At 36.9% G+C, this 72089-nt stretch overlaps 1 protein-coding gene across 2 annotated transcripts; it reads right to left on the minus strand.

Moving 5' to 3' along the window:
- Window positions 1-7708: 7708 nt before the first annotated feature.
- Window positions 7709-57031, minus strand: PELI1 (pellino E3 ubiquitin protein ligase 1). 2 transcript variants are annotated; one of them, XM_024133537.2, is made up of 7 exons: window positions 56897-57031; window positions 19906-20045; window positions 17018-17147; window positions 13598-13699; window positions 10959-11156; window positions 10680-10868; window positions 7709-10120 (listed from the first exon to the last, which is right to left on the minus strand). In XM_024133537.2, exons 2-7 carry the CDS (start codon window positions 19974-19976, stop codon window positions 9554-9556), a joined length of 1257 nt encoding a protein of 418 aa, XP_023989305.1. In that variant the 5' UTR covers window positions 19977-20045; window positions 56897-57031; the 3' UTR covers window positions 7709-9553. The 2 variants fall into 2 exon arrangements, with proteins under 2 accessions (XP_023989305.1, XP_054945181.1); XM_055089206.1 differs by lacking the exon at window positions 56897-57031 and adding an exon at window positions 50822-50854.
- Between the last annotated feature and the right edge of the window lie 15058 nt (window positions 57032-72089).

Genomic DNA, 72089 nt, shown 5'->3' on the forward strand with positions numbered 1-72089 from the left:
CCCTTTCAGGGATGTTTTGGCTATGAATAATTTGGAATATCCTTTCCTTTAGCCATTGAATGATTAAAAAGGTCCTTAGACTGAAGATAGCTTTATAATTCATTTAAAATTCTTTGACTTTGTTGTGTATCAAAGAAGCTACTGAGCTCCCCAACTGAAGAGACCATAAATTTATTAGTCTGGGACCATGTGCTCTTAACAATTCTAGTTCCACACATAGGACCAGCACCAAAGTCCTTAGGAACTAAGATGAGGTAGAACGAGTATTAATTAACTGATGTCAAAGGGTTGGATTTTCTTTTCCCATAGGATATCAGGTAACAAGATTCATGACCACAGATAGAGCCAAGGAGTTAAACATAAAAGTATGTTACAAAATTACAGGAAATACTGGCTTTCGTATAATTAGATCCTCTCCAAAGGGACTGTATAGCTTGATATTTTCTCACTCCCCTCACTCACTTAGGCTCTAGTTTATTTACAATGAATAACTGCCCATTGTTACCGACTCTGATAAAGGAACATCTGAGGACTGGTATCCGAGGCCAGACTGGATTAAGGCTTGGACTCGTGCCTTGTCTGAAGAATTCCTTGTTTTTGTGAAATTCCACCCAGACATTTTCAATGGCTCTTTTGTATTTAAAAAGGAATTAAAACACTTTGGTAAATAAATATGGCCATATTTGAAGTCAGTAGCAATAATGAAACCATAAAAGCATCTTCAAACAAACTTGATTGTTAACTTTCAAACTTTAAAAATCCTATAACACGTACCAAAGCAGTAAACGTTCTTTTAGTGCTTCTCTGCAAAAGGCCACATCCCAAGAGTAGTATCTTTGACTTTCATTTCATCACCTCACAAGTATCACGTCATAGTTATATTACGTTACCTCTACAACTAAATACCAACTGTGCATAGTACACCTGACTCAGGGCTTCTTGCCACGGTTGAGTGCTCTGAATAAAATCAATCAAAAATACAACTAACATTTGCATTCATTCAGTGTGACTAATACAGGAATTACACTAACAAACTTGTCAGAATTTATACACTCATGTGAACACTGTTTCTTTCAAAAAGTCATCATGAGGAGCTATACTTATTCCAAAATTGGGAGCAGGTGTTTGGGGTGTCGGGAGGGGGGGAAGGAGAGAGGGAAAGAGAGAGAGAAACTGATTGAGAGAGAGGCAGTGGTGGTGAAGGGGGAATCCAAGAAATTGCCTGTCTATGGATGTAATGATTCCTGCCCATAATTTCCACACCTGGACATTAAGATAATTACTATGCTTTCTCTGTTGGGAGCCACAAGTTCTCTAACTTCCCGCCCCCAATCCCTGTGCAAATTCAACTTTGGAAGTAACTGCCTTAGGGATCCTAACATGTTACCAAGACCCACAGTGGGGAATTCCTCCCATTAACCCTCTCAGCTGTTACCAGAGCCCGTCCCTTCTTTGGGAGCTCCTACCACCTACAGGTCTCTGACAGCCTTTCTTGTGGAAGTTCCTTTTCTTGTGTCTGTACACCTAGCCCAATTTAACTCCTCTCTCTCCACCTAAAGATCTGCCCCTCATGATTCAAGATTTAGACTTTATGAGCACTTAGGGTTTAGGTTGCTATTATGATTCAATTGCATTTTGGACCAAGAAAAATTCTGAGTTGCTTGACAATCCAGTAATTTTAACATTTTAATGAGACATTACAATCACCACTTCAAATAACTTATTTTCCAAAGGTCAACTGAAAAACAAGCCTACTGAAAGTGAAGGGTATCTGAATGTGTTGCATTCCCGCAGAGGTGCGGTATGCAAAACAACTGTGCTAACTTCACAATAAATAGAAAAGTAAAATAAGTGCCCTGTCACTGAGTGAGCGCTCTTGTTGGCTGAATGATTCACGTAGAGGCCAAATGGCTATAAATGACACTACTGAACAACTCTTGATTTTCTTTCCCTGCTCTTATCTTTCATTTCCAAACTAGATAACCTTTTTTTTTTTTTTTTTTTTTTTTGTGGTATGCGGGCCTCCCTCTGCTGTGGCCTCTCCCGTTACGGAGCACAGGCTCCGGACGCGCAGACCCAGCGGCCATGGCTCACGGGCCCAGCCGCTCCGCGGCATGTGGGATCTTCCCAGACCGGGGCACGAACTCGGTTCCCCTGCATCGGCAGGCTTACGCGCAACCACTGCACCACCAGGGAAGCCCTAGATAACCTTTTAATGAAAAGAATTTTGAAACAGACCATCCCCTACATTTGGGAGCCATTGTTTATATGACAATGAGAGTTGATGTTTTAACTCTGCTGACACTTTGAATTTAAAAATAAAAACGGTTAAAGTGCATGTACTTATCTCTGCTTCAACAAACAAAACACGGGAATTTAACTGAATCTTGGTGACTCAAGTTCATGATAATCAGTGTGCTAGGGGACACAGGGGACAGAGGTTCTAGTACCAGATTTATCAATTGGTAGCTACTACCTAACAAGGCCTTCGTTTCTCACCTGTAACTTAATTGCCAAGATCCCTTCTAGTTATATTTTTATTAATAGTTATACAGGAATATGATATAGTAAAACTTTAGGAAATTCTAAGGTGGGTAGATCTTAACTTTCCCTTTCAATCTTGGCTGTCTTCTGTGTCTTCCCCAACCAATAAAAGGCTCAAAAACTTGAATTTCTGGATGACATACTTTTGGGCTATAATTAATATTTCTTCTCTCTTCTCCAGGATAATCCTTTTTGTTCTCTTCTGACACCATCCATGGGTTTTCTCCTTGTTGCCCTGTCAACCTTCTAGTAATTGTCACTTTTTGCCATACCTCCACCTTTTCCATTTGTGTCTTTTCGACCAATGAAAACACATTTTCTGATTAAATAAACAGCTTCTGTAACCTTCATTCGACTGTTTTTGTTAATGCTTCTACTCAGACTGTTTGGATAGCTTAACAGTTCAGAGTTCTAACATTTTCTATAATTATATAAGAAATAGTTTTTGAGCATCTACATGTGCCAGCCACCATGACAGCCCTTTATCAACCTGGGAAAGAATTCTTTCAATGTGTTCCATCATTAAAGTGGGGAAGCAGCAGATATGACACCAAAAGCACAGGCAACAAAAACAAAAATACACAAGTGGGACACACTAAGAAGCTTCTACACAGCAAAGGAAACAACAGGATGAAAAAGCAACCTATGGAACAGGAGAAAATATTTGCAAACCATGTATACAAGAAACTCTTATAACTCAATAGTAAAATAAACTAATAACCTGATTAAAAAATGGACTAAGCACTTGAATAGCCATTTCTCTAAAGACGACATACAGATGGCAACAAGTATAGGAAAAAATGCTCAATGCCACTAATCATCAGGGAAATGCAAATAAAAACCACAAAAAGATATCACTTCACACCTGTCAGGTTGCTATTATCAAAAAACAAAAGATGATAAAGTATTGGCAAGGAGCTGGAGAAACTGGAACCTTTGCCCACTGTTGGTGGGAATGTAAAATGGTGCAGCCTCTAAGGAAAGCAAAACTACCATAAGATCCAGAAATCCCATTTCTGGGTATTTAACCAAAAGAATTGAAATCAGAATCTTGAAGAGATATTAGCACTCCCTGTTCACTGCAGCACTATTCACAAGAGTCAAGAAGTGGAACAACCTGTATGTCTGACAGATAAATGGATAAAGTAAATAAATAAACACACACACACATATACATATAGTCTGGAATACTATTCAGCCTTAGAAAAGAAGGAAATTCTGCAATACGCAACAACATGGATGAACCTTCAGGACATTTATGCTAAATGAAATAAGCGAGTCACAGGAAGACAAATACTGCATGAATCTACTTATAAGAAGGAATGGCACTGCTTCCTGAATGTGAATTTCTCTGCTTGCAGGACCAGAAATGATTACAAGTTTCTGTAGCAGTGGATTTGTTGCCACCTTCCAGGCAGCTGCCTGGATCTTGTAACTGATCATGTTCCCCTTATTGAATAACCTACTAAACACCTTTGCACTAAATCGATTTGTGACTCACCTTTAGCAAGTTTACAGGCCTTCATTAAATCTACTTGTATACTCATGCCAATGCTGATTCTATCTTACTTTGTTATAATACCAAATTCTTTTACTTTTGTTCTTCCCAAAATTTTTACTATTGATGTTTAACATTCTTAATTATAATTTTTATAAGCCACCTTAAATCATTTTTGAAAAATTGTTTAAAATTGATTTTAAAAGACTTCAAATTCCATTAAGGCGGGGGGGCGGACAGTAAAATGTAGCGCCTGTGTACACAGGTATGGAGCAAGACTTCTGAGGTTCAAATTTTGAATCCTCTAGTGACGAGCCATGTGAACCTTGGGCAAGTTACTAGACACTGCTGTGTCTGGTTTCTATTGTAAATGGAGACATACAGATATAGAAAACAAACTTATGGTTACCAGGGGGTAAGGTGGGGGAGGGACAAACTGGGATACTGGGATTGACGTATACACACTACTATATACAAAACAGATAACTAATAAGTACCTACTGTAGAGCACAGGGAACTCTACTCCTCAATACTCTGTAATGACCTATATGGGGAAAGAAGCTAAAAAAAGAGTGGAGATACATATATATATTTATACATATATATATTTAACTGATTCACTTTGCTGTACAGCAGAAACTAACACACCATTGTAAATCAACTATACTCCAATAAAAATTTAAAAAAAATAAAATGGAGATAATAGTTCCTCTCTCAAAGGGTTGTTTTGAGTTTTAAATAAAATCAGTAATATACTTAGAATGATGCATTTAGAACAGTGCTTGGCATATAGCAAACGCTCAAATGTTAGCTGTGAGGAATTTTTATGCTGTAGTTTAGCATACATAGCTGGGTTTACAATCTAATGTCAGTCTAAACAAACCAGCATTCCCATCATATCATGTAACAGAATGTTTGGACATGATATTTTACAATGATTACTAGAAGAACTCTTTTGATCTTCCTTACTGTATTTTCTGCTGACAGTATTATCAAAGACAGGCATATTTCCTTAAGGGAAGCTGGATATTAAAATCTGGACTTATAAGATAGGTTCAAGAGTTCTTTGTTTTCCGTTAACATTTAAATATTAAAATTAAAGCAAACACAACTGTGCTCTGCCACTGCCAGAAAGAATTTGAAGCAACAAAATATTAAGCTTCAATAAAACTGAGAATTTTTTTAAAAGAAAGCAAGAGCTAAGGAAAAAGGTGTATATATGAGCGAGATGGGAGAAAAACTGTATCAGAACACGTTGGCTAAAGGAAGTTACTGTAGTTGAAAACAGAACTTCATTTCCTCAGAGGGCAGCCAAAGCAAAGGGAGAAACATGAGAAGTATCCTGACTCTATTTCAATGAAAGGAAGCTGGCCCTTAATCAGGAGGAATACTTTTTGGTTTCTAAGCTAGCATAGGATACACGGGGAACACTGATGATAATAATTAAGAACTTTGACAGTAGTCAAAGAAAAGAAAAAAAGCAGAGACAGTTTTCGGTAAATACCTCGTCTAAGAGGAGTCTCAATCTAATGTCCAAGGCTAAGTTCCACAGTCAGTACACCCTCCTCCACAAACTGTTCTCTACTTCACTAAATGACAATTCGATCCTTCTAGTTAGTTATTCAGGCTAATAACCAAGTTGTCCTTGACTCCTCTTCGTTCTTTCACACCCCATATCTGATCTGCCGCAAATACCATCAACTCTGCCTTCAAAGCATACCCAGATTCTGGTTACTTTTCAAACCAGCTCCACTGCCCCCACGCTTTGACCTAAGTCGCCATCATTTTCCCCCAGGATTACTGCAACAGTCTCCTAACTGGTCTCCCTGCTCCACTTCAGTCTATTTGGATCCTATTAAAATCGAAGTCTGAGCATGTCATTCCCCTGTTCAAAATCCTATGGCCCCCCACTCATTCAGAATAAAAGCCAAAAATCTCAGGAGGCTGAGACCTAGTTCCACCCCCATGCCCCACTTCTTCTGTCTCTTTACCTCTCTGACCTAACCTGCTCCTCCTCTCCCTTCACACCACATGGCCACACTGGCCTCTTGGCTGTTACAGAAATGTTCCAAGCATCAGGACCCTTGCAATTGGTGTTCCCTTTGCCTAAATGCTCTTCTCCTAAGTAGCCACTCCCTTCAGATCTTTACTCAAATACCACCTTTTCCAGCGGGGCTTTCTGTTGCTCCATTTAATACTGCAAACACTCCGCACACCCACACTCATCACACATGACATTCTGTATCTCCCTTTTCTGCTTTATTTGTCCCTCAGCACTGCTCACTATCTATCATACTATGTCTTTTAATTTTCATGTTCATTTCCATCTTCCCCACTAGAATGTAAACCCCATGAAGGCAGGGTTTTGTTTTGTTTTTTCCTGCTACATCACCCAGTGTTAGAACAGGGCTTGCTGCACAGTGGATATTCAAATATCCGTTGTAAGAATGTGTGGGTAAAATTCTGAGGGCATGGCCTTAGAGTATACTTATATAGGAGTAATTCTGAAAGTGGGAGTGGGAGATAGAGTAATACAGTTCAGTTATGTAGTATTTTGGTGAACTGATTTGCTACATGGTTAATGCTTAGAACACAAAAACCAAAGAATGGATCACAGATCTTTCAGCCAGTGGTCTCTAAAGTGGGGTAGCATAAGATGATAGCTTGGGATAAAGGGCCAACATGTTGGAATTATGTATTTTTTTATAAAGTTAAAGAAATAATGGATGGACTTTCACTGGTGCCCTCACTCAGTCTATGTGTCAGAAGGTCACGCATCACACATGGTTCTTGGGGCACTCTTCTGAAGGAAGAGTGGAGTGAGAGTACTCATGTTAGATGTAATTATATATTTACATGATTATTTATTCCTATCCTGTTTCACACATACTAGAAGATTTTTATATCATGAAAGTAAGCAATCACAGCTTCGAGAAGATAATGTGATGAAAGACTCCTCCTTTCTAGATCTCTACCCTCTCTTGCTTCATGACCCTAACATTTCAGATGAAGGGAAATTTAATTCACTGTACAAAGTAAGGAACATTTAGATATTAAGATCCCTTTGATAAAAGAATTGAGCCATAAAGATTGTCTTTCTTGAGAGTGCATATAGGAGACCTAAATACAACTTTTTCTCTTTGGCCAGAATACTGACATTCCCTTAATACAACTGAATTAGTAAAAGTATTCTGTTAGGCATTGGCAAAATGACAGAACTAATAATTAAAATGCTTGAACAGAAAAAGTATGACTAAAGATGTAAATTACTTGAGTTTTCAAAACTTAAATTTGATAGAAAGTGAACCAGATTTTTCTTAGTTGGTAGGAGGAAATTCAGGCACCTTGGGAAGAACATGAACCTTTTATGATCACTGAGGCACTATTAAACGGTCTAGTATGCAACTTGCTACAAGCCATCTCTCCAGCAGGGCTTAACTTAGAAAAAGGCCTCAATTATTCAACCACTAAAGAAGTTCCTCTATTGATAAGTAAGAGATGCTCTCCCAAGAGAACCAGAGATTTAAAGTGTTACATTAAATGCAAACTCATCTATTTCAAGTGAATATTTTTGGAGTGTGGACTAGATTTGTCCACAAGTTTTCACTTCTGGTTTCCCATTTTCAGTTATGCAAAAATGAACCCACAAAGGCAAATTCAAATATCTATTTTGAAAAGTATTTACTCAGTTTGAATAAATTAATTGCAAATAAAAATCAGCTACAATATATAGCCTGAATAGAAATGACTAGAACAAATACAACACAGGACTTGATTTCCTTGCATTAGTCACAAAGCATGTGACAATCTAGAAAACTTCAAAATCAATTATATTTCTTTGAAAAAGGAGTAACAGCAGTTACTGATACATCACAACTAGTCAACTTATAATACAAAGTTTCCTGACATGCATTTCCTGAGTGAACCCAAATGATTTTTTAAAACAAGGAAATTTTGACAAGTTGAAGTAAAGTAAAATAGTTCATGGCTTCTAAGCAACAGGTTTTGTTTTTTAAAAACCAAAAGAAAATTCAGAACAGCACTGTAACAGGATAAATTAAAGCTGTGCTACCACATACAAAATTTTGCTAGAGTCAATTAAGTATAATACAACTTTTCGAACTAAAGGAAAACAAAAGATTAAAAAAATGATTCTGTCTAATCTAAACGTGTACTGATTTCTACAAGTGTCACAAAGGGTTCGATGTAGTGCAACTGTCTATACTTTCCTTGTGGTGTGTTAAAAAAAGGGGGGGTGGGGGGAGGGGAGAAGAAATGTTTTCTTGCTTCTGAAAGCAAAGAACTTACTGGAATTAGAGAATAAACTGACCATGCAAGTATGTCCCTCCATTTGGCTGTCACTGGTGCTCATTTGCCAACCAAGAATTTCCTTGAGTCACACTGTGGCAACTGTCCTTTTAGGATTCAAGCCCACAGTTAAGGCTGGTCTGTTAGATTAAAAAAAAAAAGAGCACTGTTGTCATTCAACCCTTTATATCTCTCTAAATTTCTTACCTGAATAAGTCCAAATACAGGATAGTTAATTAAGCATTTCTTTTTCTAAAAGCAAATCAAGTCACTCTCCTTTCTTGTTATTTATGCTTTTTCTCATGGGAATGATTTTTTTTCTAGAAACAGTGAACAGATGAACCACAGTTTATATCTAAAAAATAAACTTGCCAAATGTTGCTGATACTAAAAACAGATTAGTTATCATGGGAGAAAAATAATCTAGATTAAATTGCATATTCTAAGGAGCATGTGAAATGTTTCTTAGCATTAAGTTTTTGTTATAGTACTACAATTGGGAGAAACATTAAGGAAAAAAAATCTTTCCCGATTATCTTCAATGTGGTTAAAAACAAACACCTCTTACATAATGGTAATTAATATGAATTCTTTTTTACAAAATATTCTAATTTACCAAATTCCATATTTAGATGGGGGTGGGGAGAGAGGCTCTCTTGTCCTTCTTCCTAACTTTGCAAATCCTTGAGCTCTGCTTGCTAAACTACCATTCACACCAAGAGTGTGAGACCATCGTTACCATGCTACTCTACCAAGAACATTCTAAGATATTTTCTATAATAAAGATAAATAGAAAAAAAGTTAATATACATGTTGCTCTATTTTACAATGTTTGCAACAAACTGTAAACTAACATAGTTTGAACCAACAGTACCCTCAGTTATACAAAACAATTTTTCAACACTGAGGATGGGTGATTCAAAACACTAAAATGAAGGCATCAAATTAGACTATGTCTTTTTCTCCTCAAAATATATTTTCAAAACTCAGAATTCAGAAGTCTGGTACTTTTGGAAATTCCTTTGCTTGAGTTTCCCAGATTTTTGCTCAGAAATTGCTACTATTTATTATAAATGTTTAAAAAAATTCTTCATCTTAATGCAAATGACCAGAGCAGAAAAACTGTGATGTGGACAACAGGTTGGAAAACCCAAATCACTTAGCTTATAAATGTATAATGTAGTCCTGGAGGACAATGGTCTGTTAGTCTAGAGGTCCTTGGAAAATAAGTCTGATGTAGCCTTGTTCACCAGCCAACTGATGTGCACAAAAGGGACAGGCTGCATGAAAAGTATGAGTACCATGAGGAAGCGGGATCTGGGACCAGTAGGCAGTTGTCTTTTCTGAACACACATGCCCACACGGGCTAAACGCATGGGTTGGAGGGCCGGCGTCCACATAAAATCCAGCTTCACATCCAAGCCACAGAGGGACATAGGGACCAATAGACCTACACATAGGACATTCACGATCTTTTCCATCACGTTCTTCTTTGTTTCCCCAGTTATGATAGCCATGCACATGGCCGCAGTTCAGATACACCCATGGTTGCTTTTCATCAACAACATCTTTCCTCTTCATACTAGGAAATGCTAGTGTGTTGAACCCTACAGGGCACTGAGGTCGTGCTGCATTGATTTCCTGTCTCAAAGCTTCTAAATGCTTCACGGTAGGAGTGTGGGAAAGGCCTTCTGCAGTACGCCACAGCAATGTTGCACCACAGAGGTCAATTAATGAGCCATCTTGTAACTGATTGGTTTCAATTTCCACCTAGAGGAAACAAGAATCAAAGAAACACATTCACCACCTAAGAGTTTTGGTCTTACGTGCTCCTTACTCAAGAATCAAGATTTCCTCTGGTTGTTTATTTAAGAAACTCGAATGGCAGTCATGAAAAATATGGGTTTGAAAATCAAGGATAAAATATTGAGTAGTAAATTATCTCTTTCCAGCTTTATAGTAAAGACAATTTATGATTAAAACATCTGGCTAATCAGTAAGTTTAATATTTCCAATTTGGTAAATATGTTGGTCAAAGATATACAGATACAAGTAGAAAATACATAGAATGCTGTTTAAATTGGGAAAGCTTAGGTTTTAAAATATATTAACATAATATAAAAGAAGAAAAAATTTTTAGAGTGTTCTAATTGAAACATTAAGATATTATCCTCCTGGTATAGTATTTGGTAGTCAGCACTTGATAGCCATACTTGGTACTCTGTGTCAGCAAAAGATTTAATAGTTTTTGGGAACATGTAATGCACTCAGTCCAACTCACCCTATGAGTTTATTGTTGTTAAGTAAGAAGCTACATCTCAGTACTTACCATTTTCCCTCTCTGCTGAGCTGATCTGGTTTCACGCAGGCTGAATACATTTCCACACACTGATATTTCTCTCCATATTCCAGGCTTGGAGTCTTCTGTGAACCCATTGCGTGGATGCATAACAAGAACGCCATTGGTGGTCAAGCCATCCATCTGTCCATCTGATGTCTTCCATTTGGCAGCCTTCTCCTAGTAGGAAAAATAGTGAGCTTCTGTTTATTTATACTTGGGAAATAGAAGTGGTTATAAAATGTAACATTTAGGAAAAAAGCTTTTTACCCCAAGAAAGATGTTTTTTGATGAGTCAAATCCTGCAGCATAAATCCGTGCTGTAAAGGGGGGATTCCGTTCACATATAATTCTACAGGCAAATCTTGATATGGTGCTTTGCACTGACTGTGTATCAGAATTACTTTGACTTCCAGGAACTGTGTCAGTTACTACAAAGTCAATGGGACTTTCAGTCGACCGACCAATCTAAGGGAAAAACACATATCTATAAACCTATTCAAAGGAACACAATGGAAAATTCACTCAAGAAAGGTACAAACAGTAAGGTGAAATCATTAAGCCTCTGAAATTTCTAATGCTCAAACTTATCATACTTAACTCTGGGGCATCTATACCCTTGAAAACCAATCTGTCACATTTCCTCTGATGTAGTAATCACTTAGAGCATAAAATTAAGTAGGAACTTACAACCCAGAATATATGAAACCTCAGGGAATAAAGAGTTTAGGATGGCTGATATTTCTAGGTGGCTGCAGATTTTAATTTTAACCCCTTTGGACAGAAATATGTCTACCATGTATTACTCTAGTTTCCTTAACAGAATATAATGAACATAAAAGTAAATCTTTTATGATGACTCCAGGACATTACACTATGAATACCATTTATATTAAGCTGAACTGCACTGATGTCTTCAGGTGCTATAAAGGTGTAGAGGAATGCTGATCCTTAGGTTAAAGGCTTACAAAGCCATGCTTTGAGGTCTTATGTATACTTCACAGGATTCTTGTGTCTTTTCTGTCAGGTTGTCAGCTATCATTTCTTGCTGTTGGGCATGTTTGTCTCTAGCAGCATACCCCTCCTCTAACTAGTTACTCTAATTCTGCCATGGGTTGAGAAATCAAATAACCAAACTTCAAAGAATAGTATTTCAAAAGGTTCTTAGTGATGGCCTAAGGGATTCTCCAGGGAGCAGGGAAAAGTGCACCGACTTTGTGGCATTTATCTTATATGCCTAGATGTCCTTTTTGTTTTCTTCCTCGTTCTTGGCCATGTTTCAGAGAGACAAGGTTCTTAGAACAAAGTTCTGCTGGGTGAGGTGTCAGTGAATTAAACATCTTCAAAGGTCTAGCAAGTATAAATTAATTTCATTTTGGAAGATGAATGTTGAAAAGAAAAAAGGAAATCAGTGGAAGAGGTGACAAAAGTCACACTTTTTTTTTTTTTTTTTTTTTTGTGGTACGCGGGCCTCACACTGCTGTGGCCTCTCCCGTTGCGGAGCACAGGCTCCAGGCGCGCAGGCCCAGCGGCCATGGCCCACGGGCCCAGCCGCTCCGCGGCATGTGGGATCCTCCCAGACCGGGGCGCGAACCCGGTTCCCCTGCATCGGCAGGCGGACGCGCAACCACTGCGCCACCAGGGAAGCCCAAAAGTCACACTTTTAAAGTAAACATTTAGAAATCAGTTCATTAATGTATTTGTTATAAAGTAGTATCATAAAAATTAAAGAATACCGTTACTAAGAAAAAATATTGACCCTTTACAAAGATGACGACTCTTAAGTCATTCTTTGCATAGTTGAGCTTTAAGAATTCCTTATATCAGCACACTTTTAGATAAAATTCTTCAGTGTTTTTATCCTGCCACCAAGTACAAAGTCTTTATTTAGTTTGGATAGTGCTGGGGGAAATTTGTTGGTTAAAAAATGTAACATTGGATGTCCCTTTATTTTTAAGAATATGATATCCAAAGAAAATGGTCTCAGACCTTTGGAACTAAAAATATTTCTACTGTTCTAAAAAATTCAGCATTCCATTAAAAGGATGTGGGGGAGAGTGACTTTAAAGAAACACTTCGTTACTGACTACAGCAAAGACACCTCCAGGCCTTTTCATATTCATTTAATTCTTGTAAAATAAAGAAAAACTGAAAAGTCATTGGGACTACAATTATAAGAACAACATTATTAGGTACTTTATGTCCCATTTGTTTCAAAAAAGCCCAAGGCCTTACAAAACCCAATATTAAGGGAGAAGATATCATGAATTTTGCTTATGTCTTTGGGTTTAGCTTTTCTATCATCTATCAATTTATAAAACCATCAGCACTGGATTGGTACAAAGAATGAGAGAAATAAAAACTGTTATTGCCAATAGCTTTGACCAAATATGTGCTGAGAAGCAAGTTTGACTCTACATATATGTTGTGAACAGTTAGAAATTGCCTGTAGTTTCAGTTGCCTAGAGAGGAAGGTGACAAGTAATAGCAAAAAAAAAAATCATAAATGTGTACAAAATATCTCTTGGTTCCTTTTTTTAGATAATAGCTAATAATTATTATAGCTACTAATATTACTAGCTAAGTGTTTACCAGGTACCTGGAACAGTTCTGAGGACTTTATAGGTATTAACACATTTAAGCCTCCTAATAGTCATCTGAGGGAAGTTCTATTATCTGCACTTTATAGGAGGAAACTGAGGCAGAGAGTAACTAAGTAATGTTTACCAGGAATTCTGATTTCAGAGCCCATCTTTTAACCATGCTACATGGACTTCTATATATGGGGTTTAGAGATCAATATATATTTTAATGAAATGCATTAAAATATGACAATCCTTAATCAGACCACAGCAAACGTCACTTACAACAGGTTTTTAACTTTAAAAAAAATGTAGATGTTACAATACCTGAAACATATCAGTGTTGCTGTCATGAGTATATTCAACCACCACTGTCTGGGCCCGAGACAAGGTGTATGATATGCTATGCTGGTCCTTGTTGCTTATTGCCTAAGGAAGGAAAGATCAATAGCAAAAATTAGCAGGTAGGTCAATCAAAATAGATATTCTTTTCATAAAAAAAGAAAGGTCATCTACTTATTATGTGTGTAACATATTTTCCCCCTGAAATTTAGGGTAGAGATTAATAACTCTTGCATAACCTCGGCTGTGACAGTGGTTTCTTAGGTTAAGTGGGATCCGGAAGAATTCAGGCAGACCTCATTTTATTATGCTTCACAGATATTGCGTTTTTTTTTACAAACTGAAGGTTTGTGGCAACTCTGCATTGTCAGATGATGGTTAGCATTTTTTAGCAATAAAGTATTTTTAAATTAAGGTATATGTTATTTTTTTAGACATAATGCTATTATTGCACACTTAGTAGAATACAGCATAGTGTAAACATAACTTTTATATGCACTGGGAAACCAAAAAAATTTGTTGTGATTTGCTTTATTGTGGTGGTCTAGAACTGAACCCCAAATATATCTGAGGTATGCCTGTACACTGAAGCAATTATAGAGTAAGAACATAAGTTCACTGTATAAAAACATTATACAATCTGAGTCTCCATTATAAGTATTTTAAATTAGAAGGTAATCGAAACCAAATCCCAGGTAGAAACTGAAAGCAGTACTCAGTAGTGCTCTGATAAGGAGAAAATACAAAAGTAACTCAAAGAGGTTTAAAGTTAACAAATAAGCAGAGATAATTGGTTTTCCTAGCCATTCTGTGACTCTATAGATGACAAATATTTGCCATATGCTGGGCTAGATACAGAAAAATTCATAGACTGATTAAACATACCAAAGGAAATGGATACAATGCTTATGACTGTACTTCTGACTTATGCCAAACTAAAAACATTGCTAAAAAGAACTTTTCAGTTTTGTTTTCAGGTGTTTTCTATGTATATGAGTTGACAATAATAGCAGAGGGGGAAAAACCTGCACAAAGGAAGTGGAAACAGGTTGCATAAAAGAAAAAACAGAAAGACACAGAAGAATGATTATAGGCAGTAAAGAGGCTAAATGAAAAAACTTTCTTAATTAGAACTTTGGCATTATAAAATTTTACTTGGTTTTAATTTGTAGCTAATCTGTAATAGATAAAGCCTTAAACTCACAGTTTTAAGATAATTAAGATCGTGAAATTTTCAAATATATAAAGAGAATAAACAAACACCTGGGTACTAACTACCCAGCTTTACCATTCTTAGTAATGCCATTTTTGCTTCTGATTTTTTAAAAGAAATTAAACTGCAGATATAATGAAGGCTGCTTACATGTCCTTCCCTACTCCCCCTCTCTCTGTGGAGGTACTGAACCTCAAGAGTGCAGTGCAGGTCACTCCCATGCATATGCTTAACATGTTTTACTACACATTTATGTGTTCATAAACATTACAAAATGGTTTTAAAGGTTTAAAAACCTATAATTATTTTAAGTCAGCATTAAGCAGCTGATTTTTCAATGAAAGAATTGCTCAGTATTTTGGAAGTTAATTCTTAATGGCTAAAGGGATTTAAAAACAAAGGTTTTGGGTACTTTGAGGTTGTAAGCCCTGGTTTTTTTCTGTTGTTGTTTGTTTGTTTTTTAAACTATCAGACCTACTCTTAGATTGAGAATAAGAACTACGTCAAGTTCTCACTGGACTGGAAGGCAGGGTTTAACCACTCATCCCAGATGACTGCCAGACTAAACAATTAGTTTTCTTCATGACCTCATTACCACATCCCTCCAAAATTGAAAAGAGGAAAATGTCAATTTCTGACCCCTAAGATTCTTGTTGCCTAGTAAAGATGAAAAGGAGCCAACAATGAAACATTAGGAGCATGACAGTAAAACTATGAAGAAAAGTACAGAATAGGAAATTATAGAAGTAAGGATCAGAAAGATTTCTGATAGTGGGTCTCAACCAGAGGTAATATTAGCTGTGTAAGGGGCATTTGGAAATACGTAGGTGCATTTTTTAGTTGTTACAATGATTTGAGGGCTTAAATGGCATTTAGTGGCTGGGGGCCAAGAATATTAAATATCCTACATCATGTAGGACAGTCCTGCATAAAGAAGAATTGGCACACCCAAAATGTCAAGAGCACTTCTGTGGGGAAATACTGGAAAGAAGCTCCTCAGATTGGATCAATAAGCTTTTCACTCCACCACCTGCTTATTATTTATCAGCACATCCCTTCTCTGCAAAGGAGCAGAAAGAAACACCTAAAAGAAACTGTCCCTTTTCTACATTCCCTGGTTCTCAAACAGTAAAAAAGGAGACTACTCAAGGCATGAGAACTCTTGTTTAGACATCACACTGGATATAAAACAAAGCCAAAAATCCAACTGACTTCAGGGACCAGAGCTGTGACCTAGAGCAAGGCACTGTATGCCAATTTCTCTCTCATTTATTAAACCTACAAAAATATACCTCAGATGGTGTAATATTAATGTACATTCTGGGGCTGCTGAGCTTAAGATATAGATACTTCCAGAAGTCAAAGAACTCTTTGTAATTTTTATTCACTCACCACAGTATCAAATTCAGTCTGTTATAAAATTGGAAGTAGAAGAATTCACAGGAAATGTAAAGATCTGAAATTCCCCCTTATTGTCTAGGAAAAGCCCAAGGGTCCTGAAATGGTGGCCCAGCTTCTTGAGATCTTGGTTGGGAAATAAAAAGTGGGTGAGAAGCATTAATAGGCCAGGAGATTGAGAAGTTATATTATAGACAAAATTGGGTATTTGCTTTCATAGCTTTGATTCAATTTAATAATTATTCAGGTCTACTGTGTTCAAGGCAGTATGCTAAAAGCAATGAGGATCATAAAACAAAAAATAAATAAAAACAAGAGCATACATAGGATCTTTAGTTAAAAAAATCACCCCATCCAAACATGTTTCTAGTACCTGAATACAAATATTATGAACCACATTCCCTGCCCAGCCCAGGCGGGGTCTCTCTGGTAACAGCAGGACGCCCTTCTTCTCAGGGGAGTTTCACAATTCCAAATACTACATAAAGCCCAGGCCCCCACCCCACCCACACCTTTTTAATAAGAAAAGGAATTATTTCCTTCTAATGTCCACCCACTGATCCCAGTTTGTTATATAAAAAAAAAAAAAAGTCCTATGCTCTTCCAGATGGCAGTTCTTCAGATATCGTATATCCAAAGTGTCTTCTCCCACCCAAACAAAAGGAAACTTCTGGTACAGAATGTGAAGGGAATGCTAGAGAATATAAACAGCAAGTACAAGTCTTTCAATTTCTCCAAGTTAATTTATTTAGTTTTTACTTTTTGGGTTTTTTTTTTTTTTTTTTTTTTTTTACCTTTGCAGCCTGAGGAGTACAAGCAATATGCACAGTGCTGGGCTTCACCCCATTTGCCTTAGGTCTTTTAAACAAAGCAAACCTACTTTTCCGCCTTCCTCTATCGCCGTTTGGGAGAGACCCATTATACCTGATGGAGGAGAAAAAAGTTTAGGGGATCTCATGTAAGAACCACACCAATTCTAAAACAAATGTTTTATATTTTGTCTTAGAGGCTCAATCCCCAATTAATTATGTATTAGCAGATTATAAGTGTCTGGAATTAACTTCTAGCAATTGCTGATCCTCAGACCAGCTGCCCTGAGTGTGAAACAAAACGAGATTCTTTCTGGTGACATTCGAAGTCACAGAGAAGTACCTTTTGGGTTACACACAGCTTTGAATTATCTATATTTTCCTTCCCTCTTTTATTCAAGATAATCAAGAGCTGATTAATGGCATATCTGACTTCTTATGACTCATTCTATTTTTTTTAAAAGGTGAATGTTTGCATGTGCTAATACAACCTTTAAAAGTACAATATAATCTCCTTTAACTATGAACCACTTTATAAATAGCTGAACTTCTGAAATAAGGAATTTTTAGATTTGTTTAAGTCTCAGCTACTTGCTTGTACACACTCACATTCACATTATGTCAGCAAAACCTGCCTGACTGAGTGTAACTAAGTGGCAGTTAAACATACTTTTGTTGTTCAGACCTTATGACCATTTCTCCATGATAGCATATACGTGCCCTAAAGCTAAGCAAGTAAGCAAGGACTGAACTAATGGGAAAAAAGTTCAAAACATTTGGGTGTTTACTATGTACTAGGCACTAGTGGATTCTATTCCACACATCACCTCCCTTAATCCATTCTCATAAAAACTGCGAGACTGGCACCACAAGCCACTGTTACAGGTTAGGAATTACGTTATCCCTCAGAGGAATTAAGTTCCTCAGAGGCTCAGAGGAATTAAGTTATTTCCTGAAGGTCACACAAGTGACACTGGCAAAGCTAGAACTGGAATTCAGGTGTTCGTCATTTTTTTTTTCATTCTTTACTGCACCGTTGCAGCATGAACGGTAGCTTAATAATAATCTCTCCTCATGTACTATCCCCTCACCGCCCGACAAAAATCTTTGGTTTGATGGTTTCTTATTTACAGTTGGTTAATCTGGGGGAAAATGAGGCAAGGAATGGGGACAGTTTTGAGGGTGGAGGAGAATGTACTTGTAAAATGGCCTACATCAGTGTTTGATAAGGAAGGGAAGGGAGTTTACGCAGACTGTCAGATACAGAAATTACACTGAAGCTTTATAAAATGTCACACACTGACTCTACTGGAGAAAACCCCTGCTGTAAGTTCAGAGTGGCGCCCGCAGCTAATGCATGAAGTCTGCTATTCTAGGCTGTGCTGGCCCCAGCCCACCCACTGTGGGCTCTTCACTGCCCCTAACTACTGTCCACCCAGAGCTTGCCTTGTTCCTCTTCTGGACATATGCTCTCTATTCCCACACTGTGTTCCTGCAGCTCGGAGCTCTTTTTTAAAGAGCAACAGCATGAAACTGACAACCTTATGCAGCTTGACTTCTCCTTCTAGAGGGTTGAGAAGAAGCATTATTTGCATTTTAAGATACCAAGTGCCAGGTACAGAGACAACTACTACTGATAAGATTAACTGAGAAACTGCTGGGCTAAAAGAGCCAGTTTAAACCATATACTAAATTTTAAATTCTAAGTCTTCAAATGACTCAAATTTCCTGAAGAATTTAACTTTGAATAGTTTTTGGTGGTTAAAAGCTGTTTGTCATTAATACATCAAAATCTATGTGATTTGAAATTGTAATATTGTAGTTACTATATTGTTTATAATCTTTTAAATTGTTTTTGGGAAAAAACCTCTTTTTTTTTTTTTTTTTTTTTTTAATCTCAAAGGGCCTTAGATGATCTTGTCTGTCATTTTACAGAAGAGGAAACTAAAGCCCAGAATGGTTAACTGACTTGCCTAAGGCCATACAGCTAGCAGTGTTGGAATAAGCACTGGAATCCAGGATTCCTGGCTTCCAGTCAAGCTCAGTAATGCCATATTATCTCCCCAGTTTTTCTTACTTTCTTATCTGAAACAATGGACACGTCCTCACTTAAAGAAGAATTTGCACCAACCTGATTCTAAAACATGTTGTAATGTCCAGAGCTGCTTTTTAGGCAGGAGAGAAACAGTAGAGGGAAAGTAAATTTCACAATTTCTAGTTTCTGAGATCTCTAGTAAACACACTAACACTGTGTCTCCATTTTGACAGCTGTGACAAGTTTAGATTGAATAAACTGAAATAATGGAATCATCTATTCCTCAATCACAGATTGTATCTGTGTGAGTTGAATGGACGAGATTACTTTTGAAGTAAACAAGTAGCAAGGTCCTGGCTGCAGAATCATCATATCCTCATGTCTATACAGCTCTTTTCTTCAAGTACAGGACCATAAGCACAAAGCAGCAACTGCCTCAGAGGGGAAAGGAATAAATAAATACTAAACTACATGAAATCACCTAAGCAGAGAGGGGATTTTTGGTAAAGTCAGCTGAGGCAAGTTTTCTAAAAGAAGGGACAGGAAAGACAAATGGACTGGCTATGTGACTTCAGACAAATACCTCTTTTACTTCATCTTTAAGGTTTGTCCTTTCTAGGGGTGAGGGTGAGGCAGAGTTTATGTAGCATTTGAGTACTTATAAAAGATGATATTAAAATGAGAATTAAGAGTTTCTTGATTTGGTAATATTATCCTGTAGCTTTAAATACTCTTTGGAAATAGTAGGATATAAATTCTAAAAAAGGTACTTTTAACCTAGATGTTCAAGTTACCATATATCATTCAATTATATGCTCATCAGATGGAGAAACCTTACCCTAAGACAATGAGTTCACCGTATTTTACTGGTGCTTTGGATGGATGATTTTCTTGATCAGGAGAAAACATGAGCTTGGCTGTTTTTCTCAAATCTCTGTTCACTGGTCAGGAGCCTTGGGACACCTTTTGCATTATTTCCTAGAGGGGAAAAGTTTTCATTAATAATTTGAACAATGAATTTCAGTTTAAATAAAGATGTTCTTTTCTAGCAGTCTTTGTGAGCACAATATTATGCATATAATATATAAAGTAGGTGACATTTTCCCCAATAATGGTTATATATTTGATATAACCGTTTAAATACATTAAAAATGTAAATTTAGCAACTTCTGGTTCCAGGAAGATGAAGTAGACATTATTTTCCCTACTATTTCTGTTAATTATAACTAAAAACCCTGGACATTATATACAATACATAAGAAGACGCCGAAAAGTAGAGAGAAGGCAGAATAGTTAGGGGCCTCCAGGTCCAAGGAATGACTCAGTGGCAAGTTCTTTGGGTTTTCTTTTTGCCTAATATAATCCCAGACTTGGAGCTGAAGAATCTAGCAACCTGGAAATGCCAACTGGCAGACAGAAAAACAAACAAACACCTGACAAATGCCTGGCCTCTCTAATCAAAGGAACAAGAAAACGGCAGCCTTAGCAAGACAGAAAACTTTTGACAATAACTGCTCTGCTGCAGCCAACACCACAGAAAACACTGTGACCCTACCACCTCCTTCACCAGCAAGGCCTGAGTGGGGAGCCCAGACTTCTACTTCATGAGGCCATAATGAGGCAGCCTGACCTCCCCTGGCCCTGCCCCTGCCACAGGTAGTGTCAGAGCAGGCCAAGTAGAAAGCCAGCACTTCCAGCCTGTTGGCTAGTAACATGCCCCCTCCTCTGCCCTAGTGGTATCAGTGGAAACCACAGGGAGCCTGGACTTCCATCCTGGACTCGGCAGGATCTCCTTCCCTCAGGTATCAATGGAGGCTGAGGAGGGAACCTCGACTTCCATGTCCACCTGGCAGTAACAAAGAGGCTCCCCCTCTTCCCCTGACAGAGCAATGTGAGGAAAAGCCAGTGAAAACAGAAGGTCTGGATAATATCCAGTGTCAGAACTTAATACAAAAATGTCCAGGTTTCAAAAAAACCTCACTTATTATATCAAGAACTAGATAGAATTAAAACAATGCAGAAAGATAATCAACAGGTGCCAAAACGTAGATGACACAGATGTGAGAATTATCTAACGAAGATTTTAAATCAGTCATGATAAAAAAGCTTCAGTAATCAATTACAAACAAGTTTGGGATAGACAAACAAACAAACAAACAAAAATAGAAAGTCTCTGCAAAGAAAACAGAAAATATATAAAGCTCACTGGATGGGCTCAACCCAGAATGGAAGGAATGTAATAAGGATCAGTGAACTGGAAGACAGAAAGTACACAGTGTGAACAACAGAGAGAAAAATAGACTGGAAAACAAAAAAAACCAAAAAACAGAGCCTCATGGACCTGTGGGGCTGCAGCAAAAGATCTAATATTTGAATCACCAGAGTCCAGAATGAAAGGAGAAAGAGTGGAGCTGAAAAAGTACTAAAAGAAATAATGACTGAAACTCACCAAATTTGAAAAGAGAAACAAAACCACAGATTCAGGAAGCTGAACAAACCCCACACAGGACAGAACTAAAGAAATCTATGCCAAGACACAACATAATTAAACTTTTAAAAACTAAAGGCAAAGAAATTTTCTTAAAAGCAGTCAGAGAAAAACTACACCTTACCTTTGGGGGAAAAACAATTAGAATGACAATTAATTTTTCACCAGAAACTACAGAAGCCAGAAGAAAGTGGCCCTTTTCAAGTGCTGAAGGGAAATAACTATCAACCAGATTCCTACACCCAACAAAAATGGAGGGGAAATCAAGACATTCTCAGATGAGAGGAAATTAAGAGAATTTGTCACCAGCAGATCTACTCTAATAGAATGGCTAGAAGGAATTCTCTAGACAGAAGATAAATAAGAAAAATAACTTGGAACATCAGAAAAGAAGAAAGAACATGGTAGTAAAAATATGGGTAAATAAGCTTTCCTTTTCTTGAATTTTCTGCATTAGGTCTGAAGGTCAAAGCAAAAATTTTAACACTGTCCTATGTGTTCAAAATGTATGTATAGGAAATATTTAAGGCAATTATTTAAGGTAATACATATATTGTACTCCTGGGCATTTCTCACAAAGAAATCAAGACTTATGTTCACACAAAACTTGTACATAAATGTTTATAGCAGCTTTGTTTGTAATAGCCAAAAATTGGAATCAACCCAGATGTTCTTTACTGAGTGGATGATTAAACTGTAGTACACCCATACTATGGAATAGTACTCAGCAAGAAAAAGGAACAAACTATTGGTACATGAAACGACATGGACAACTCTCTAGAGAATTATGCTGAGTATAAACATCTAAGCTCAAAAGGTTACATATGATTCCATTTATATAACATTCTTGAAATGACAAAATTATGGAAACAGAAAACAGGTAAGTGGTTGCCACAGGTTAAGGAGGGGGTGGGAGTAGGAGGGAAGTGGGCGTGGCTACAAAAAGGCAACAGGAAAGAACCACAGTGGTGATGGAAATGTCCTGTATCCTTATCAATGTCAATATTCTGGCTGTGATATGGTACTATATAGTTTTGCAACTATTACCATTGGGGGGAACTGTGTAAAGGGTACAAGGATCTCTCTCTCTGTATTATTTCTTACAACTGCATGTGAATCTACAATTACCTCAAAATAAAAAGTTTAATTAAAAATATAAATTTGACACATGTATGAAAAACAAAAGACTAGCACTTCTGATAAGCTAGAAAAATCACTACAATAAATAATCCCCACAATACTACGATGTCTATTTTATCAGAAGTTTAATGGGACCAGGTACTTCCTATATCTATTCTCTCCCTGGTCTTCCTGATAGCCCTGTTATGAAGGTTTCACAAGAAAACTCTTCTAGCTAACCCATGAAAGTCTCTTTGTTTTATCCTTCCACTAATTTGTTTCATAGGCAACTCATGAATGAAAAATGCCTACTTGCCTTTTTCTACATTACAGTGAAATATGCTTGTACAGCAACACTTCTGGAGAGAAGGCAACACAGAATATTTGTAGCCCAATGAATAAGAACAAGTAAAAAAAAAAAAAACAAGGCTTAGCTTTTTTGATGCCCTTTTTATTCCCTTGTAACTGACATACACATTTAGACCAGCAATCCAGACAAACACACTAATTTTGTTGGTAAATTTTAAAATTGCTTACTAAATTAAAGAAATGAAACATTTGTAAAGAACTATTTTAAGAAAAACATTTCCTTCAAATATGCTATAAAATCTTCTCATCTCCCCAGATGAAATTGCTTTTGATGACCAGATTTTAATATATTAAATTGTTCGAAGTTTACAGAAATCGATATATAGGTATAGCACCATAATTATGAGACATTAGGTTTGTGCAGAAATGTTCACTTAAGTAAAATAAACTATACTGATCAAATACCCCATTTAGAAAAACAAACTGATGTGAAGCTAACTAAATCCTTCAATGTACAAATGTAAAAGTTTTAAGGAAAATTAACTGAAGAACAATTTAGGGCTTCCCTGGTGGCACAGTGGTTGAAAGTCCGCCTGCCGATGCAGGAGACATGGGTTCGTGCCCCGGTCCGGGAAGATCCCACATGCCGCGGAGCGGCTAGGCCCGTGAGCCATGGCTGCTGAGCCTGCGCATCCGGAGCCTGTGCTCCGCAACGGGAGAGGCCACAACAGTGAGAGGCCCGCGCACCGCAAAAAAAAAAAAAAAAAAAAAAAAAAAAGCTAAGCAGAAGCTTAACTAGAGGTATTTTTTTTTTTTTAACTAGAAGTTTTAAATGTGGTCTTCTTAGACAATTAAGGTATTGCTGTCAAACATGAAAACACTGCTTTGACACACTTCTGACCAAGAACAGCAAGAATTAAAATTTTAATAACAAGAATTAATTAAATTGAAAATTTAAATTAAGTTTTAATAACACTGCTTTGTCTTGATTCAGATTCTTTTTTAGAGTTACTTTCTATTTTTAGGAAGTGGGGGTTTTCATTTATAGTAGCAAAACATTTCCTTAAAAAGAACTTATTTAAAGAAGTCAATTTCAATAGTATTAATAGGATGAGTAAGTACACATATATGGCAAAAATCTGAAAATGATACATGAATGTCCATATTTGGCTGATATTAGTTTAAAGCATGGCTAGCAAGTATTAGCCTATGTTCCAGTTCTAGCTCTCTCTTTGAACAAAGTAATCTGTTACCTCAACTCTAACGATGAAGGGACTAAAGTAAAATGAAGATAATTTTGGAGGTGGAAATATATGAGACCATCTGGTCCTAACATAAGAATTTACAAGTAATGTGCACATGGCACTATAGATTTAGTCCTATCGCCTCTATAGCAAAAGGAACAAATTTTAGCTTTGACAAGGAATTAGTAGAGTAGGGCTGGCGTACACTCACCATTCTATACTTTCTAGAACCACTGGCCAAATGAGCCAAGAAAAATAACATATTCCCAATTATTCTTACTCTGGTTAGGTCCCTTAGAAGGTCTGATTTGGTATATTTTATCAGTGATAGCAAAATTTCAATCACAGGAACACAAACTTGGCTTCTATTTCTGTATCTAATAATCTAAAATCTGTAACAAAATACTTTAGTAGTACTGGTTATGTATAATCCTAAAGCCCAGCAGCTAGACAGTGCTCTTGCATTCACTCTCTTTATATAATCTCTGTGTTTTGAAATCTGAATAATATACAGAATTCTTCCAAATCAATTCCTTAAGTCATGCTCCTGAGAACATGAAATGGGTATGTACATAAAGTATTTATATTCTAATGCCTCAATCACAGGCCCCACCTGTTGGTATTCAATTAAGTTAGTTGGTCTGACCCCATATATTCAGTCCTACCCCAAGGTGATCTAGCACAAAGAATATGAAATAGCACCATTAATTCTACATGAGACTTGAAAAAAATGATAAAGAAAACCTTGCTAAGATATTAAGAAGGCTGTTTTCTATAATATCTATTACTTTGAAGCTTTGCTTGATCCTTGAAAACTAAGCATGCTGTTCTCATCAGCAGGGACCTTCCCAAGTTAAACAAATTTTTAAAAGAAATATATTCTGGAATAGTGTTGTTTTTTGTGTGGGCAAGGCCATAAAAAATATATTTCTTAGAAATAGTCTCATTAATTTGACTGATACAACATTCTAATCATTTGTTCTTTAAAGGCCAGTGAAATACAATCGTTTTCTTATCAAGTCTTTGCAAAGGAAAGACTATAATACGTAATTGTCCGTTTTACCTTAAGAAGGAAATCTGGGAAACCAATCTTTGTCCAAATTGCTCCCTCAACATAACACTTTTCTTTTCTTTTCTTTTTTTTTACATTGCACACAGCCTTTTTGCTTGCTTACCACATAATAACACAAGTACAAGATTCCTGTCCTGAAAAATAAAAAGAAGCAAAACAAACACTAAGCAAGGGACAAAACAGATCTTAGGAAGATGTTTACATAATCTTTTGAACACTCCTATTTTGGCGGGCAAGTGAGTAGGCATAAGGGGTGCTGGGAAAAAAAGGAAAATGTTTTAAAACATGAAAATGTTATAAAGCTTCTTTATGGTGAAAAATATAATGTGGATTGCATATATTATCTCTGATGAAACAGATTTCCATCTACACTAGAGTTCTCCTGTGGTTGATTTCAAAAGGATGACTCAAACAGAAGGAACGGTTTTCTTATATTTGTGGTAGAGCCATTTTATGAAACCAATTTAGCTGATGATTGGAGGGAGGTAAACTTATAGCAGCTGCTTGATAAGAGTGAAAAATTAATCACCTTCTTCCTTCTTTCACAATCAGCAGGATTAATAAGCAGCATTTTTCCATAAAAGGAGAGGAGGGATAGGAGAAATAATGGTGTCAGCTGTAGGAGTATGAGGTTACTACTTTACTTTCTGTTGGTGTCTTCTGAGTATAGCACTGAAGGAAGTGAAGGCCATGTTTCCCTTCTCAGGATACAAGGGCACCCCCTGGACAAACTCCCAGCCTCCCCTCTTAAGGTGGTCAAATGACATGCTGATATTCTATCAGCTACAGGGATAACGTATTTTCATCCTGATGGGAAAGCAATGAACATCTTTCCCACAGATAGTATTTGTTCCTCTAAACTAGGGTTTTCAGCCTTGGCACTACTGACATTTTGACATTGGGGCAGGGGGCTGGCCTGTGCATTTTAAGAAGTTCAGCAGCACCCCTGGTTGTAATGATCAAAAATGTCTCATCTTCCCATACTCCATCCCCTAACTTCCTCCCCATCCTTCTTCACCCTCAGAGCCACTGAGAACAAACGGGATAACAATTTTTTTTCAGAGGGGAACTTCCCATACTTTTGGTATAATGCTTGGTACATATCAAGGTATTTAATAAACATTTGCTTACTACCATAATCATACTGATGTCTTTAAAGGTTATTACTAGGCCTTGTGATAGTGAAGGCAATGGCTTTGAAGCTGCCGTTTCAGTATTTTATTAGACTTGAAAAGAGTGGCTGGTAGGGAGAATGGGAGAACTATCATCTTACCTTGATGGTGATTAATTACTAATATTTCTGTGCATTTAAAATATTTTAGTATTGTAGCAACCTCTCTCAAGTGGTTGAAGGGACTGGAGCTGGGGTGGCCAAAGAAGTAGCTATAAGGCCAGTGCTGGGTAGCCTGACATTTAGAGAAAGGCTAATCTGTGGAGGCCAGATAAGGAAATATCTTCTTGACCTAGGGGACCCATACTTAGAGAAACCAGAAGTAGGCTTTGGAAAGCATAGGGGAATGCTTTTAAATCAAAAGGCATATCAATTTGAATCAAACTTAGATTACGGTCTATTTTGTACTTGCACAGAATGTTAATTAGCAAAGTGCTTTCTCATACGATTATTTTATTTGACCTTCAAAATAGCCATGTGAATTAGGTAGGAAAGTCTTATTAACTCCATTTTCCAGACAGGGAACAGAAGTTGTCAGTCAGAAGAGCCAATGACTACCGGTTCAAGGCCACACAGGTAATATTTGGCAGAGCTAGCTGAAACCCATATATTAATTAAACATACATTATTTAACTCATTTAATTTCTATCACAACTATATCAAGTATAATCATTTATACCCATTTGATAAATGGGAAGACTGACACTCCTAGAAGTTAAGTAGTCCAGGTTTTTTGATACCACTAATCACACCCCAAACAAGGTTGGGCGGGGCTGACTCCTAAATAAGAGTATGAGACCCTATTATGGGGCCATTTAGGAGAGAGACTAAAAAGTATAATAAACTCCGGACAAGTTACACTCCAGCATACACTAGTTGCAACTATGCAATTATGACTAGGGCTTTTTGAGATTTGAAAATTTGTCACTTCCTCAATGCTCATTGTATTTGTCAACCCTGTTTCCTGGTAGTGACCAACAAGAAAAACATCAGTAAATAGTGGACTTTGCACGCTTATTTTAAAAATGAGGAGGGGAGAAAGGAACCCAAAAGGAAAAGCAGGGTATTACTCTAAGACAAATTCCTGGCACCACCAGGAAGAAAAAAACATGTATTAGAAGAGAGTCCAGATAGCCTAGGGACAGAAGAAGCCTTCATGCACTCCCAGAAAAGTGACAGCCAAGAGAAAACTGCAGGGCAGTATTCCTGACTGGGGAAGGGGGTTTAAATACAACCTTGCCACCCCACTCCAAAATGATCACTTAATTCCCCACGTCTAGAAAATGTATTTTAAAAGACACAACCTAAGGACTCAAACATTTTTACTGTCTCTGCCCATGCTTGGCCTGTATTCAACTCTTTTAGACTACCAAAGTTCCTAAAATGATAATATACTTCTCAGAAAGCAAGACTAGAAATTCCCCTAGATTTAACCACTAAAGTCTCAAAGAAAATTCTGCAGAATGCAGAAAATTCAGTGGGATTAGATAGCTACTTGGAACATAAAACATCTGATAAAAGTATACTCATTGGAAATTCTACAGTTTTCTAAAGTCAGCATCCAACACTGGCAGGCAACTCATGCTTGTGCTACCCTTTTTTCATAATGTCCAACACTTCCTGGGTTTTGTCTCTGTGCCAAGTACTGTTCTAAATACTTTACATGTATCAACTGATTTAATCCCAGAACAACCTTATGAGGTAGGAACTATTATATTCCGTGTTTAATAGGTAAGAAAACCAAGGTTACAACTCAAACTCTAGCTAGTACTCTGGAACTGCTGAAACAACTGAGTTTCAAATGAAAAGTTAAAAAAATAATAATAATAAATAAATAATAATAATAATAATAAAAGGGCAGTGCTTAAGACTCCACGCTCCAAATGCATGGGGCCTGGGTTCGATCCCTGGTCAGGGAACTAGATCCTACAGGCATGCTGCAACTAAGAGCTCGCATGCCACAACTAAGGAGCCAGCGGGCTGCAACTAAGGAGCCCGCCTGTTGCAACTAAGACCCAGTGCAACCAAATAAATAAAATAAAATAAAATGAAAAGTTCATGGGGGTGGGGAGGAAAGAACTACATTGGGAAACTAAAACAACAAACAAGAAAATCGCCCAACTCTTTTCCTACTCTAATGTATTAAAGAGTGAGAGTTTACATAAATGCCATAGTCCTAATATGGAATAAACTTCTATAATATTGACTATTTAAATTTTCTTAGTAATTCAATTTTAAAGCTGAGTTTAAAAGTCCCTTGGATAAAATTTAAATTTGAAAAAAATGAATAAAATGGATTTTTCTCAACCACTTTAAATCTATACCAACCTATGAAATTAAAAATGGAATATGGAGTCCATGTTCCACAAAATGTATTGTGCAATGATTATTTTTGGACAGTTAGATTACTCTAGAATAATCTGGGTTTTCTCTAGTCCTTATTTTTATTAAAACACTGACCAAATTACACGCATTTTAAAAAGGCAACAACAATAGCCTCAAAGTACCTCCCCCAAGATACTTATTAATTATAAAGGAGAAAACAGTAACTTCACAGTGGGAGAAACCTGGGAGATACCACCTTAACTAACTGATCAAGGTTAACATTATCTGTAAAAAAACATTTTGATAGCATGTATTCCCTGATTATGATGCACTAAAGCCACATCACTTCGGTGGTTATGTTGCCAAAAAATATATAACCTGGATCTAATCAGGAGAACACACGAGACGAACCCAAATTGACAGACATTCTACAAAATAACTATCAGTACTCAAAGTGCCAAGGTCATGAAAAACAAGGGAAGACTAAGAAACCCCCAGATTGGAGATTAAGGAGCTGCAACAACTACATGGGATATGGGATCAGGAATTGGATCCTGGAACAGAAAAAGGACATTAGTGGAAAACTGGCATTTGAATATGTCATATAGTTTAGTGAACAATATTGTACCAATGTTAATTTCCTGGTTTTGATAAATATACTCTGGTTATATAGATTGTCAACATTAGAGGAAGCTGAGTAAAGGGTATATGTAAACTCACTGCATTACTTTTCCAATTTTTCTGTAAGGCTAAAATTATTTCAAAATAAAAATTAAAAACAAAAAGACAATAAAAACAGAAAACAAAATAGCCCTCCAAATTTAATAAAAATTTAAAAACAAAAAATTTAATTAAAAAAATGAATTCATGATTCAAAGTTTGCTTCCTTTCAGCCCTCTCACAACCTAAAGGTTCAAGATTTCCATTTATGCTGGCCCTGTCAAGTCACAGTGTCTGGTCTCATGTTCTTTCTCTGATGTGAAACGGCCCCATCCACAGCCTCTTTGGTGAAGAAAGTTGTTATTACACAAGTGTGGCCACTCATTGGACTGAGCGATACCTGAACAAAAGTGATGCATACTGATCTGAATTTGGCAGAATCATGCTTCACAGGTTTTTCTTTTTAAAAAAGTTACGACATAAGGACAGTTTACTATTGAATGCTCTAGGTGGCATCATTAGAAAACACTTTGTATATGGAATTATATCATAGCTTCTGAATTAATGCTCTACACTGAAACCTCTAACAGTATTTGAATTTGAGTTCTAGCCACCTATACACATTAATCCTGGTCTTAAAGAGTATATAAAAGGGAACAGAAAGGGGACCTGGAAGAAAGAAGAGTTGGGAAGCATCAGCCCTGGGTAATTTTGACAGATTTCATTTAAAATAAAATTTTCAAAATTTTATTTTAAAGAAATAAAAACTCAAATACTTTCCTGAATTATTCACTAATTATTTCATCTTCAAACTAGAAGAGAGACTTGTGAAGGACTAAGCTATGACTGCCTAGGGCCAACCCTGAGAACTCTGGCCCTTGACAGTCATGAGGGCTAGGGCTATATCAATGGTCCTTCACGAATTCTCAAACCTACAAACCAGTCCTATAACACATAATCTTCCATCTAAAAAATGGGGACAATATTTTCCACACCTCATAGGATTTGTCACCAGAACTGAATGCCAACAACAAAGCTGCACGGAGATTTGTGTGTTGGGTCATGTGCTTGATTCACTCACAAAATATCCAAGTCATAGAATTTTGAGTCTCTTAAAATTATTCAAACTGTGAGAGTTAAACCAGTGATTTTCAAGGTTCTAATGCCACGTTAAAAAAAAAAATCAAGTATTTGTTCAATGTATTTAGTTAGGCATACAAAGTTGGTCTTGATAATAACTGTTAACTTATGGTGATGCTGCCTCATCACTTAATATTTAATTATTTCCTCAGAGATGCATCTTAATTTCTCAGTATCTAAACAAATGTTTATAATCTGTTCTTTGCAGGTAACTTTGATACCATGTAGAAAGTTCTAATTTTCTACTGCTCATAATATATAACAGACCCTGAAATATAATCAGAAGCCTCAAAGATCACTGCAATTAGTTTCAAGGTTGAATGCTATACAAATGACTAATTCTCAATAGTGGAAAAAACTACAACTAAATCAAATAAGATTTAGTATATGTATTTCTTGCTCTTACAGGGAAGTTAACTTTAACTCTTTTATAGTTTCACAATTCCATAATAAGCTCTAATTAAAAAGGAGTAGGAAAAGAAAAATGTAGTTGAAAATTCAAATTACAAATGAATCTCCAATATTTTTTCTAACAGTACAATCAGCTACCCATAGAGAGCAGTCATTGTTAAAAGATGACAACTATTATAATCTCACTAATGAACAAAAGTTTCATGTTATGAGTTTTAATTTTTCTTTGGTTCATGAAAAGTTCTCAAAAGTAACAGCAGCTGATCTTTCTTTGACCAAATCATAATGTTTTCCCCATAAATTTTTATAGCAGTAATTTAGAGACACTGTGTGTGGGAGGCTAAGAACATCTATTTTTTAGCAGAGTGAATATTTTAAATCACTCAGTATGGTATTCCTATTTAACTCTTTATTAGGAAAATAATACATACATATAGCTTGGATATTTCTACAAATTTCCTCTTTCCACTCTGATTACTGTTATAGTATCAAATTACAAATACCCCAATTAGGTAACTTATGATCAATTTTTCCTCCTAATTTGCAACTTTTCTCTTGTCGCTGACTTGTTGTATACATACACAAGAGAGTGAATACTTCCCCCTCACGAATAGATTAGAAAGTTTGATAAAAAATGAAAACATATTACTGGGCAGCATGTCAGTATTCTAGCAAACATTCAGTTTTTTCATGACTTTTCAATTTAAAAAATCTTAGTTATACCTTTTCTTTTAATGAAAATAAAATGCTTCAGAAAAGAACACTGCTGGGAACTTATACCTGTTCATCTTTCAGCAGAAAGAGCCTTACTCGCCGCCCCCCCCAATCAATCATCAGATCTAAAATTAAATCTCTTCCTACCACATCAGAGAAGAACAACAAAACATTCAGGTAGAGACATTACCTAAAATTCTTACAAAGCAAGACTCTCAATATCTCCAAAAATTCTTTATAAATTTTCCCTACCTTATAAAAATGTTTAAATAGTAAACTGTAGTTATCTCAAAGGCCTAGATCCCTTTGAGAGGACCTCAGGAGATTTATGGTCAAAAAACTAGATTCTGAATAAGCTGTCAACAGCTAACCAAAGTACAATGACAGCACCATCATTCTGGCTACCAAACGATTTCCTTCAGGGAGCAACGTAATTCTCAAATTTAATAATTCAAAAGAAAACAGTGGACAACACTGAGTTCCAAAGCATGTTAAAAACTAAATACTGTAGCTTGGATTGGAAAAATACTGCAAATGAAGAGTTTTCAGTTTTCTGCTGACCAACAGTCAAAAGGCAATAAACCCCTGTAGTTATTTGCCTTATGCTTTCTTAAAGACTAATAAGAGGTTAAGATTAATAGTCTAAACCTCCCTAAAAACACAAAATCCTTGGAGCCTGAGATTTATTCAACCCTTTTTCTAAGCGGAAAGTAAATATAACTTATACATAACATACTTCTAAAACTGAATGTGAAAAAAATGTGAAAAAATTAAATATAAACCATCTGATAATTCAAATCATTCCTTTTACAACCCTACCTCTAACCCGAAGCACTGACAATGTGACACTTAAAATTAAGCCACAGAACACCTACCTCTTTATTCCATCGCTATTATCACAAGTTAGATAAACAACCTTCTCACCAGAGGATAAAATCCAGATAGTACTAAAGCATCTTCCAGTTACACTTGGAATCACACACAGAATAGCAGTCTGCTCAGTGTTTTCACTTAAGCACCTTCATAATATATGTGGGTGGGCCTGTGTTATGCAAAATAGGTAAACACTATATAATTCTAGATTCTACTGGCTGAATTGAGAATTCACTTCTCCTCCCTCCTCCCTAAGGAAGTCTGTGTCCCAAAAGGGAAGAAACGGAAGTAAGAGGAAAGCACGGAACAATTTTTAACACTGGCTGAATTTCAAGTTATGGAATAAAGGTACCTCAAAAGGGAGTATTCTTTTTTTTTTTCATTACAGACTTTTTATTAAAATACTAATAAAAATTAACAGGTAAGAAGAAAAATAATAAGCTAATTTTAAAAACTAGTAAAAATAACGCAAAATGAAATTGAAAAGATATATAAGCCCAAAATACAAAACATAAGTCTAAGTATCTGATTTCTAGTTCTAAAAAACATCAAATTGCTATAAAAGTTTCTAAACACTTCTTCTTAATTCTTGTACTTATCTCTTGACAGTAACAAGCAATTCATGGTCTGGCACCAATCCACAGACCACACTAGGTAGCAATGTTGAAATAAAGTTGAATTAAATACTAATGGTAAGCAGTTTTTAAACACATTTTCTTTTAAAATTTGGTATTAGTTAATAATTAAGAATATTCGTCCTGGTCTTCCCTGGTGGCGCAGTGGTTGAGAGTCCGCCTGCCGATGCAGGGGACACGGGTTCGTGCCCTGGTCCGGGAAGATCCCACATGCCGCGGAGCGGCTGGGCCCGTGAGCCATGGCCGCTGAGCCTGCGCATCCGGAGCCTGTGCTCCGCAACGGGAGAGGCCACAACAGTGAAAAGCCCGTGTACCGCAAAAAAAAAAAAAAAAAAAAAGAAAAAAAAAATTGTCCTATCATGCTATTAAAGTATTCTTTTATTTTCATTTTAAATTAATTTGATTAGGAATGAGCACTAAATTTGATCAAACTACATTATAGCATCTTTTTTACCCCAATTATATCTGATAAAATACAGCAATAAATTTCTTCATATTGCAACAACTTCACATTTCTTACTTGGTAGTGGTAGATTAGACCTTAATCATATTTGTTAGCACAGTCTTTAACATTTTCACTCGTAAGATTAATCAGTATTTTAGAATGCTTCTTTTGTTTTCTAACCTTGTTCTATATTTTTTTAATACAAGGAAATTTGATTTTCCTTAAAAATATAAAAGATTTCATCAGTGAATCCATTAGATCCAGAAACCTTTTTGATAGCTGGTACTATTATAACATTCTTGATTTCTTCCTACTTTTTTTTTTTTAACATCTTTATTGGAGTATAATTGCTTCACATATGGTGTGTTAGTTTCTGCTTTATAACAAAGTGAATCAGTTATACATATACACATGTTCCCATTTCTCTTCCTTTCTGCGTCTCCCTATCCCACCCCTCTAGGCGGTCACAAACCACCTAGCTGATCTAAAAGGGCATATTCTACTTCTTAAAAGGCTGACTGAATGAACTACATAAATGCTCTCTAAAAATGTCGGAAATATAACTAAGATACTGAACTACGTTTTCATCATAAGAGTAATAGCCTATTTTAACAGATTTAGTATAATAATCTGTTAAGAAAGAAACACTCCATTAAAAAAAAACTGAAGAATCAATACCACTCATATGTAAACAGTACCCTTTTAGAACTATCAAATGAAGAGTATTTTTTTGGTCTTGTTATAAAAAATGACATTATCCCAGGCATAAGAACAGGTGAACATTCAATCATATTTTTAATTGACCATGCTTGTCTATTTCCAGCTTTATACTTTAAAATAGATTCACTGGGTGTTTATAAACATGGAGAAATGATAGCAGTACCCAGAGGCAGGTGGGATTGTACAAGTTTCACCAAATAGCTACTGAAGGCACCTGACTTACTGACTTAAGCTGCTTTTAGATCATCCTATTCATAAGCTTCATTTGAGGAGTTACTGCCTGCTTCTCCCAATTCCCCTGTACCTTTTCTTAAGAAATGTGTTTATGGTGAAGGGTTGTACATGTAACTTGTATATTCCTCTACACAGCCAAAGGTGAACCTGTTTTGTGCTTAATTACATTTAAGATTTTTTTAAGCATGCTAAATCACAAGAGCAAATTCTGCTCCATACGTGTTCAAAGCCGCATATGCAAACCATCTATACTCTTCACCCACTAAACTGTTGTTCACCTTGAGTCTAGGGGGTGTATGCTCTTACACAAAAATACTTTTGGTAGCCCTAGGTCTAATAATATCTTGTCACAAAATGAACCCTCTTCTAGCTTATAGCTACAAGTCTACTTCTGTTGCTACCCAGCATTCCATAACTGTGTCACATCCCCTGAAGCTATTCTTGTGTAAATCTGCATACTGTTTCTTCAGCTCATTCTGCTGGCAGCAGGCCCACTTAGGTTACTGTAAAGTAAATCTGCTCAGGTAGTCTGCTTTTGTCCAATGCAGATACATGTTCAGTTCAGGAAACCTATTTGTAAAAATGATCTGGGCATATTCTAACATTTTGTTATTTGGTGATCCTGCCATGTCATGTGCTTCTAGGCTGATGAAACTGCTCAAGAAGCCAGACATGACAGGTCCAATACCTATACTAAACAGAATGTAGTTGTTATTGACTATGCCTTAAACTTGATTCCACAACAAAACCTGAGGACCTGCCATTCTTTAGACCAATATATTGACCTCTTAATTTGGGGAGTGTATTTCTTGTTCAACTCCTAAGGCAGTCAATATATCAATAGCTCATATACTATCATAATGACTTACCTTAATGATTAAAAATAGAGCATTAAGAGTATAAAAATTCCTTACATATTTCAAGCTCTGTGTTTATACCAAATAATCTCCTGAAGGAATATATTTTTCTTAAAGAGCTCTAAGAAGACATTAAGGACAAAACCTCCCTATTTACTGAGTATGATGAACAATTTTTAAATGGGACAAAGACCCATATTCATAAGGGAAAAGGGCTAGAATTAAATTTTTAAGCTTTCCTTTCCCAATTTGAATTGACTAGTTACCAGTTTTTATTTTTTTTTCTTTTCACATGCGATTTATTTACAATGATGTCTGATTAAATAACATCATGGAAGCCAGTCAAACACAAAAATAAAACATTAAGTAGCTTTGTTGTCTGGTAGGAATCAAAGTTACCAAACTCTGGCAAATGGACCTTAATCTCAATGACCTTTCCCCCACTCTTCTTCCATATCTGCCTTGGCTTACAGGTGTCAAACTTCCTTGTCCTCACCTACAATATCTTAACTTCTGGCACTTATCTCAGTTGGGCTCAGAGACCAACAAAAAACTTTCAGTACCCTGAAAACTTTTAAAAATCAATCCAGAAGAAAACTAAACAAAGTATACTTACCTCACAATTTCTGTGCCTTTTTCAGATGTTTCTTTTCTCACGTCCTATTTTTCTTATGTGTTGTAGTTTAGGTTTTGATTTTACCTTTGGACACAACTGACCTCTAAGAGCTTGCTTCTCCCCTAATGATCTCTGAATACTTCTGAGGATGCAATCAAGGACTCATTCCTCCTAGTCCCTTTACCTCTAACCACACCCACAGCAGGCTTATAAATTATTTCATCCTTTAGTTCCACCTCACTGGTGACAGCTACGTCATGTTCCTCTAAACCATAAGGCAAATTCACATAGATGGCCTTGGAGATTTGTTTCTTTTTGCTCACCAGATGGGTCATGCCTCCCCTAACTGGTCACATTCCCCCTTTGTCGGCTTCACTAACCTGGAAGTCTCCCTAAACAAACCAAAGAAATCTAGATATCAAAAGCACTGCATTAGATAACCCACAGAATGGTATATATCTATATCCAGGTACAGATATATAAAGAACTCTCGTAATTAAATAATAAAAATATAAATAATCCAACTAAAATTTGGTAAGGGAATCTGAAAAAGGATTTCTCCAAAGACATACCAATGACAACAGGAAAAAAAAAAAAAAAGGCTCAACATCAATAGCCATTAGGGAAAGGTAAATCAAAACCATAATGAGATACCATTTCACACCCACTGGGATGGCTATCATCCATAAAAGAAATATTGTCGAGGATGTGGAAAATTCAAAATCAAAATCACTGCTGGTAGGAAAGTTAAAAGTGCGGTCACTTTGGAAAACAGTCTGGCAATTCCTCAAGAGATTAAACACAAGGTTATCATATAACCCAGGAATTCCACTCCTAGGTATATATTCAAGAGAAATGAAAACATATGTCCAAAGACTTGTGCATGAATGTTCATAGTAGGATTATTCTTAATAGCCAAAAAGTGGAAACAACCCAAATGTCCATCAACTGATGAATGGATAAATAAAACGTGGCACATCCATACAACTGAATGTTATTTGGCAATAAAAAGGAATAATATACTAATACATGCTACAACATGGATGAACCTTGAAAACATTATGCTAAGTGAAAGAAGGCAACCACAAAGGATTACATATTACAATTCCATTTATTTGAAATGTCCAGAGTAGTCAAATCCAGAGACAGAAAGTATGATTAGTGGTTGCCTAGGGCTGGGATGGGGGGTTAGCTGGGAAGGGGTGATGGCTAAATGCTATGGGGTTTCTTTTTCAGGTGATGAAAATGTTCCAAAATTGATTGTGATGATGGTTGCACAACTCCATGACTATACTGAAAACCACTGAAGTATACATTTTACTGTTGGTTAAACTGTATGGTATATAATTTACATCTCAATGAAGCTATTATAATAACAAAGAGAGAATGAAAGCATTACCACATTAAAAAAAAACAAACTAAAAAACCTGCCATAAACTCAAGATCACTGGATGCTGGCATGCACCTGGAATTCAAATACTGATCTTGAACTTGCTATTTCCTGAACCATAGAAACTGAGGGAAACAATCATTTGAACGTTCTACAAGATATACAAGTTTTCACAAACAGAGCTGAAGACTTTCCCAAACCAACTGCTTTTTGTACCAGAAATCTCAAAATTCACAATTAGGCTTGGAATTTCTAATTTCACATTCTGTTTCAATCTACCTTTAATTGTAGACACAGGTTTTTTGGCTTTTTTTTTGGGTTTGGTTTTGCCGACATCTTACATCACCTTCAGCGAGTGAGAGTGACGGGTGTTTCCTCTAACACCAACCAACTCATCAATTCTCTGACGCCAACTGGGTGTCCAAGAATTCAATTTAATTCTGACACTATCTACCTGGAGTAAGCTCAGATCCCACAAGTTAAAGGACTCAGTCCTACAGAAGGGTCTCATTTCAGATGCAGCTGCAAATCCCAGGCAACCCTTAATTCTGCTATAAATTGGGGGTTCCCATGACTACCTCTTCATGCTCCATAATTTACTAGAATGCCTCACACAACTCAGGAAAACACTTAACATTTACCAGTTTATTATACAGGGAAGTATTATTTAAATATTTGAAGTATTAAACAGCTTATAGCCTTATTTGGCTAAATAGCTGAAAATAGTTAGAAAATTAATATCTAGGTTACCAGATGATGGTATCTCTCCACAACAGGATTATGAAGAGCCACCCTTCTCTCAATATTCTAGATTCCATTAAATGCTTATTGATTTCTTCTACTAACAACAGCAATTATGGGCTTCCTTGCACTTTAATCAACTTAAATGTTTGAGTAATTTTCAAACTGAGACCTGTGGTCTCCTTACTTTTACATCTAGACTCACATCTAGAGTCTAATAATGCAATTACTAATCCAACATATTATTGAGCATTCACTACAATGCCAGAAGCAATAGGAGTATCCAAACTAATGCAAAAGGTATGATTCCCTACACTACCTCTCATTTACTTATAGTTAGGAAAAAAAAAAAAGGTGTAAATCAGTCAGTCCAACCCAAATCAGTAAAGGACAGGTACCACATTAAAACAAAAGACAATAGATAAGGTAAGACTTCAAAGAAAAGTGTTACCACTTTGGTGGAAGAGGACCCAGGGAAAGCTTCATAGAAAGAGGGGTATTTGAGTTGGGCCTTGGGAGACAGTCTAGATTCTGATAAGTGGGGAAAAGGCATTTCAGGTGGGAGAAACAACGTGCATCAAGATTAAAAAAGGCAAGCGGAAAAAATGCATTGTGTGCTCAGGAAAGGGTATGTTCCCAGGAGTGAAGGGTTTGGTTAGGAGACCAATAAACAGTAAGCATGGAAATCAGGGACCATGTAACCTTCTGTAAGCTCAGTGACTGTATCAGCAAGCATTGATAAATGTTTAATAACTGAATGAGATGGAGCTGAAAGGTAAAGAAGTGCCTGATATAGTGGGCCTTAAGAGTCTGGGTAGAGACTGAACTTTACTCTGGAGTTAATCCAAAGTCTTTAAATAAAGTTTTCAGAAAAGGAAGAAAACAAATTTGTATTACCTACTATGTAGCTGGTAAGAACTTTACATTTGTTAAACTCAATCTTTTACAACTGTCTTATGACAGATGAGGAAATCAGGCAAAATAATTTGCTCAAGGCCATTTAGAAACTAAGTGGCAAAAGCTGACATCCGAGTTTAAACACACATCTTGTCCACCACTATACACAGCAAAAGTCAACCAATCAATCAAGCCAGGGCCAAAAGATGTCTGGCCACAATGTCTAGGATAAAAATAACATTATGTCAAATTAAATTTTTTAGTCTGCTTATTACTACATTATGGTAAAATGGGTTTTTGCCAAATTTGGGTAGAAAGTTGGGATAGTCTGACCCAAAATATAGGCTGCAGTAGACACATGAAATTCATTTTGGGGATTCTTGGGAAGTCATCTCAAAGAAAGAGTTATCTTTCCAAACAGATTAAACTGATATAAGAGAAGTTAATCTGAAGAGGGAAATATATGCCAATTCATTAAGATGAAATGGATGATGTAAGCCATAGAAAGCCCATGAGGACACAAGCAGCATGGCTCCTTTTCTAATCACTGATTCTCCTCACAATTTTTTACTGTTTATTTATGAAAATCTATATTGATGAATACAGAAGGCTGGTGTGGGCTCCCTCAGCATTTGTGTATGTTAATATTCAATTTCTCCCAGAGGTAAAGCTCTTTCCCCAAGGAAGGCAGGAGACCCTTGGGGTCACCACACAGGGATGGATTTGTACCTTTCTTTTTTCTCAGGTTGATGGATCAAGAACAGATTAGTAATAGTAATGTGGCTCTCTCCCTAAGTGAGATCATTTGCATACATGTTTCTGGAAGGCAAGTATGTAAATAAAGTACAAAGCTGTATATAAAGCTGAAAGATACTTATTAAACTTTTTTTTTTTTTTTTTTTTTTTTTTTTTGCGGTACGCGGGGCCTCTCACTGCTATGGCCTCTCCCGTTGCAGAGCACAGGCTCCGGACGCACAGGCTCAGTGGCCATGGCTCACGGGCCCAGCTGCTCCACAGCACATGGGATCCTCCCGGACCGGGACACGAACCCGTGTCCCCTGCATCGGCAGGCAGACTCTCAACCACTGCGCCACCAGGGAAGCCCCTTATTAAACTTTTTAAAACTAGCCAGGCCAAACTGATCAAAAGGAATCTGTTTGATGTTGGATATTTTCATATTTTTAGGTACTGAGAACCAGGACAAACCTGACCAAGGATGAGTTTACCTATAAGAATGAGAAGCTGGGTGGGGTAGATTGGAAGGAAACTAAAGAAATCACTCATCCGTTATGATTTTTAATATTTGTACAATAAAATCTAAAACCTCAGTTTAAAAAATGCAGTTCAGCATAAAGAAAAAGTATGACAACAATTATTGATTCCTCTTTATATCTTGACAATAGATAAAATCTCTTTATACTATATTTTTTCAATAGTGGATAGACTATCAAGACCAGAAAAAACATTCTCTTAAAGCATATTAACTTGCAAAAGCCCAGGTTGTTACATAACCCTTTTGCTGGTATTTATTAAACAATAACAGTAAAGCATGGGAGAACAAAAGCACAAAACTCATCCAATTTCAAGCCATTAAAAGTTGGTTTGAAAACTTTTCAGAGTATGATTCTGTATAAGTTTGTTTGGAGACTATGCTTTAGTAGATTATGAGCATCACAGCAATGTTTCTTAAACAATGTTAAGTGAGTCAGGTTTTTAACACCGATGAATCGGAAGTGGACGCCTTTTGGAACTTCGTCGTGTTAAAAGTATATTCATTTAATGCTGTTTTAACTGTTTTTCTCAAACTCTATATCCAACCAGACCTTGACTGCAACAACTGCAATTTTGCTAACCATAGTTCTTTTCCTTGTTGTCAAAGTAATTTTGTACCTGAAATTGGAACTAACCTGGAAAATCTTGGTTGTTGCCTCAGTTAACATTTCAAAGTCAGAATTTAGCTTCCCTCTAATTACATTTGTTAGGAATGACCACTAGACAAGAAGAGATCCTTTTTTCCAACTGGTTCTCCACCTTAGTTTATTGACTTTTTTCCCATCAGTCACCTCAGATAAAACCAGATTCTTCCCACCCCTATGGTTTAGAATCTATATTCCGTACACCAGATACCTGAAAAGAAGGAATGCTGCTAAATCGAGTTCCCTTTTAAGTAATTTCAGTTCAAGCTAAGATTGGGTAGATGAAAAACATCAGTTTTCTTCACATTCAAAACTGAAAACCTATTTGTATCAAAACTGACATACAAAGGTGTGTGTGTGTGGTGCGGGGCTGGGGGAGAGTACAGTTTTAAAGGCCACAAAAATAACACTGTCTATCCTGAAATTTTTAAAGTTAAGGTTAGTTCTGTAAACATTTATGAAGTGCCTACTATGGGTCAGGTACTGTGCCAGGAGTTATAGATACAAAGATTAAATGAAAAATATTCTTATCTTAAAGGAGTCATTAAAATTAGGGAAAACACCTTTTCCCCCTAGAATTCTTCTGAGATTTCCTATTTTAACCATTTAATAGTCTTATAAGCAAATAAAGTTATACACTATACACGTCTATGCTTTTAAAACTAAGTGATCAGATTTGTAAACGTACTTTTTAAAAGTACCGTATACATTTTAATTGCCACCACCATTTCTTTCTTTTTTCCTCTCCCACTACAGAATTTTTTTTTTACAGGACCTCAAAATTTTCCGAAATTTTTTCATTTTTAACCAGAGTTACAGACTGAGTTGAACTAATATGACATTTATATAATGAGTTTTAAAAAAATTCTTAATTTGCTTCTATTGTTATCTTTGTCCTAATTATGCTTCCTGCCTTTACTGGAGTTTTATTGCAGAGTATATGATAGTATGTTTAAATTTCCACACATATCTTTGAATTTCATACAGCTTACAATTCTTAAAAGAGGATCTCCTCTATCAATATTTTCACGTATTAACATTTGTCAAAGCACTGAGTTTTATGTGCGTTAACATGATTATTTTTCATAATAGAAATAAGATTTCATTAACATATTGCTCTTTCTCTTTGAAGGCCCTGACAGAGACAAGAAATTGTTATTTGGATATGTAAGTCTGGAGGGCCTTCGGAGTTTTTTGGTTTTGTTTTTACCTTTGACCATATAGCATTTGGTCTATGACTGTGTTTACTGAGCCAAGCATCTACAAAGACAAATAGAAAAGCTTCCTATTCATTCCACTAAATCAATTAGGTTATTCACACATTTATTGAACACTTGCCAAAAAGTGTTTTTTGGTAGCAATAAAAAGCAACCTTATAATAAAGGTGTATTTTGTTTTGGAAAAAAAAAAAAGCCAGGGTTCTCAAATTCATATTGCAACTCTTGCTTCACTTGCGTTCAATGTTGTGTAGGTGGAGGAAAGAAACCAAGACATTCAGAACAAAATGTGAAGTCAAGGGAAATTTTTAGACAGCAATAAATGGTGAAAATGACTTCAACTTACTGTCAGAACAATCCTTTGTACAGAAACATAAATGTAGGCACTTTAATATACCCCTGACATTCAATGAAAAAAATACTAGGCACACAATACCACAGATTCAGATCTTATTTGTTTAAACTAATTTGGGCTCTTTTTCATATAATTCAATAAACTGCAATTATAATCATTCGAATAGGCTTTGTCTAATTGCCCTTTTTAAGACTTAAATTCTTAATAACTCATGAAATATATTATTCCCTTTTTTATTATAAAATGTTCTTCAGTAAATATTCAGACTATTTATAAATTTTCTAAGACCACTCATTTAATGTCACACTGTATTGTGGAAAATCCACTTTAAATGAACCATCCTATATTTGTAAAATGCACTAACACCTATATAAAAACCAGGTAAATAAATACATTGCTGATTCTAGAAGATGTAGAATACAGTCTACAATTGGTAATATTGCTGATCCATATACCGTTACAGGGATTTCTTTAATAATGACTCTAATGTTAGAACATTAATTTAGCACCCCCAAGGGAATGTATGTACTATTAAGTTTTTATTCAAATCATTGATTACCTACAGAGAAACAATGTAATTTTTGTTAGAAATGATTCTCAACTAGCATTTATACTAGGAAGAGTTACTGTGGTGGCTGAAATAGAAAGCTCCCCAGTTGATGTGCCCCAATAAGCTCCATTACTTCAATTTTTAAGTTTTAAACCATGTGTCTTTTAAATCCATTGTAATTCAAATTCTTTCCAACTACTTCCCAAGTATAAAGTGCCACGGCTGTCCCTCTCTATGTCATATATAACACACGTTTTGGACAAAAATGAAACTGAATATATAATAAATGCTCAGTAAACAGTAACTTTTAATGTTATCCCTATTTACCTGTAAAAAAAATTCTGTTAATGTTTCAAGACCCATTTGATATTCCTTTTCCAATCAGGAAATTTTTCCTCATCCCCTAAACTCTTATCCTTATATCCAGCTTTGCATTACAGTTATGTATGACCTTGTGCTATCTCCTATTAAAGCTGAAAACTCCCCCAAGAGAAAGTGTTTTGCTCATTTTGCAGCACTTAATAATAAAGGAAAAGATGATGTTAAATATACATTTACATTAGATCCTTTGGAGTGTTCATTTTAATTTTGGTGGATAAAGCATAAATATTTCTGGGGTGTCATGAAATTTAAAAGAAAAAAACTAAAATTTCCTAGAGACTATAGAATATTAAAGCCTTATGAGGATGGATGTACTCATTCATATACATATTAATGTAACATAAGAACTAGAAAGAGACAGCTAAATGATTATATTAGAGACTGAAATGTAAATATCATTTGCCACTTCATTTCATATTTTTGATGTTAAAAAGCAAGAAAACCCCTACAATGGGTATCTTATTTTTTTCAGTAAGAACCAAGTTTTCATTTTCAGACTAAAATCAGTCATAGAAATCAATATGTAATGTCTTTACTAGTGTCCCTTATTGCCCCTTACTCCACCTCCTCTCACCAAGGCCCTGAGTGTCCAGGAGAGAATATTCGATTTTATGGTTCTTTATGAAGTTCTTGGTCCAAGAGCCCAGTCTGCTTAAGGCATTAAAGAAGTCTTAACCTAGAAAAAGATGTTAACCCATAAAGACACTGCCCTATATCACAAGAACTAGCTATCAACAAAATGGATTACCATAGATAATAGGAAAATTAGTAGTATGGTATTCGTTAACATAGCACCAAATTTTAAATTTTGATACATTCTCAAAGCTCTTCAGAGGTGAAAAGTCTAGCAATTCCCATTTACATACTGCTTGAAACTAATTTGGAAGTGAAATTATACAAATTCCAAATTAGCGCTAAATACTAAATTTAAAAAAATATCAAACTGGTTTTTGAGTGCTAACTCTTAAAAAGGAAGAGATACTATAAAATACATCTATTTTCCAGTGCCCAAAAAACGTTCACTCTTCTGGTGATATAATGATATTTTCATTCCCTTATTGTAAATACATACAGTTTATGTGTGTCTGGTGTAGTTGACTACACCCTCAAACTCGATAGCTGGGTACATGGCTCTGTCCCAGATAATCCAAACTTCACATTCCCTTGGCTACAAGGGAAGTGGGCTACTATGAGCTCATGAGATGCAGTGAGACTTTTGCTGGGACCTCTAGGAAAAAGATGGTTAATCTTTCCAGATACACATGACTCTAAGGATTTAGGGGCTGAAGGGACTGTTATTTTTTTGCTTATGTAGGGCTGGAGAACAAAGCTAACACTGAGGAAGCAGTGCCAAGAAACATACAGAATTGAGTCTTGATGACATTATTTGAGCCTTGGGTGGAGCCATTCTTGATGCCACACCTATCCTGGACCAGTTTACACAAACCATTATAAATCTCCTTCCCCCGCCCCCTGGGCTCACCCCTACTTAAGCCAGTTTGAATGGAGTTTTCTGTCAAAATAGAGTCTTAGCTGATGTAACAACTATTTTAAGTGTTTTCCAATAATAAATACACTAGGTCATAGAATTCAGTTCCAAAAACAATGTAAAAACAGACTCTTCCCCATAGATGATTCTGGTTTTTCAAAATCCACTCTCCTTCTCAAGAACACCCCACCCCCTGCTAAGTTCAAAGACTATGAAAGACTTTATATCTTCTGCCTTTATACTATCTTAATACAAAATAAAAAAATTTTTTTTTGCCGCAAAGGAATAAGAATAAAAAATCAACAATGGAAAAAAGAAATAAGTAATTGGGGGGAGGGGGGAAGTAAATCCTCTATAGAAACTGTAAATAATATCCAGATGTGCTTTTTACTAAACAGTTAAATGAGAGTCAGAGACTAAAGCTTATAAAATTAAGCAGATTCAACTACATCTAGAATCTAATACAAAGATATAATGCTAAAATCAAAGTTCTTATTTGAAAATCCGCCGATAAAATTAAAATTCAAAGACAAATTCCTTGGGAAATTGAAATGTCTTAGACTTCTGAAAACAGACAAATCACTACATAATTTCAAAAGAGGTAGTAGTTAATCAAAATCATAAAAATTATTGATTTTAAGCATATTATGTGGATACAACATGATATTGAGCCCCCAAGTCATTCTGAAAATTTTAGCTAAAGAGGATTTAACAGAGTAAGTAAATGACAACAACTGAAGTCACTTAAGAGTAATACAGAATTAGTACTTCCATTTTCTAGGGATTTTCGTGACTTAACTGCTAACAAGAAAGGGAAAAAAACAAAAAATACACATGGAATAAAATGGAATTAAGATGTATATCCTTGTGCTTCTCATATCTTACTGAAGTAAAATTTTACCTGCATATTTTAGATCTTCTACATTTTAAACACGAGGTGTGTTTGCTGGAATGAATTACAATACTCTTAGGATCACGACGAGACCATTAATTTGGAGTCCGTGTGCAAAAGGATGAGATAAATTCTTATTAGTTGAGATGAAGTAAAATAGAGTGGTTAAGGGAGTTCTGGAGTCAGACTGTCTATGTTGACTCTTGGCACTGTCATTTAATAGGTGTGAGACTTGGACCAACTGTACTGAGGTTCAGTTTCCTCTCCTGTAAACCTGAGATAATAATAAGTAATAATCTTAACATGTACGCAGTGCTTATCATAAGTGACAGGCATTTTTCAAAGACTTTTACATATTAATTCTTTAACTCCTTCTTAGGAGGTATTACTGTTCTTAGGAGATAAATAATAATAACTTGAGATTCCCATTAGTTTGACTTTGAACCTGAGTTACCTTTGAGACATCCATGGGAAACAATTATACGTACAAGTCTGGAGCTTGGGATGGAAATATAAACCTGGAAATCTTCTACAAAAGAAATTACCTAGGAAGAGTACAGAATAAGAGAAGAGAACCTAAGACTAACCCTTGGACTTCCCTGGTGGCTCAGTGGTTAAGAATCCGCCTGCCAATGCAAGGTACACGGGTTTGAGCCCTGATCTGGGGAAGATCCCACATGCCGTGAAGCAACTAAACCCGTGCGTCACAACTTCTGAGCTTGCACTCTAGAGCCCACGAGCCACAACTACTGAGCCTGCGTGCTGCAACTACTGAAGCCCACGCGCCTAGAGCCTGTGCTCTGCAACAAGAGAAGCCACCACAATGAGAAGCCCACACACTGCGATGAAGAGTAGCCCCCGCTCGCCACAACTAGAGAAGGACCCGCACGCAGCAATGAAGACCCAATGCAGCCAAAACACATAAATTAAAAAAAAAAAAAAAAGACCAAGCCTTGTGGAATTCAAAAATTTAGGATTCTGCAAGAACAGCAGCAGCTTCTGAAAGAGATTTAAAAAGCAACAGCATTAAGGTGTTGGTGTAAGGTATATGGTGTCCTGGAAGTGAAGAAGAATGTTTCAAAAAGTAGCGAGACGCAAGAGGGAAGAGATATGGGAACATATGTATATGTATAACTGATTCACTTTGCTGTAAAGCAAAAACTAACACACCAGTGTAAAGCAATTATACTCCAATAAAGATGTTAAAAAAAAAAAAAGTAGGAAGTAGCAACAATGTCAAATGTTGCTGAGAGATCAGGTAAGATAAATACTGGAAAAGTGTCATTGGATTTAGCAATATGGAGATAATAAGTGATCTTCTGAATCAAGAGACTTTCTTATCCTGAATCATACAGCTTCTCCTTTCTGATATACTTATTAAAAAATAATAATAATAAATCATTTTTGTATAATAGATAAGAAAAATCAAACCAATTAAAATTTAACTGGGGATAAATAAGTCCTTAGAATTTACAAGCCCTATGATAAAGACTTACATGTAAGTACATTCAAAGATTTAAATGAAGCCCACAACCTCTAAGTTGTATCACTGTGATCAATGACTTATCTCTGACTCAGATTGTTTTCTGACAATTTTACTTCATGGTGAGTTTTTCCATTTGACAATTCTTCTTTAGAATTTAGCCGTGATGACTCAGGGCACCTAGATGCTACGAAGGAGCTTTCAATTTAAGAAGTAGGAGGAGAATGAGGGGGCATATTGAATCATTAACAGCCTATTCAGTTTTGAAAACTACCAAATCCTTTTTGGAAGCCATTTTAAACACAGCTTCAAGAGGCAGATTCTGGCGGAAGCCTTAAAAGACTGGGCTTTTAAGAGCTCAACTCTATGCAGATAAACTGGCATGCCATTTCTACAAGAGATACAATCAAGAAGCTTCAGCAAAATGAGATTTACTTTTTGTTGAGGAAGTGCTGTTGGTGATGAAATTTTAAAAAGGTAGTCCACCTCAAAATTCATAACTCCTTCAGTGAACTGATAGGACTAATTCAGAGACTGAATCATCCCATTTTAGATGAAAATTACAGTAAAGCAATAAGTAAATTTGAAATCTTTCAGTACATGAAGTCCGTCTATAGGGCTGTGGTTCCTAATTAGAAGCAGCCAGAACTTTATAAAAGAGACACATTTCACACGTTTTCTCATGAATGATAAACTTAACTTTGTAATTTGGATGTTTTGGTCCTTTGGTAAGTTTTAAAGTATGGTAGTAAGGGACAATTCGAAGAAACATCCATTATGTTAACTGTAGTCTAAAATTAAAGAAAATCAGCTTTGAGTGTTTCCAGTACATGCAGTTCATTAAATCTGGCATAAACTCCCAGGAACATGAAGTACTGTGGACAGTATCTGCCAAGAACCAGGAGTACAACACTAAGGTTTTGAAGAACCACACACCTTCAATTGTTTTCATTTATTGTTAAAAAATAAAATTAAACTTAATTGTGCCTTCTGAAGATTAAGCCAACTGACATGCTGAACACTACAACTAGCAAAAAATCAGGGCCACTCGCCTCATATTTCATTCTATGGAAGGAAGAAGTTATAAATGACTTCACCATATTATTGACCTTTTTCTCCTTTCCTCTCGACTGTCAAAAAGCAGCTCAACATGAGTCTAGACACAGTTTTTCCCCAAGGCCGTTTAGGATTAACTATTATTACAGTGATGATGAAGTCCCTGATTGTTTGACATTTTCAGAAAAGACAACAACATACACCAAGAGCTGAAAACAGCTTTTGAAATTCCACTAGGCTAGTTTAAGTATAGATTCGTATAGATTGTGTATAGATGCAGGATTAACTTATGAGGCTTTCAAATCAATGAGTTTATTACTATTTCCTACATTAATGAGTTCAAAAAGTATTCCATCCTATAGGTCAGTTAGTGCCAGCTAATACAATATACCATCCCTCCACCAGAATACACACCAAAAATAGCACAAGATAAAAAGAAGCTAAGTACATAAGACACAAATAGGAAAAGTGTTATACTTGCCATCTACATGTCACTTCTTCTAGGCCCTTAATTCATTCCAAGCCCTCTTTATAAATATTTAAAAATGGCAGACAAATGTAGAAAACACTGTATAAGAGCAATGGGCACTACTAAAGCTGGTGAAGGAAGATAAACAGAGCCAGTGAGAGTGATGGAGAGATGAGCATGAGAGAGAGATGAAGTGAGAGAGGCAGGGATGTGGAATATGAGTATTTGCAATGCACAAGGTGAAAGAAATAACCTAGAACCTGATGCTGCAACCATCTATAGAGCTTAAGTAATAGACTGAACAGGCTCAGCGGCCATGGCTCACGGGCCCAGCCACTCAGCAGCATGTGGGATCTTCCTGGACTGGGGCATGAACCCGTGATCCCTGCATCGGCAGGCGGACTCTCAACCACTGCGCCACCAGGGAAGCCCATGAATTTCCATATAATTTTTAACTACTGTTAATCATCATCAATTCCAAGATGAAGTACAGGCTTTATCATGGTCATAATGCTTACGTCAACATGAAATATAACATGTCCCTTTTGCAAAGCAACTTTTTTTCTTAAAATGGAAGGTGTATTATCATTATTATTCTCTACTTCATTTATAAGTTTGAGTCTTAGCTCATTAGGTCATGGACACTTAAATAGATTCAAGTTACAAGAATTATCTATCCATGGTCATGTTTACTATTTTGTGAGAACCAATTTTTTGCTTTCCTTCCTTTTCTTGCTCCCTCCCCCTCTCTCTTTCTCTTCCTCCTCCCTCAGAAGTTATTTATTCCACAAAAATGGAAATGAAAAACAGATTCATAATCCTACCACCAAAAGACTGAAAGCTATTTCTAAAACAAGCCACACATAAGTACAGTCACCACCTTAGAATTTCAAAGTCCTTTCTGAAAAACTACCACCACTTTTATTTTACAGATGAACCAAAGATAGCTTTTTAAAGACTTTCAGAGTTAGTGGAAAACCAAGAAATTAAACATGGGCTCTGTGTTCCATGCTCATAGGTTAGTGTTTAAAACGCATTAAACAATCCAGCCTAGCAGCTCAATCCTAATAGTATGTGCAGTATATGAAGAAAGGGTCTGGCTATCTACCTATCTATCTATCCACCAAAGGGACAAAAACTCTTGAGTGAATTAAAGAACTAGATTCCTAACAATTTTCTGAAAAATAGGAAGCGTTGTTAAAGTATTCCTTATACAGTTATATACTTATATGCTTAGTGGTCACTTTTTGCAATCTATTATATAATAACATTTCACAAATTCTACTTAATCCCATTATATTCTACACATTATTGGTTAAAGAAAATATGTGCCTTCCCGTTACGCATAATTAACTAGAAAAAGGATGTTTTCTTTATTCAGTGCTGTCAGTAGAGTAAAAACCACTGAAATACGTTTCATTTCTCAGGTTGGAAGACTTATTCTTATAAAAAAAATGAACTAGTATAAAAGTATTCAAAATTAGTAATCTCTACATGTACACTGCCCTTTAAGTAGAAGATTTAAAAAACCCATATTTATGGAAGGTTTTTTCTGGGGGTGGGGCTTTCAAACATTTGGAGGATGAGGACTGATTTTTCTATAATTTTAATCAAGATTTAAAAAGAGGGACTTCCCTGGTGGCACAGTGGTTAAGAACCCGCCTGCCAATGCAGGGGACACAGGTTCGAGCCCTGGTCCGGGAAGATCCCACATGCCGCGGAGCAACTAAGCCCGTGCGTCACAACTAGTGAGCCTGTGGGCCACAACTACTGAGACTGCATGCTGCAACTACTGAAGCCCGCGAGCCTAGAGCCCGTGCTCTGCAACAAGAAGCCACTGCAGTGAGAAGCCCACGCACCACAACGAAGAGTAGCCCCCACTCACCGCAACCAGAGAAAGCCCGCAGGCAGCAACGGAGACCTAACGCAGCCAAAAATAAAATAAATAAAGTTATTTTTTAAAAAATATTTAAAAAGAGTTCTTTATGGGAAATCAGCATGTTCTTGAAAAAATTACTAATCTGAGATTTGAAGCATGAATACAAGAAGACTTGAAAGCCAGATTCCTAACACTAAACATGTGGCTAGTCTTTCAATTCCCAAGTGTATGCCATTGCAACAAGAAAGTTATACAATTTCATTACAACGATAAATGCCATCTCTTCAGTCTTAGATGCATGACACAAATGAAACTTATCAGCAATGACTGTTTTGAATACTTAAGAAATATGCATGGTCTTGTATGTATATGTTATGTGTTTTAATGTATGAGACAGAACTTAAATATCCAAATGAGTATAGTCTCTTCCATATTAGTCACTCTCACAGGTTATATCCTTACTTTAAATGATGCTATAATTGTCCAGAACATTATAATAAAGTTCCTCTTTAGTCTACGGGTGGATCTGATTTTCAGAAACAGTAATGGCCTTCTCAGAGTAGATCTGACATTTACTAACAGCCTGAAGTTATTTCCTATTTTCTTTCTGTCAAAATCCTTTCTGAGTCATATCTGATAAATAAGGTATCATGAGGCTAATACCCCCCTTTTTCCTTAAAAACAAGGCAGAAATAGAAAGTAATGAGCTCTGTTCATGAGTGGCTCTTAAACTGGCTTAGAAGGCAATTAAAAAAAAAAAAAGAACCAAAAAAATTTGAGTAATGCTAGTATTGTTGAAATAAGTGTAGAGCTTCCAGGGGGACTAAACTAGACTTATTTTAGATAAGTGTATAAAATAAATATCTTTTACTTTAAAGGAAGGATGGACAACCAAGTCCTGTACCATCTGGTCTCCTCTACCCTTCCTTTATATTTCTGACTATCCCCTGCTATTATTCTCTCTCACTCTAACCCAGACACACTGGTTTTCTTGTAATTTCTTGCATTCCAATCAAGCTCCAATCTCAGGGTCACTGTACTCACTGTTCCCTCCACCTGGAATGTCCTGCCGTAAGATTACCTGCAAGGCTTACTCCCTCACCTCCTTCAGGTCTTTTACTCAAATAACTATCACCTTCTCACTCTCATCCCATACATTCCCTCTTCCCCCTTTCTGCTTTATTTGTGTGTGTAAAACTGTTAATTATGGAAATTTTCAAACCTACACAAAAGTAGAGAGAATATAAGAAATCTCATGTATCCATTATCTAGTTTCAAAAATTTTCCAATATAGGGCCAATACTGTTTCATCTATGCTCCTCTCCCCTGCAAATTATGTTAAAGTAAAAAAAATCCAGATACCATATTTTAATTCATAAATATACCTCCAAAAGGTAAGGACTCTTGTTTTAAAACCATAAAACATTACTACACCCTAAAAAATGGACAATTCCTTTTTATTAAACACCCATCAATGTCCAAATTTCCCAAATTTTTCATCAATGTCCTGTTACAGTTAGTTTGCTCAAAGCAGGATCTAAGGTCCACACAATACATTTGGTGGATATGCTCCTTTAGTTGCTTTTAATCTTATATCCCCCCCCCATTTCTTGTTATTTATTTTTTAAAGAAACCAGGTCATTTGTCATTAAAACACAAAATATTTTACCTTTTTATTGTCTGTGTCTTGTTATTAGAATGTAAACACCATAAGGCAGAGATTTTAGTCTGTGTGATATCAGCATCTAGACCAGTGTCTGACACATAAAAGGCATCCAATAAGTACAAAATGAATATTTGGCATTCATGCCAAAAGCCCACCACCCACCCAACTGCAGAAATTGCTAATCACAGCACTCGTTCCTGCTGAGTCTGAACCAGGACTCCCGATTTTCTAAACATAAGACTCTAGGCAGTCACCACCAGGCAATCAGATTTGGTACCCAAGATGAAATCTATTGGCTATATCCCTGTTTTAGCCCCCTTCAAAGTAAGTATACGTCTATCTCTAAAACGGATTCACATACCTAGTATTTGGAAATTTAGCTGAAGCTTAGCATAATAAATTACTGACTGTATTTCTTGTCAAGTATGTTTAAACATTTCTTAGCTCATTTTAGACAATTTAGGGGAAAAAGCAAATTGCAGCCAAAAAATTAACAGAAAAAGAAACTGCAGAACATGGTGGGAAACTGGGGGGGGGACTACATATTTTTAGAACTAGCAACATCCCAAGAGGTTCATTATAAAATAAAAATCAGCAATAAATTCTTTGAAAAGGAAGTAAATTACATGTGTACTCAATTAAAAACTTTTAACTACATGAATGGTCACGATTAACTGAGGGATGACAAACATCAGGATTTTCCCATAGGCACCAGCAACATATTCTATTTTTCTGTAAACGGTATTTTGAGGTGTAAAAAAGCATTACAGGCGTGATACAAGGAGTAACATGTAGAACTCTACTTCTCTGAAACGGAGTTTATTGTGGCAAAAAATCTAAAACATGTACAACATTCTGAAAAAATAATCAGGTGTTCTTAGACTCATTTGCAGTTCAGTTCTCTTAAATCACCTGATGAAGCTCTTTTCCTCTTAAGTTTACTTCTGAAGGAAGCTATGCTAATTGAAGGGCTCCAATCACATGTTCATCAGTCACTTCTATTTAAAAAGAAAAAAATCAGAAATTCTCTGACTCAGGAAATCTTGTGCTTTCTCTTTATTACTTGTAAATTCATTCAGCAAAAACAAAAACTACGTAGGACCTACTAAGTGCAATTATTTTCAGCCTTTGGAAGGAAAAATTATTAGAAGGGATCTTTCAAGAGAACATAAAACAAGCTAGTGGTACAACTTGAAATTATATCTAGTTCTTTCAGTGTCCAATATTTCTTGTTTTGAGGTTCCCACACATTTGTCTGGGGAAAATGTTCTCTGGCAGAGGTCAAACTTAAAAGAAAAACAATAAACCTCCACTACCACATGTGTAAAAAAACTCCAACAACCCAAATCCCTTGAAAGAATGCTTTCTATTTACTTTTCCTGTGTGATATATTTACAGAGAATCATGGAAAGATGGCTAGAGATCTATAAACAGAAAATGCTAAGTGGAATTCACTGTTTACAGACTTTAGCCAGAATTTTGTCCCTTATACAATGTTGTCAGGAATCTGTACTATTGTACTCTAGAAAAACATCTTCACCACGTTTCCTTCGTTCTACTGATTTTCTTCCTTCTTTCTACTGGCTCTTAAATGTTTTATTCTCCTCAAATAAAAGACACAAATGTAACTTTATGAAATAAGATGATTTTTCCAAAGAAACTCCTAGAACCATCTCTCAGTGCCATCATGTGTTTGTCATTATGTTTTCATATATACAGTTAAAACAGATGAAACAAAATAATCCATATAAGCCTTTCTGATTTAATAAGTATGAGAATAGGTCTATATTGATATGCCATGGTAAGATGTATGTATGTGAGAATGTTAGACAGTTTTCAATTCTACCTCCTCCAGCTTAAAATCTCTATCAGTTACAGAAGCTTCTGTCTGAAAACAATTGTTCACAGAGCAGGACTACTGTAGTCCTTATCATCTGACCTACTGGACAACCACAATAAGGCATATTCTGAATTGACAGAACTCTTCATATACAAGTGACATTTTGACAACCTGAAACAAAGACAAAGGCAAACACACTCAGGCTTCCCCTTGAAACTTGGCTCAGTAGCTCAGCAGTACTAGACTCAGTTCCCTGCCCTGTACTTTTCACTCATTTCCTGTAAGGGGTCCCAAAGAAACTAGGAAACCTGCAATGCCAGCCTTTTTGACAGTCAACACTAACTTCTGCCTTTGGACTCCAGTGACTGAGAAGACATTGTGTTAGTAGCTACCTTAAAGTACAAATGCCTCTGGCAAATCTGGTTTGTAAACGTTACAGAAAAAGTTCAACATAACCAACTGTAAGGTCACCTAAATGAAAATTTTAAGGAGAGCACAGATTTCTGCACCCCTCACCCCAAATCCGCCACTAAGGCACAATTCCCAGATCACTTTTTTCAAGTCAATAAATACTACTATTATTACATTACAGCACTTCTATAATATTAATAAAAACCTAGGTGACAGTTTTCTCTTTAAAAGTCTTAAATTTATTAAATGAAGTATTATAACCACTTCACTACATACAATTTTCCATACACTTAACTGTATGTTCCAAACAACTTATTTTTCAATTTTTTAAACTCAAGATCTCTTTCAACATACTACAGAAAGGGGACAGGTTAGAGGATTGGGGGAAAAATATTAAAATAACAAATGTCTTTTCCTTTTCTGATGGGACCACCAGAATCTAAAATCTGGGGGCAACTATAAAGTACAAAATTAAGTTCAAGAGAATTTAAGAAAAGAGAAAGTACTGTTACTACAGTTCTGATCATTATTCATCTCAGGAAATAACTAGTAGAAATGATGCTTGATTTAAATTTTTAGTACCTTCCAGTTTGGTTCAACTACCAAAATAAACAAACTTGTCCTCAGAATTATGTATTTTCCTCCAGAAGAGGTTTTTGATGTGAATAAAAAACATAAGGAATTCCTATGCTGTATTTGTACAAGAAGGACAATGTTTTGAAAGATATAAATCTGATCACACCGAGAAAACATTTTCTCTGTTAGCTATAAAGAAAACGTCATAAACCGAAACCGAAGAACTGGAGAAACCGAACCTTCTCCACAATTCAAAAATTTAAATTCACACTACTATGCAAACTAAACAACAACAACAACAACATTCTTACGATTCTGCTCAGCTATAAAAGTAACACATAGTCAATGTAGAAAAAGACAAAGCCAGTTCTAAAACAAAAGATCAGCTGCTAAGAAAACAAAATAACATTTTGCAGAGTAAGAGAAGTACACAGTCTTTGAACCAAAACAAATAGATGACCGTTTCGTACACTTAAAGCGTCAGTTCTTAGCACAACCAGCGCTTTATGGATAAAGTGCTCACTCAATTATCTGATGACTAAACGATGGTGCTATTAAAACCAAGACACATTTCCTTGAGTGTAGTGATTAAAATCTGTTAAGCCTCCATTAAAAAAATCTCTGCCCTCCCTTCCCCAACCCCCATCCCCCACCCCCATCACTGCTCTCCCGCCTTGTAAGAGACTTGCATGTACAAAAATAAAAGTAGATGGGTGAGGTGAGTTTGTGATGTACAGTATTTTCCCCACTCGGAGCATTTTTCAAGACTCTTTTGAGGTTTTAAGATTCAAACACTATGTAAAAAGAGTTATTGTTTGAACTACCTAACAATCACCCCGACTTCTTTTAGACTTTAGTTAGCCTGTGAGCAAAATGAGCATCTTTAACTTTTCCACGGGGCACTGAAGAACGAGTTCTTTTACTCATAGGTGCTTTCAGGTCCTCAGACACCAGGTGCGGTGGAAGAGAAAGCGTATCCATCAATTAGAGAGCTCTTCTGGACCTCAGTTTACCTACTTACAGAAACGGGCTTATTAACCTGTTTCGTAGGGGCCCCGGAGGTGTAATTAATTAGTGTTTTTAAGTGCTCTGAGATCCAGAGACGAAAGAAAACGCGAAGGACACGCAAAGATGATGGCAATAATCGTAACAAAAAAAAAGAATGACTAACTTGGGAGTCTGTGTTATGTAAGGAAGGAAGACGAAGTTATCAGATTCGCACAAACAAAAGCCCACCACCCCTTTGTTTCTCTTTTTTCTGTCTTGCTCCCCGCCCCCGCGGAGCTCCCCTCCAGCAGCTGGCGGCCCGGCGCGGGGCTCGGACTTGGCCGCCGCGCGCCCGCACTCAGGCGGAGGGGGAGGGGGCGCCCGCCGGCTCCTGACAAAGGCGCTTCCTCCTGCGAGAGCGCTGGATGCAGGCGCCGCAAACTCCTCTCTCGGCCGCCTCCGGCGCGGGGGCGCGCAGGCGGGCGGGGAGAGCCGGCCGGCCGCCGGGGGAAGCCGCCGAGGAAGTTGCGCGCCCGCCTGGCCCGCATCCCTCGGTGGCCCCGCCGCGACCCCTCCCACGGCACGCCGCGGCCACACTCACCGGACAATTGCTGATGGCCGGAATCCCAGCACGGCCCCGAGACCCGGAGCGAGGGGGGTGAAGGGTGCGTGCGCGAGGAGCACGAGCAGACAGCCCGGCGTTCCACCGCAGCCTTCCTCGCCTGCCGGCCGAACCCGGCGAAAGGAAGTTGGTCGCGGAGCCAAGCGCTGGAGAAGCCGCGGGCGGAGGGAAAGCCGTGGGGTCCGCTTTGTGATGCGCTCCCGGAGGGCTCGAGGCAAATCCGAACGTGCGGCGCGGCTTGTGCTGCTGCTGGAGGCGGCGGCGGCGGCGGCGCCCCCCGACGGTTCCTCCGCCTCACACCGCCTCTGGGTCTCTGACACACTCTCGGAGGGAGGGGAGGGGACTAGCTGGAGGGCGGGGCCGGAGGGAGGGGACGGGGCAGGGCCACAGCGGGAGGCGGCGCCGCGGCGCCGAGTGGTCTCTTGGGAGTTGTAGTTCTCTGAAGAAAAAAGGTGTACCTTGTTGAGGATGTTTCCGGGCTCGCTCTGCACTGCGCATGCTCGAGGGGAGAGGCTCGGCCCCACTGTTACTATGCTCACCGACACACTAAGGAAGGGTACGTGTTCAGTGCTGCTCCTGGCTGAACAAGGCCCTCCTTGTATTATGGTGCTGTTAGGGATCCCGCTCTTCGCTAGTCCTCCAACTCCTACCCTCACCACTCATAAGTGCCCAGTGAAATCTGACTTCTTCACCATATCTCGGTCTTCCCTGCTGCTTAATTTTATCCCATAAATTCGGAATCACGAATACCCATTTCCCTCCCTTCCCTCAGGCGAATCCTCTCTGCCTTAAATTCAAGGTTTTCTTTGCTTGTTTTTTTTTAACCTAAGACTTGTAGAAAGGTAGTTACTTCCAATAACTTAACAGTTAATTAGGTTACAAAACGGTTAGGAACATTGCCACTGTCAGATTCCGGTAGTTCATTTCTTCGCTCAATTAGTCACATCTAACTTTAAGGCCTGTAAAGGTAAAGCTCGGGATTAAGATCGCTGTATTTTACTTGGTCAGTGCAAAATAATCCAGATTTCTAAAATTTTAAGGCCTACAATTTTTAAGAAATACAAATTTCATAAAGTAGAAGTTTAAAAGATAAGTGGAAATTTGAACATTATTTACGATATATACATTGGCCAACTTTCATTTGGCAATAAGAGAAATCTGAACCAAGGTCTGAGTATGCTGTTGGGCTCATCAGCTAAGTCGACACCCACACAGGTGGTGGAGGAGAGTGGTGAAAGGCAGGACATGTTACTGGATCTCCAGAGGACTATAGGCAACCTGTCCCAAGCTCTTTTGTTTTCCTTCTCTGCCTACCTAGAACCCCATATTCTGGAAGAAAAAGATTAATGCTTAGAAATCAGAAACAGGAAAAGTTAAGGTTTTCGGGTAGAGAGTTTCGAGATCAAGTATCCTTATGTTTGCAGACCACATAATTATTCATTCAAAAAACATTTATTGAGTATACTATGTCTCAGGCACTTTATTAGTTCCCAGAAATAGAGATACAGGAATGTAAAAGAAGGATTTATTATTTTCAAAGTGCTTACTATGCAGAGGAGGAGCCAGGTAAATAAACAAACTCAGTGTGATAAATACTTTAGTAGGAAAGTACACTAGGTGCCTTGACATACAGTTACCCCAGACTCAGGCAGGGTCAGGAAATGCTTCAAAGAACATTTAAACTTGAGGATGACTAGGAGTTAGTGTGTTTGTGTGCTTTGGTGGAGGAAGGAGAAGGGAGAAGGGAGTGAGAGCATTGGGAGCGTAGGTTAGGGTTACAGTTAGGGCAGCGAGAGTAAAGTGATAAAGGCGTGAGATCAAAGAGTATTTTGGTTCAGCAAAGAGTTCAGCATTGCCTGTGGTAGGATGGGATTGAAGGGACTGGCAAAAGGAGACACGAGAAAGTAAAGGAGACAGATCATGAAGAATCTTGTACAATATGCAAAGAATGTAGAGTCTTTTCTATAAGCAAGGGAAAGCCATGCCAGGATTGGAAGCAGATGAAATTTTGGTAAGGTATACACTTTAGAAATGCATTTTATGCATTTTTAAAAAGATGAGAGCCTGAACTGGCACTGGCAGTGGCAGGAGACAGAACTGAGGGAAATCAGACACTATTTAAGGAATAGAATTACTAGAACCTAGTGAGTAAATTGCCTGTGTCTGGGGGTGAAGGGTGAAGGAAAGTTATCAATTATGATGCTTTGGGTTGCAAGCAGCAAAAAACTCAACTCTAACTGGCTTAACCAATAAACCAATATTGACCTGTCTAGATAGAAAGTCCAGTGAAAAGATGGGCTACAGGGCTGAAGGATTCAGCAGTTCAGTGATGTCATTAAGGACACGTTTCTTTCTTGTTTCACTGCTTTTCTTTCCTTGGTATTGGCTTTACAGTTGCCAACAATTCTTATGGCTGTGAGTTTCACCATCTAGGTCCAAGAAGAGAAGAAGAGAGAGTATTTATGAAAACTCTTTTAGAAAGGAGAGAAAACTTTCCCAGAAGCCTCAAGAATTGATTCATGGTGGCCAGGGGATTGCATGAGGCTAGTTATCTTAGGATAAAGACATATGCCCTGCCTCTAGGTCCAAAGCTGTGATGACAAGGTGTGGATATCCCAATGAAAATTGAGGTGATTACCTAGAAAAAGAAGAATGGAGGCTGAGAAGGGGAGAGCCACAATACCTACTACAAGGAAGGAGAAAGATGATGACTCACAGATGCTTGGCTTGTATGATTATGAGCTAGTGATGCCATTCACTGAGTTAGGGAATACAAGACATTGAGCAGATTTTGAGGGGGAATTTGACGAGTTCATTTTGGATATGCTGAGTGTGAGATGGCTCTGAATCTAGGTGGAGAAGTGGAGTGGGCAGTTATACATATGAATCTAGTGCTCTGAAATCTGGACAGCAGAAGATATAATCGGAGTATACCATCATATAGATGGTAACTGAAATTTTGGGAGCAGATGAGATCAGCCAGGGAGAGAATGCACAGCAGAAAAGGAGGAGCCAATAATAGCATCAAGGTATCTTCATGCTCTTCCTGCCTACGTCTTAAGTGCTGGGAACATCAGCACTGAAAGAGTAGGCAGGAAGAGCATGAAGATGCGTTGGAACTAGCAAGAGAACTAGGACATATTACAAAGTAGGAAAATGTAATCTATTACATTTTCAGGAAAAAAAGATAATAAACAAAGCCAAAAATGACAGAGATGGCAGAATTAGCAGTCAAAATATTAAAACAATTATTATAAATATGTTCTATATGCTGAAAGAGAGAAATTAAAGACATAAAAATGGAATTTCTAGAGATTAAAATTGCAACTTCTGAAATAAATTTTTCACTGGATCAGATTAACACTCAGAAGTAGATTAGGCACTCATAAGAAAAGATGAGTACACTTGAAGACATAACAGTAGAATCTAGCCAAAATAAAGCACACGAAGAACAAAAACCAAAAAAAAAAAAAAAAACAAAGAAAGAAAAAACCAGAGAGCCTTGGTGATCTGTGGGATAATACCAAATATTCTAATATATGTGTAATTGGAGTTCCAGATGAGAGGAGGGTGAGAGGGGTGATAGAAAAATTATTAGTAATATGGCTGAAAGTATTTTCAAATTTGATGAAAATTATAAACCCAGAGACTCAAGAAGCTCAGTAAACCCTCAGCAGGATAAACACACACATGCACACATGCTCACAAAAACCACTGCAAAAGACATCATTAAATTGTTGAAAACTAGTGATAAGAAGAAAAGATTAAAAGCAGCTGGTGGAAAAAAAGGTAGGTTATGTATAAGGAAACAAAGACGAAAATTCAGTAAACTTCTAAATTAGAAACTATGCAAGTCAGAAGACAATGAAACGGCATTTTTAAAGTGCTGAAAGAAAAAAAAGTCTGTCACATAGAATCCTATATTTAGAGAAGATATCTTTCAAAAATGAGGCTAAAGAAAACAAAAGCTGAGAGAATGTTGCCAGCAGAACTGCATTACAAGAAATGTTAAAGCAACTTGTTTGGCATAAAAAAACAAAACCACATGGAAACTTGGATTTATGCTAAAGAATGAAAAGTGCCAGAAATGATAACTACATGAGTTAATATATAAAAGACTTTCCCCTCATTTAAAAAAATTTAAAAAGATAATTGACTATTTAAAGCAAAAATTATAACATATAAGTAGAAGTAAAATGCTTGACCACAATAACTATTTGAACTCAAAGGATGGAAGCAGGAAATAGAATTATATCATTAGAATTTACATTATACTATTATTTGAAGGTAAATTGTGATAAATTAAAAATGCATATTGTAAACCTTAGAACAGCCCTCAAAAATAAAACAATCAGGTATAGCTAATAATAAACAGGTATAGATAATAATAGGTATAGCTAATAAAAACAGAAATATAGATGAAATCTGTGTCCCTAATGACCATGGAACTGACATACAGCTCTGGACTTTTCACCTCCTGACTTCTTTTAAGTGAAAGAGAAATAAACTTCTGTCTTGTTTAAAGGTATATTTATTTTGTAGTCTGTGCTATGTACAGCTGAACCTAATCAGAATAGCCACAAGCCTAAAAGTAGTTTCATCAAGTGTATTTCCCAGAATCAGGCAGACCCGCACATTGCCCAGAATTTGGCCACATGGCCAATAACTTCAACACATGTTCTGGAGTTCATAATTGTCACTATAATTCCAAGGATAGTTCATCTTTTGTATGAACATCACTTACTATTAATTCTTCAGTTTTTCTTGAAGGAGAAGATACATGTAAATTGCTTAGCATAGTCCTTGGAATATAGTAAATGCTCAGACAATATATGTTACTTTAAAACAGATCCACAATAATAAGACAGATGTACCACCTTTTAGACATATGGTGGGGTTTGTGCTCCAAAGTTAGGTGTAGAAAATCAAGGTGGCATTCACTTATATATCAAAATCTGTGAATCTCTTTTTGAAATTGTATCCACCACACAGTTCTGTACAGTTCTTCAAAATCTGCAGTCCTTTGAACAGAGGACAGTTCAGTCATGGAAAGTGAGTGCACCTCTGATTACCATCTACTCAGTCCACATATCTAGTTTAATACCTTCATTTCCTTGACCGAAGGAGCTAATCTTTTGTTGTCTATCTGCAATTTCAAATTTGGTATACTCAGATATCTAGCCATTTCAGTAAGAAAGTGAATCCTAAGGGACTAACAAGTTGGATTATTTCTATCCCTTAAATTCTAAAAAGTTTTTCATCTTGGGAAGTTGCTCAGTAAATTTCAGCATTTCCTCTACCATATGACTATGCAAAAATCAACTAAAACTATGTTTCTCCTCTCCCCCAAGCAAATAAAAATGGTATTTAGGATATGAACATAAGGAAAAATCACAATATTGGTACCTTTCTCTAAAACATCATGTGATAAATCTAGTTTACTAGTAAATGATGCAGAGGAAATTGGACACACCAAACTTTTCTTATGACTTGAAAAAACTGTTGCAAACTTGTTTTTCTCCTTTTATTGGAAAATTTTAATTTCCTGCAAGTGAACATATCTTTTTATATTTAGTCCAAATTTCTCTTATTTTATATGGACAAATGATTATATACTGTTAATTCATGTATGCTAAAAGTTATTTTTTGTTGCTAAAAATTCAGGCAGCCTTCCCTTTGGGATCAGAAAAACCCTAGACTGCATTTTGGACTGCATATCAGACTCTTGCTGAGATTCTTGGATTTGAGAGTAATAAAGTATGTGTGTGTGTGCTCGTGCATGTGTGTGTGTGCATGTGTGTGTGTTCAATATTCAGATAATAAATAGGTTCTCTCTCAAAACTCCTACCTTCCAACATTCCTCCCCCAAATAAAATTATTCTCTCCTAATGTCCTCAAAGTCTCCAAATAGCTCATAGCCAACATGGAACATGTTCCTATTTAAAACCTGTGAATGGCACACAATTTGAAGGCCTGGGCTTTCACTCAAAAGATTTATAGGCCCCAAATGCTGGCTCTGACATTTTAGATATATTTGGAAAATGTCAAAGACAAGCTAGTTAAGATTTTAATGTTTTAAAGGAGTATGCTTGTACACCAAAGAATGCAGCCTATATATTCTCAGTATTAGTCCAACCAACATGAGTGCCAGCAGTTATTTTGGAACTTTAAAAAATACTGAATAATGAGAGAAGTGGAAAACTCATGAAGAGAAAATTTAGATTGTGTTTCCAACCCTATCGATTTATTTACTCATGGAATAATTACTTGTATTTTTGTACCTCAAATTTCATGCATTCATTCTTTCACCAAATACTTATTGAGCATCTACTATGGTGCCAGGTTACGGACACAAAGATTAATTAGCCATGTTCCCAACCCTGAAAAAGCTTATAATCAAGTGAATAGGTAAGTGCAATAAAATTTTACAGGCACTTTTCTAGAACGATGTTTAGGGAATAGTGAGAATGTAGACGGGGGAATAATCAATTTTTCATGAGAATGCAGTCAGAAAACACTTCTAAGAGGAGTTGGTGGTTGAGCTGAGTCCTGAAAAATGAGAAGGTGTTCATCAGGTAAGCAAGGACATTTCAGTATAACTAGCACTTTAAGAAAAGACATGGAAAAATGAAATAGCAGGGCCTATTTAGAGAACTACAAGCCGTTCAATATGGCCAGATCATAGGGTGTGACATGGGCACCCTGAATGTTGAGGTTGGGGGAATTTTCTGGGATCAGATCATGAAAGTCATTGTATGCCATGCCATGCCATGCCAAGAAGTTTGGCAATGAGGAACTGTTGAAAGATTTTAAACAGAGGAGTGACATAAATCATATTTATCTTTGAGCATGGTGATCAGTTAAGAGAATATGCAATAATTCAGGTGAGAAATGATGGACAAACTAAATAGCTGTGGAGCATGAAAAGAAGAGAACAGATACCAAAGACATTTAAGAGGCAGACTGAACAGGACTTGATTGCTGATTGGATGTGAGAGGTAAGAGGAAAAGGAGGGAAGGATAATGTGGAGGTTCTGATTGTGTAACTGGGCATTACATATTGGAGTTATTCATTAGTACAGTGAACACTAGAGGAGAAGCAACTTTGTAGAGAAGGATAATGATGAATTTCATTTTGGACAGTTAAGCTTGAAATGAATTCTATGATAACCAGTAAACATAAGATAAATATTTAGGACTCATCCCATCACTGAATCCAAGAATGTGGATAAGATCACCCAGGAAGAGTGTGTAGAGTAATGATGATGATGACAGTATTTAACATTTATTGCATTAGTAAGATCTTATTTGTGCCAAGCAACTGCTGTATAATATTTCATTTAATCTTTCCTACCACCCTATGAGATAAGTACTTGCAATGGTTAATTTTATATGTCAACTCCACTGGGCTAACGGAATGTCCAGATATTTGGTTAAACATTATTCTGGGTGTGTCTGTGAGGGTGTTTTTGCATCAGATTAACATTTTAATTGGTAGACTGAGTAATGGCCCTAATCTTCTTTACATTAGGGTCCTCCCTAATGTGTGGGCCCCATCCAATCAGTTGAAGGCCAATTTGTATAGAACAAAAAGGCTGACCCTTCTGCAAATAAGGAGGCTTTTCCTCCTGCCTGACTGCCTTGAGCATGGACATTGAACTTTCCCTGCCTTTGAACTCAAACTGAAACACTGGCTCTTCCTGGGTCTTGAACCTGTCAGCTGTCAGACTGGAACTACACCATAAGCTCTCCTGGGTCTCCAGCTTGTTGATAGCACATCTTAGGACTTGTCAACTTCCATAATTGTGTAAGCCAAATCTCTTTGTGTGTGTTTGTATGTGTATGTGTGTGTGTGTGTGTGTGTGTGTGTGTGTGTGTGTGTATATATAATTGGTTCTACCTGTGGCAGATACGTATGTGAGCTGCTACGAAGTACACCTATGTACATGCGTATGCATAGGTATGTAAGTGTGCTTGTGTGTTTGCTTGTGCATGTACGTATGTGTACATGTATGTATCTATTTATTTACGTATGTATGTATCTGTGTGTGTGTGTGTGTGTGTGTGTGTGTGTGTGTGTGTATATATAATTGGTTCTGTTTCTCTGGAGAACCCTAATACACTACTTTAACAGTTGAAGAAACCAGGGCTTATAGGCCTGAGGTTACTCAACTATACAAAATTGTGACTCTAGAATTCAAATCCAGGTTGTCTGAGCTCAGAGCTTGATCCTTGAAAACCAGAGAAAAAATCTTGAGGAATACCAACATTAAGGGCTGGCAAGAGGAAGAAAGAGACATTCATGAAGGAAACAGAAGGAATAGCAGAGAAGTAGGAAAAAACCCATTATGCATTACCATGGACTCCAAAGGAGGAAAGTGTTTTAGAATGGGGCAGGTTGGGTAAGATGAAGTTTGAAAAAATCCATTGCATTTGGCAGCTAAGAGGTCCCTAGTGTCTTTTTCCAAAGCAGTATCTTTTGGAGTATTTCAATATTTACAGTGAAAGGATATAAGAAATTTAAAAATATTTTATCAAAAATTTTAATTTTCTTATTCAAGATTAAAAACCTGAAAAAAGAAAAAAATAATAAAAGATTAGATCTGGGTGTAACCAACAAATTACTTATAGTTGAAAAACCAATGCTTTATATATTCAGACCAGTTAAGGATTATCATTAATATATGATTCTAAATCTTTGAGATATTCCATTATTAATTTATTGACTTTAATAGATACATTACTGTGGAAAATATGTCTATAAGGTTGTAGATATCTTTTTCACATAAGGTTTCATAGAAAAGGACAGTACCTCTGACTGTGATAGAGGAAATGGGAATCTTTTTGCAAAACAAAATACTCTTGCAAAAATACAGATGGTAAATGAGTGTTCTTTGAAACAAATTAAGATATTTTCTAAATCTAAGAGTTTACAAAACAAAACCAATGGATGTGACAATGTCCTTAATTGATTCTTCCCTGTTTTTCCTCCACCACCCCTTTCCTAGCTTCCATTGATCTGCTCACATTTTCCTTATTTCCCCCCATTTTATCCTTCTCATAACATGGTTCCCAGTTAGTGGTGTCACCAACCTCTTAGGGGGCATTTAGAAATGTGTGTGGTCATTTTTTGTTTTTCACAATGACTGAGCACTGCTATTGGCATTTCATAGGCAGGGCCAGGATTACGGCACAAAGAAGAAATGTCTTACTCAAAATGCCAACTGCATTGACTGGTTAGGTGGTTATACATTCCATATCCATCACTCCAATGGTTACCCTTAGATTTTTAATAGGGTATACTTATTTAATCAACATTTTAAAGCAGCTCCCAAACAATACAAGGAATTCAGAAGGATTCTGATCATACCCTGTCTGCCCCACCTTCCATATTATTGTTTTTAGTACTACCTTGTTCTTAACTCCCTAAAAGTCAGCTGTCATTGTTATTTTATTTTTTTTTACAATAAATGCATATTTATATTTATGTGTCTACATTCTCACCAACCTCTATTTTCTGTCACTTTCATTTTAGCTATTCTAGTGAGTATGTAGAATCCCACTGTGTTTTTTATTTCCATTTCCCTGATGGTTAATGAAGTTGAGCAACTTTCTGTACGAATATTGGCCATTTGGGAATCCTTTCTTTGAAGAGTTTAAGTTAAAATCTTGCCCATTTTCCTATTATAATTTCTTTTTATTATTAATAGAAGTTATTTATATATTCTAGTTATAAGTCCTTTATCATATATATGTATATATGTGTATATTGTATACATATATATGTATATAATATTTTTACTACCTGGACTAGTTTTTGTGAAAGTTTCTCAACTTGAGAGTCTCTTATCACAAAGGTAGTATAAATCCAGACCCTATAGTCACCAATTATGGAGCTTTGGGTTTAGATTCCTCCAAGGAGAATTTTTTTTCTCTACTCAGAGCTCAGAATAGAAAACAAACTGCTTGCTACTTGTCTAGTCTGGTAGACAAAACTTTTCTAGCTCCGTTTCACTGATTGTGCAGCTATTTAGAAGTCCTGGCATTAGCAGGAGTCCCAGTTCTAACCTTTGCACTGCAGGTGGGAGGGCACATCTCCTGTCCCCATGTGGGCATTGAAACCCTGGCCCCCAGCCCCTCAGGCCTAGATTCAGGTCTCTGACTTTGAGTCCCCTCCCCCTGACACAACATTTTTTTTTTTCTGGCAGCAGGGATTTCTCTTTCCTTCTCTCAAGCTTCATTTTTGTTTCTGTTGTTGTATTTACCCAGCATGTCTATATATTTGTATCAGAAAACGTGGCTCCAATTAGCTCAGTCTGCCATGATAGAGGAACCTATTTTTCATTCTTTTTGAAAACTATTTCAAACACTTAGCCATATACCATTACTTTTAAGAACACATCCAACTTTCTAAAATACTACTTCATTAGTAAAGTAAAGTAAAAAAGAAACACGTTGACTGTTAAGCATTACAGTCTCAGGTGGTAGTATAGAAACTCTTGTTACATGGTTAGGGAATACTGGGAAGCCAGGGTAGGGTGGGGAGAGGGTTTTGGGTAAAGAATCATATTTAAATTTGGTAAGTTATAGGACTATAAGCTCACGATACTCACTTTAATTCTCCCTATTTCATCCTTCCAGCTAGGTAGGTGCCCCATAACCCAATCTTCCTTATTTGTTTCCTCTAGTCCTCTGAGTTACTTTAATAAGTAAAGTAGCAAGTTACTCCTTAAACTCCTCAGTTTTTTTTGGTTTCTGTTTGTGTGTTTGTTTGTTTTAATCTCTTTGTAGACTTAAGTACAGGAATCCTGGACTTTGCCAATAGAAATTTCCTATTTGAGTTCTGCCTCTCTGAGGATTGATTCTTCACAACTACCTCTCTTGAACTGGTACTGCTTTAATGATTTCTCACATAATTCCCCCATGCAGTTTCACATTCTGCCTTAATCATCTGTGACTCCTCCTGCTTGCCCTGCCTCCACAGTTACCTCTCAGAGCTCAGTTTCTTCACAACCCCACCTCACTGTGTCACCATGCAAAGCTCCCAGCCTCCCAACCTGAGTCACCGTACGCCCCCTTCTAATGTTACCAGCCCAGGCTCCTGTCCCCAATCTACCCCGTCTCTTCTCAGATAGAATCAGCATTGCACATTAGTAGAGATACAGTTCCATCCCTTTGACTAGACTTAGCCAGCCTGAAGTTTTTCAATTTATGGGAGTACTTTTTTAAAAATGTAGTACTTGGAAATCTTTTTATTACAGAAAATTTCAAATATACAGAATGACAGAGAATAGTCTAATGAACCCCATGTACCCATCATCCAGCTTCAACAATTTTCAACTCCTGGTCAATCTTGTTTTATCTCTACCTCTACCACACCCACTGGTTTATTTCAAAACAAATTCCAGATGCCATATAATTTCATCTGTATTTCCATATGTGTCTCTTAAAAAGTGGGATTCTTTATTTTAAGAACGTAACTATAATGCAATTATCACACCTAGATAACCCTCTCTTGAATATTTCCTTAATATTCTCAAATATCCAGACAGTTTTTATGAACTGAGATCCGAAAAAGAATATACATGCCATTGGTTGTTATATCTAAGTTTATTTAAAAAAAACAAACAAAAAACCTTTGTGTTATGGAAATTTCCAAACATATACAAAGTAAGCAGTATAATATATGTACTCAACACCCAGCTTCAACAATGATCAACAGTCTGTCATTCTTGTATCATCTATACCTGCACCCACTCTCCAATTTCCATTCAATTATTTTTTATAGTCTTTTGAGGTAAAATGTGCATGTATTTAAATATACAAATCCTCGTTGTACAATTTATTTATTTATTTATTTTTGTGGTACGCGGGCCTCTCACTGCTGTGGCCTCTCCCGTTGCGGAGCACAGGCTCCCGACGCACAGGCTCAGCGGCCATGGCTCAAGGGCCTAGCCGCTCTGCGGCATGTGGGATCCTCCCAGACCGGGGCACGAACCCGTGTCCCCTGCATCGGCAGGCGGGCTCTCAACCGCTGCGCCACCAGGGAAGCCCCCTAGTTGTACAATTTTGACAAATGGATATATGTATGTAACCCAAACCTCTGTCATCACACAGGACATTTCCCTCTCCCTAGATGGTTCCCCTGCGCCTCTTACCTCCTCACTGGCAATCACAACTTTGATTGTTTTAAGCCTTAGATTAGTGCCTGTTCTAGAACTTTATACTATTTTATGTTCAGCTTCTTCTCAGTATAATGCCTGTGAAATTCATCCTTGTTGTTGGATCAATCTGTTTCTTATAATTGCTATCACTATTACGTATGTTTATCTTTTCTCCTGTTGATGACATTTGGTTAATGCAAGGTTTTGGCTAATGAGAATAAAGCTGCTAAGAACATTCTTATATAAAACTACCAGTGATTATTAAGTCTCTTTTAAGCTCCAAGTTGTGTGTGTGTGTGCATGCGTGTGCACATGTGTGTATGGCAGTTGTTAGTTGTTGAAGAATCTGGGTAATTTGTCCAGTAGAATCTCTTATCTGGATTCTGCTGATTGCATCCACATATATTTCACATATTCCTCTGTCCTTTGCATTTTCTGCAAATTAGTAGTTAGATCTAGAGGCATAATCAGATTCAGGTTCAATTTTGTCAAGACTATCAAAGGGGGTGCTGTGCACCTCCATTAAAAGATTCGTAGTGATTGATGTTCTTTTATTTGCCACTGTAACTCTGGGATAGATTTCTAGAAATACAATTGTTGGATCAAAAGATAAATGTATATATAACGTCACTAGATTTAACTTACAGGACTTTTCAGGGGCTTATATACTATAATATGCTGTTTAGTGAGTTATTAACCAGTTGCAGTAATTTTACTACATGGAAACACACACACACACACACACACACACACACACACACACGCACCATTGAATCTCATTACTGGTAATAGTTATGTTTGATAAAGTCACTGTGAACACTGAACTAGCAAATACTGAATGATTGCTCTTAGAGGAAATACAAGGTTAAGTTCCTGCGAGTGTCCGATCCCAACATTTTAGTCAACTGATCAGTACATAACCATGTTTTATGTGTACTTCTGTTTAAAGACACATTATTTAATATGTATTGTTGATTCATTAACATTGAACTCACAGTCAACAGCACTACAACTCATGCCAAATGAAGCTTGTACTAACACATATTTTCTCCAAAGGCAACATCACAGTTTTCTTGCACTTAGGAACACTAGACAGCACCTCAGCACTACATTTGTGGGCTGTTTTAGACATTGAAATCACCAACGAAACACACAAAAATGTGAAAAATTTGTCACTAAATGGACCACAAAAAGGACACCGGTTGACAGTGTGAGAGTCGAAACAAGAAGGCAGAGCATTGCCTTTCTCAGTCTCAGGTAGTAATGTGAGCATCAGGTGACTCAAATTTTGGCTGTTCTTCATACGTTCATGAATGATCTGCAAATCACTATGAGTATTGAATTGGGGGTTACAAGTAAATTTTAGTGAGTAAGCAAGTTCACAAATATGTACTCCACAAATAATAAGGATCAACTGTATATATAAAACAGGATTCTCACCTCTTCCGAATCCCCAGAATTTGGGCAGATAAAAAGAAGAATAAATTTCCTATTTTCAGCAAACTTGATGGGACTATATTCCCATGAGTCTTGGGCTTGATTTCATGTCCCACCCCCAAATATGTGTAGATTTAAGGGTTATCATGACTCACTGTGATAGGAGAAGATGTAAGTATATTGGGTTTTAGATATGCTGACATTTTTACTAAAAAAGAATCCTATTTAGGTGACAAAAAAATATCATATGTAGAGGTAGAAATGGCATGAGGTCTAGAAAGATAAATATAAAAGTGTCTAAAAAACTAGCTAAATATATGACTTGAAAGAAAGAGAAGACTGAGAATTGAGTACTTAATTAAGGCAAAAAATCCAGTTCTAAGATATTTCAATGAAGCGGAAATGAGAGACATACTACCTAATGAGGATGTCTGGTGACTAGAAGAATCACTACTAGATCTACTACTAGAAATAGAGGTGGGGCACAAACAGAAAAGACTTTGCCTTGCCAATGAAAAGGAAAACAATTCTGACTTGGACTTGAGGGTACATGTATGCGAAACTTTAGTAAGAACAGACCAAGTGATTGCAGAATACATACGGGTAAAGGAAATTGTCTCAACATGGGCATGAACCTTAGAGAACAATTTGTTATAAATCTGATTGATTAACTTAGTGGCATTAGATTAGTACAATAAATAAAACTGTATGCCTGTGATTTACATGTTGAGATAGATTTTATTTCTCCCAAGACCTCTATAAATTGTAGTCATATGTTTTGTTTTCTACTTCACATACTAAGCCAATGCTGGAGTGAAGAACATTACCAGGGATACTACAGGGGATACAGCATATTCTCCAAACATTACCATAACAATTACCCTTTCCCACCTCTATGCACTAGTACCATTTTGGGGGGAGGTGACAACACTCCCAAGAAAATACACCACTAGACTTTTGTTTTGGTCTTATCCTTAAAATTTCCCTCCAGGTCAGATATCCAGACTAATGCATTTCTTCGAGTCAAGTCCCAGAGACACTTCTAGTGCTATCTTGCTACCCTTGACCACAACATTTGTATCCCTACGTCAGAGATTCCAGTTTCCTTCCCAACCTCAACCAGGATTCCCGTAAAACTCTCCTATAATTCCCTCTCTTACACACTCTCACGATAGCCTGTCCTAAGTCATGGCTTGTTAGCCTGGGTCTCCCTTTGTTTATTGGACATCTTGCTTGCACTCACTGGTTTCTCCCTGGATTTAAGAATTTCAGAGACTACATCTGGGAAATGAAAAAAATAATCCCTTGATATAGAGGGGAAAATGGTGCTGAAAAAGTCCACCAGTAGTATATACTTTTAAAGAAAGCAACTTGGCTAATAAGATTATCATTACTATGATAGACACCCTACATTTTAGTTTCTGACTGGCCAGATTTCACAATATTTAGGAAAATTGTGAAAAGTAATTCTTGGACTTCCCTGGTGGCGCAGTGGTTGAGAGTCCGCCTGCCGATGCAGGGGACACGGGCTCGTGCCATGGTCCGGGAAGATCCCACATGCCGCGGAGCGG

Source organism: Physeter macrocephalus, chromosome 12 (genome assembly GCF_002837175.3).
Source record: "Physeter macrocephalus isolate SW-GA chromosome 12, ASM283717v5, whole genome shotgun sequence".
Taxonomy (NCBI): domain Eukaryota; kingdom Metazoa; phylum Chordata; class Mammalia; order Artiodactyla; family Physeteridae; genus Physeter; species Physeter macrocephalus.

Coding starts and splice junctions, on each gene's coding strand:
- PELI1 (XM_024133537.2), bottom strand. CDS start 19,976: ATGTTTTCTCCTGATCAAGAAAATCATCCATCCAAAGCACCAGTAAAA. Junction 13,700..17,017: donor GTACTCCTCAGGCTGCAAAG/GTAAAAAAAAAA, acceptor TTCCTTCCTTAG/GCAATAAGCAACAAGGACCA. Junction 11,157..13,597: donor GCAACACTGATATGTTTCAG/GTATTGTAACAT, acceptor TTTTTCCCTTAG/ATTGGTCGGTCGACTGAAAG.